This window comes from Leucopleurus acutus (genome assembly GCF_964270905.1).
Source record: "Leucopleurus acutus genome assembly, chromosome: 6".
NCBI classification, from domain to species: domain Eukaryota; kingdom Metazoa; phylum Chordata; class Mammalia; order Artiodactyla; family Delphinidae; genus Leucopleurus; species Leucopleurus acutus.
Window position 1 is genome coordinate 77,718,575 of NC_139149.1, and position 72,089 is coordinate 77,790,663.

The following is a 72,089-nucleotide window of genomic DNA, read 5'->3' on the forward strand; positions in this document are numbered from 1 at the left end:
CATGACATTCCCCATTTGATGGGCTTCAAGAAGATGTGGCACATGCCTGTCTTGTCCATACCTTTATGTAGATTTTGATTGAATGAATGAAATATGTATAAATGAACATTACCTCATATATGGAAGTAAGTTGTGACTGATTTTATTTACAATATAGTCTAAATTAAGATGACTGCCTCAACTTATAAGCAATTGAACATCTTAAATCAGGTAGAAATACATTCTCAAACTAAGGCAATGATAGTTATTTTGAAGCTAAGTATAATGCTAATGTCACTAAGGTGACAATTCTGTCATTTCTCATTTTCTCTATTTCTCTATTAAAGTAATGTCATCAAAGCAAAAAAGAATTTTCAGTGTCATTAGATTATGCCAACCCATATGTTCTTTTTTGTTTTTTCTAACATCTTTATTGGAGTTTAATTGCTTTACATCGTTGTGTTAGTTTCTGCTGTATAACAAAGTGAATCAGCTATACATATACATATATCCCCATATCACGTCCTTCTTGCATCTCCTTCCCAACCTCCCTATCCCACCCCTCTAGGGGTCACAAAGCATGGAGCTGATCTCCCTGTGCTATGTAGCTGCTTAGTTATCTATTTTACATTTGGTAGTGCATATATGTCAGTGCCATTCTCTCACTTCGTCCCAGCTTACACTTCCCCCTCCCCGTATCCTCAAGTCCATTCTCTATGTCTGCATCTTTATTCCTGTCCTGCCTTTAGGTTCTTCAGGACCATTTTTGTTTTTAATTCCATATATATGTGTTAGCGTACGGTATTTGTTTTTCTCTTTCTGACTTACTTCACTCTGTATGACAGACTCTAGGCCCATCCACCTCACTACAAATAACTCAATCTCGTTTCTTTTTATGGCTGAGTAATATTCCATTGTATATACGTGCCACATCTTCTTTATCCATTTACCTGTCAATGGACACTTAGGTTTCTTCCATGTCCTGGCTTTTGTAAATAGTGCTGCAATGAAATAGTACATAACTCTTTTTGAATTATGGTTTTCTCAAGGTATATGCCCAGTAGTGGGATTGCTGAGTCATATAGTAGTTCTAGTTTTTGGCTTTTAAGGAACTTCTATACTGTTCTCCATAGTGGCTGTATCAATTTACTTTCCCACCAACAGTGTAAGAGGGTTCCCTTTTACCCAAACCCTCTCCAGCATTTATTGCTTGTAGACTTCTTGAAGATGGCCATTATGACTGGTGTGAGGTGATACCTCATTGTAGTTTTGATTTGCATTTCTCTAATGATTAGTGATGTTGAGCATCCTTTCATGTGTTTGTTGCCAATCTGTATATCTTCTTTGGAGAAATGTCTATTTAGGTCTTCTGCCCATTTTTGGATCGGGTTGTTTGTTTTTTTGTTATTGAGCTGTATGAACTGCTTATATACTTTGAAGATTAAACCTTTCACAGTTGCTTCATTTGCAAATATTTCCTCCCTTTCTGAGTGTTGTCTTTTCATCTTGTTTATGGTTTCCTTTGTTATGCAAAAGCTTTTAAGTTTCATTAGGTCCCATTTGTTTATTTTTGTTTTTATTTCCATTTCTCTAGGAGGTGGGTCAAAAAGGATCTTGTTGTGATTTATGTCATAGAGTGTTCTGCCTATGTTTTCCTCTGAGAGTTTTATAGTGTCTGGCCTTACATTTAGGTCTTTAATCCATTTTGAGTTTATTTTTGTGTATGGTGTTAGGGATGTCCTAATTTTTTTCTTTTACATGTAACTATCCAGTTGTCCCAGCAACACTGATTGAAGAGGCTGTCTTTTCTCCACTGTGTGTTCTTGCCTGCTTTATCAAAGATAAGTGCATGGGTATATCTCGGGGCTTTCTATCCTGTTCCATTGAGCTATATTTCTGTTTTTGTGCCAGTACCATACTGTCTTGATTACTGTAGCTTTGTAGTATAGTCTGAAATCAGGAAGCCTGATTCTTCCAGCTCCATTTTTCCCTCTCAAGATTGCTTTAGCGCCTGAGGGTCTTTTGTGTTTCCATACAAATTGTGAAATTTTTTGTTCGAGTTCTGTGAAAAATGCCATTGGTATTTGATAGGGATTGCATTGAAACTGTAGATTGCTTTGGGTAGTAGAGTCATTTCCACAGTGTTCATTCTTCCAGCCGAAGAACACAGTATACATCTCCATCTCTTTGTATTGTCTTTAATTTCTTTCATCAGTGTTTTATAGTTTTCTGCATACAGGTCTTTTGTCTCCTTATATAGGTTTATCCCTAGGTATTTTATTCTTTTTGTTGCAATGGTAAATGGGAGTGTTTCCTTAACTTCTCTTTGAGATTTTTCATCATTAGTATATAGGAATGCAATCGATTTCTGTGCATTAATTTTGTATCCTACTACTGTACCAAATTCATTGATTAGCTCTAGTAGTTTTCTGGTAGCATCTTTAGGATTCTCTATGTATAGTATCATGATATTTGCAAAGAGTGACAGTTTTACTTCTGCTTTTTCAATTTGGATTCCTTTATTTCTTTTCTTCTCTGATTGCTATGGTTAAAACTTCCAAAACTATGTTGAATAATAGTGGTGAGAGTGGACAACCTTGTCTTGTTCCTGATCTTAGTGGAAATGGTTTCAGTTTTTTACCATTGAGAACAATGTTGGCTGTGGGTTTGTCATATATGGCCTTTATTATGTTGAGGAAAGTTCTCTCTCTGCCTACTTTCTGGAGAGTTTTTATCATATGTGGGTGTTTAATTTTGTCGAAAGGTTTTTCTGCATATTTTGAGATTATCATATAGTTTTATCCTTCAATTTGTTAATATCATGTATCACATTGATTGATTTGCATATATTGAAGAATCCTTGCATTCCTGGAATAAAGTCCACTTGATTATGACATTTGATCCTATTAATGTGATGTAGGATTCTGTTTACTAGTACTTTGTTGAGAATTTTTGCATCTACATTCATCAGTGATATTGGCCTATAGTGTTCTTTTTTTGTGACATCTTTATCTGGTTTTGGTATCAGGGTGATGGTGGCCTTGTAGAATGAGTTTGGGAGTGTTCCTTCCTCTTGCTATATTTTAGAAGAGTTTGATAAGGATGGGTGTTAGCTCTTCTCTAAATGTTTGATAGATTTCGTCTGTGAAGCCATCTGGTCCTGAGCTTTTGTTTGTTGGAAGATTTTTAATCACAGTTTCAATTTCATTGCTTGCGATTGGTCTGTTCATATTTTCTTTTTCTTCTTGGTTCAGTCTTGGAAGGTTGTGCTTTTCTAAGAATTTTTCCATTTCTTCCAGGATGTCCATTTCGTTGGCATATAGTTGCTTGTAGTTAATCTCTCATGATCCTTTGTATTTCTGAAGTGTCAGTTGTTACTTCTCTCCTTTTTCATTTCTAATTCTGTTGATTTGCATCTTTTCTGTATTTTTCTTGATGAGTCTGGTGAATGTTTATCAATTTTTTGTATCTTCTCAAAGAAACAGCTTTTACTTTTATTGATCTTTGCTGTCATTTCCCTCATTTCTTTTTCATATGTTTCTGATCTGATCTTTATGATTTCTTTCTTTCTGCTAACTTGGGTTTTTTTTGTTCTTGTTTCCCTAATTGCTTTAGGTGTAAGATTAGGTTGTTTCTTTGAGATTTATCTAGTGTCTTGAGGCAGAATTGTATTGCTGTAAACTTCCCCCTTAGAACTGCTTTTGCTGCATCCCATAGGTTTCGGGTTGTGTTTACATTGTCATTTGTTTCTAGGTATTTTTTGATTTCCTCTTTGATTTCTTCAGTGATCTATTGGTTATTTAGTAGCACAATATTTAGCCTCAATGTGTTTGTAGTTTTTACATTTTTTTCCTGTAATTGATATCTAGTTTCATAGTGTTGTGGTCAGAAAAGATACTTGATATGATTTCAGTTTTCTTAAATTTACCAAGGCTTGATTTGTGACCCAAGATATGATCTCTCCCGGAGAATATTCCATGAGCACTTGAGAAGAAAGTGTATTCTGTTGTTTTTGGATGGAATGTCCTATAAATGTCAATTAAATCTATCTTGTTTAATAGGTCATTTAAATCTATCTTGTTTAATAGGTCATTTGTCCATTGGTGAAAATGGGGTGTTAAAGTCCCCTACTATAATTGTGTTACTGTCAATTTCCACTCTTATGACTGTTAACATTTGCCTCATGTACTGAGGTGCTCCTATCTTGGGTGCATAAATATTTACAATTGTTATATCTTCTTGGATTGATCCCTTGATCATTATGTAGCATCCTGCTTTGTCTCTTGTAATAGTCTTTATTTTAAAGTCTATTTTGTCTGATATGAGAATTGCTACTCCAGCTTTCTTTTGATTTCCATTTGCATGGAATATATTTTTCCATACCCTTACTTTCAGTCTGTATGTGTCCCTATGTCTGAAATGGGTCTCTTGTAGACAGCATATATATGGGTCTTGTTTTGTATCCATTCAGCCAGTCTATGTCTTTTGGTTGGAGCATTTAATCCATTTACATTTAAGGTAATTATTGATATGTATGTTCCTATTACCATTTTCTTAATTGTTTTGGGTTTGTTATTGTAGGTCTTTTCCTTCTCTTGTGTTTCCTGCCTAGGGAAGTTCCTTTAGCATTTGCTGTAAAGCTGGTTAGGTGGTTCTGAATTCTCTTAGCTTTTGTTTGTCTGTAAAGGTTTTAATTTCTCCATGAAATCTGAATGAGATCCTTGCTGGGTAGAGTAATATTTGTTGTAGGTTTTTCCCTTTCAACACTTTAAATATATCCTGCCACTCCCTTCTAGCTTGCAGAATTTCTGCTGAAAGAGCAGCTTTTAACCTTATGGGGATTCCCTTGTATGTTATTTGTTGATTTTCCCTTGCTGCTTTTAATATTTTTTCTTTTTATTTAGTTTTTTATAGTTTGATTAATATGTGTCTAGGCATGTTTCTCCTTGGGTTTATCCTGTTTAGGACTCTCTGTGCTTCCTGGTGTTTATTGACTATTTCCTTTCCCATATTAAGGAAATTTTCAACTATAATTTCTTCAAATATTTTCTCAGTCCTTTTTTTTCTTCTTCTTCTTTTGGAACCCTTATAATTTGAATGTCAGTGCATTAATGTTGTCCCAGAGGTCTCTGAGAATGTCCTCCAGTCTTTTCATTCTTTTTTCTGCTCTGTGGTAATTATTTCCACTATTTTATCTTGCAGGGCATTTATCCATTCTTCCGCCTTGGTTATTCTGCTATTGATTCCTTCTAGAGAATTTTTAATTTTGGTTATTGTGTTGTTCTTCATTGTTCGTTTGGTCTTTAGTTCTTGTAGGTCCTTATTAAACGTTTCATGTATTTTACCCATTCTATTTCCAAGATTTTGGATCATCTTTGCTGTCATTACTCTGCGTTCTTTTCAGGTAGACTGCCTATTTCCTCTGCATTTGTTTGGCCCGGTGGGTTTTTACCTTGCTCATTCATCTGCTGTGTATTTCTCTGTTTTCTCATTTTGCTTATCTTACTGTGTTTGGGGTCTCCTTTTCGCAGGCTGCAGTTTCGTAGTTCCTGTTGTTTTTGGAGTTTGCCCCCAGTGGGTAAGGTTTGTCAGTGTGTTGTGTCGGTTTCCTGGTTGAGGTTACTGGTGCCTGTTCTGGCGGATGAGTTCTGGCAGATGAGTCTGTATCTTGTTTTTCTGGTGGGCAGGACCACGTCAGTGGTGTGCTTAGGGGTGTCTGTGAATATTATGATTTTAGGCAGCCTCTCTCTTAATGGGTGTGGTTGTGTTCCTGTCTTGCTAGTTGTTTGGCGTGGGGTGTCCAGCACTGGATCTTGCTTGTCATTGAGTGGAGCTGGGTCTTAGCATTGAGATGGAGATCTCTGGGAGACCTCTTGATGATTGATATTACGTGAGTCCGGTAGGTCTCTGGTGGTCCAGTGTCCTGAACTCAGCTCTCCTACCTCAGTGCCTCAGGCCTGGCAGCCAGCCAGAGCACCAAGACCCTGTCAACCACATGGCTGCTAGTGTTGGAGGGTATCTTGCAGAGGTGGGGCATGGCTGTGGCTCACCACAGGGACAAGGACACTGGCAGCAGAAGTTCTGGGAAGTACTCCTTGGCATGAACCCTCCTGGAGTCTGCCACTAGTCCCACCAAAGAGCGTGTGGCCTTCAGTACTGGGTCCAACCCATATGTTCTTGAACTAGGTGTCTGAAGCTCGTTCCTTAAGAGACTTTAGTTTATGCTTTTCTTGAGTTGTCTCCTTGTTAATAGGCAATCATTTTCCTGTCTGTATTTTTTTAACAGTCCTTATCTAAAAATTGGCTTTTTAAAAGTTTTATTTGTGTCTTGTTTTAAAAAACATAGAAAATTAATATATAATTTGATTTTAATAACATACTGTCACAGAATTAAAACAATCCGAAAGGAACATAAAGTCAAGGAATATACAAATTACATGAAATGTTCATCTGTGCATGCATTTTCAGTAAAATTTTATTAAAGTAATATTTACACAGAAAATTGTTTGTGTTAAGTTCATAGATCAATTCCTTTTTATTAAGTAAAATCACTAATGTAATCAGCATCCAAATGAGAAATATGACGAGCTTTCTCTATTGCCTTTCTCAAGTTGGTAACCTCCTTCCAATCTAATACCTATCATGACTTTTACCTCCACAGGCTTTTTTTAGAGGTTTCAAATTTTATGCAAATTGAATTATACTTTATATACTCTTTTAAGTCTAGCTTCATTTGCAAACATTCATTCAGGAGTATGCTTACAAATCCATCCATATTGTTGCACATAGCAATAGTTTATATAGTAAATATATTTTAATTTACCCATCCTATTGTCAATGAATATTTGGGGTGTTTCTATTGTTTATTTTTCCTTATTTTACATAGATGCTATTGGAATTCTTGTACATGTGTTTGGTATAAATATATACTTATGTTGGTCCTACACTTATTAGTAGAATTTCTGGGTCGTGATATATACATATTTTCACTATTAGCAAATTCTGCCAAAGTGGCAATACAGTTTCCATTTTGCTCTTTCTTGGGATATTCACCCTTAAAACCCACCACCATACTTTGAGAAAGTTAAGAAACAACTCTAGTTGATATCTCACTTTACAGTGCACATCAACCACCCAACATGTGAGTGAGAAAATCCTTAGATGAATCCAATTCCTGACCTTCATGACACCCTGATTCATGCCAAGCGAAGAAGAGAAGAGCAGTCGCCACTGACCTGCCCAAATTGCAGATTTGCAAGCAAATATATACATTGCCATTGTTTTGATCCACTAAATTTTGGAGGGGATTGTTATGCAGCAATCAATAATTGGAAAGGGGGAAATTTCATTGACTAGCTTGTAGATGATGATAATGAAATAGTGAAAAATACATCGTCTACATTTGAGACATGTCTAGATAGTCATATATTTGGTATATTTACATGAATATCTATCTATTTTAGACTTTATTCTGATGTGACACAATGTCACACAATTAATTTCTCAAAGTATATTTGTCAATCATTTTTATCAGCAAAATGATCAGGACTATAAAATTTATTTTTACCTTATAACTTAAAGAAGAGAAAATAGAATGAACATTTATATATTTATATTTTTAAATATTTTAAAAGCAGGAATTAATGCCACTAAGTATTTCTATATGAAAACTAGCAATTGCCTTAGTCATATATTTCATTTATTTATTTGTAAAAGTGTTCTCCCCTTTCTGAACATGAACTGAACTTTTTATTTGTAAAAATAATTATCTTAATTGCAATCTTTTCAATTATTGGTTGAATAATTATATGATTGAATAGCTTCAGGGTATCCTAATAAAGTGCTATGAAAAAATTTCAAAATATATTACAGAATATACTTGTTATGAGTTTTGTATGATATTTATCTGAAATTTTAGCCAAAAACTCTGTCTCTGTCTCTCTCTCAAACAGGCATAAAGCCAAAAAGAAAAAAATTTCTATTTTAAAAGAAGGTTATAATCTAGATTTTTAAACAAAGCTTTGATGCAATATAATTCAAGCAATAAAATATGCCCATTTTAAAAGTGAGTTGACAAATGTATATGCTTATGTAACCAGCACTACAACCAAGATATAGAATGCATTCATAATAACGAAAATGTCCTTAGTGACCTTTTTCTTCATCTGCTGTCTACACACGGCAGATGATGTGTGTAGACGTCTATACACATCTACCTAGATCTAAGCAAGCACTGCTCTGCTATCACTACAGATTAGATTTGTTTTACCTAGAGATACTTATAAATGGAATCATACAGCATGAACTCTTGTATGTTTGGTTTTTTGCTCTTTATAAACTTGTTGAGATTCAGTCGTGATCTTTTTTAGAGTCATATATTTAGGAGTGTAATTAGTCATTTATAAAAGACATGTCATGGGCTTCCCTGGGGGCGTGGAGGTTGAGAGTCTGCCTGCCGATGCGGGGGACACTGGTTTGTGCCCCGGTCTGGGGGGATCCCACGTGCCGCGGAACGGCTGGGCCCGTGAGCCATGGCCACCGAGCCTGCACGTCCGGAGCCTGTGCTCCACAACGGGAGAGGCAACGGCAGTGAGAGACCCACGTACTGCAAAAAAAACAAAAACCAAAAAAACATGTCAAGCTTTGCAAGAAACTGCCATACTGGTTTTCCAGAGTGGTTTTAACCCTATTCATTCTCACTGGGAACATTCCTCCTGCTCCATGTCTTTGCCAACACTTGGTAGTGTCAGTGTTTTTAATATCAGCCATTATATTATTAGTGGGTGTACAGTGGTATCTCTTCGTGGTTTCAGTTAACTTTTGCCTAATGACTAACATTGTTGAGTATGTTTTCTTGTCCTTATCAGTCAACTGTGTATCTTATTCCATGAAGTATCTGTTCAGATATTTTGTGCATTTTTATTGGGTTATTTTTCATTATTGAGTTCTAAGAGTTTTATGCAATTTAGATACTAGTAATTTGTCAGATACATGTATTATTGTACTGTGGATATTTTCATCCACTCTATAGCTTCATTTAAAAAATTTTTTAACTTTATAATTTTTCAGATCAGAATGTTTTAGTATTTGCAAACTCCAATTTTACATTTCTTCTTTTAAGGTTTGGACTTTGTTTTATGGTTTTCTGTTATTATTTTGCCTACTTCATGGTTATGAAGATTTATTCCTATGTTTTCTTCTACAAAGTTAATAGTTTTAGTTTTTACCATTTATGTTTCATTTTGAGTTTTTTTTGGCATATCTGGGGATTTCAGCACTATTTGTTGAAAATACTAACTTTTTGCCTTTAAATTGCCTGGGCCCTTTTGTAAAAAATCAGTTCACTTTATAGGTCTATTTGAGACTCTACTCTGTTCAATCAATTTATATTTCTATCCTTAATCCAGCAAACAGTATTGATTACTATAGCACAATAATATATTTTTAAGTCAGGAGTTTTTGACTAATGTTTTTGCATTCCTACATAAATTTAGTATTCATTTATCATTAGATAGACCCTAATGTGATTTTGTCTGGGATTGTATTGAATCTATACTTCAATTCAGGGAGAATTTTCATCTTAAAAATATGGATTTTTGATAAATTTATTTAAATCTTTATTAATTTCTCTCAGCAATGTTTTATAATTTTCAAGTTTGAATCTTGCACAAGTTTGTTAAATTCTTCTGAATTTGATTTTTAATGGTATTATGAGACACCTTTAAAATCTCTATTTCTGATTGTTTATTGCTAATATATAGAAATGTAACTGATATTTTATATTTAACTTGTGTTCGGTGACCTTTTTTACTGATTAACTCACTGACTAAACTTTCTAATTAATTCTGGTGGGTTTTATTTTGTAGTTTCCTTAGAAGTTTCTATATACACATTTCTGCCTCTTGGCATGTCTAGAAACTTTTTTTTTTTTTTTTCCTGGCTGCATTGGATCTTCGTTGCTGCTTGCAGGCTTTCTCTAGTTGCAGCGAGCAGAGGCTACTTTTCATTGCGGTGCGCGGGCTTCTCATTATGGTGGCTACTCTTGTTGCAGAACATGGGCTCTAGGCATGCGGGCTTCAGTAGTTGTGGCTCACAGACTCTAGAGTGCAGGCTCAGTAGTTGTGGCACATGGGCTTAGTTGCTCTGCAACATGTGGTATCCTCCTGGACCAGGGATTGAATCTGTGTCCCCTGCATTGACAGGCGGATTCTTAACCACTGTGCCACCAGGGAAGTCCCTAGAAACTTTTCTTTATTACCAAACACTGAAAATATTATAATTTTAAATGTTCAAATTTTATGTTTTCCATTATATAAGGAGATCTGAAGTTTTAATTTTAAGGCAGTTACATTATTTGCAGATCATTTTTATTCCTTTGAGACCTGTTTTTAAACTTTGTTAACACAGGACTAAAACAGATGTTACTCCATGTATATTTCAGGCTTATACTGAAATGTACCTTCTTGAGGTTTGTTTTTAAATATCCCATTTGCTGCCCAAGGATTCTCCATCCTGGCTGGTCAGAACTTGAACGTCTCTCCAACCTGTGTGAGATCTGGGAATGGTTCAGTTTACAGCTTTCCATAGTGTTTGTTTGTGTGTGTATGTGTGTGTGTGTGTGTAGGTGTGAAATTTCACCTTATGCTTGTGCAGTTCAATATAAAGCAAAGATCCTCTGCGTATCTCTGAGGCTTTTTTCTATGTATTTCCTTGCTAGGACTCTGCCTTATAACTTCCAGCTACTTTAGCCTCCCCAAATGTCAATTATCTGTTTAAACTCAGTGAGATTATCAGGCTCTTTTTGAATACATGCTCCTTGTCCTTGAATTTCTGAAATTGCCTTCAGGCATAAAGCCAGGGCAATCAGAGGGCTTGTTTCCTTTGTTTCCATCTCTCAGAGATAACAATCTGTTGCTTCCTCTTGTCCAAAGTCTAGTAATATTTTCAAATATAAACTACAATATTTGATGTGACATTTAATCATAATACCTAAGCACTTTTTTGCTCATTTCTATACCTTGTGTCCTGAAGATTGTTACCTTTTTATAAAAAATTACATCTGGAACCAGACTTTGCCATTAACAATGATCAAAATTTTTCTGGCAATAGTTGATCACAGTAATTGTCATGTTATCTTAGAATTTTGTTTTTAATAACTCAAGTAGCTTTTCTTCCAAAAACACGATAGACCATTTTCGTGAGATACTAGGCTATTATTATATTTCTTTAATGTGCTCATATTCTTTTAAGAGCATCATATTAAATATGAATGAATTATATTATTTATAGTGGGGGATTGATAGTTAACTAATGACATTCTGTAATAGCTATATTAAAAATCAGAAGTATTAAAACAAATGAAGGGCTTATTAAAAAACTAAAAATAGAACTACCATATGAACCAGAAATCCCACTACTGGGTAAATACCCAGAGAAAACCATAATTCAGAAAGACATATGCACCCCAATGTTCATTGCAGCACTATTTACAATAGCCAGGACATGGAAGCAACCTAAATGTCCATCAACAGAGGAATGGATAAAGAAGATGTGGTACATATACACAATAGAATATTACTCAGCCATAAAGAGGAATGAAATTTGGTCATTTGTAGAGACGTGGATGGACCTAGAGACAGTCATACAGAGTGAAGTAAGTCAGAAAGAGAAAAAGAGAAAAACAAATATATTAACACATATATATGGAATCTGGAAAATGGTATAGATGAACATATTTGCAAAGCAGAGACACAGATGTAGAGAATAAACGTATGGATACCAAGGGGGAAAGGAGGGGTGGGATGAATTGGGAGATTGGGATTGACATATACACACTATTGATACTATGTATAAAATAGATAACTAATGAGAACCTACTGTATAGCTCAGGGAACTCCACTCAGTGCTCTGTGGTGACCTAAATGGGAAGGAAATCTAAAAAAGTGGGGATATATGTATATGTAAGGCTGATTCACTTTGCTGTACAGTAGAAACTAACACAACATTGTAAAGCAACTATACTCCAAAATTAAAAATTAATTTCAATTAAAAATTCATTGAAAAATAAAACATCATATTAAGTAATAAATTTCATTACCTGAGCTTAGAAAATGTTGGTAGAAAAAAAAAAAGAATTACAAAACACATGAAACAGTTTACATAAAATACTTACACCAAAGAAATGCTTAAAACTGCGTTAGAATTAATCCAGAGTAAAACTTGCCAGTCCTGTTAACCACTCTTTGGATTTCAGGATCCCATGGCACTCTTTGAAATAGCATAGGTATTAACCTTGCAGTTCTGGCCTTACTCCAAATCTATTAATTAAATCCTCCCTACCTTATATTCCCCACATATTTACAATTAGGAAAATTATTCTTCATTTCTCTTTGATATTGCTATTGGGAAATGTTCTGGCACAAATCTCCTGTATCTGTTCTCCCTTGGAATTTAACTTCAGCACAGCTTGAAATTTGGGATGAATGACATCTTTATATTTAAGTTGTTCTGCCCTCTAATAAACTGTGGCAATAAGCACCACTGGACTTTTCATAAAACATGCTGTTCAGATAAAATATGGCATATTGCTTATACATATATATAATTAAGAAATGTTATATAATTTAATTAATATTAAATTTCTTAATCATAAAACATCATAAGAGAAGGAAAGTAATGGCAACTTCCAGGATATTTTAACGTATAGGGAGGAATTTCCTGGCAAGAAAGCAGAAGTTATACTAATCAAAACAGATAGGGGGCTTCCCTGGTGGCGTGGTGGTTGAGAGTCCACCTGCCAATGCAGGGGACATGGGTTAGTGCCCCGGTCCGGGAAGATCCCACATGCCGCGGAGCGGCTGGGCCCATGAGCCATGGCCGCTGAGCCTGCGCGTCCGGAGCCTGTGCTCCGCAACGGGAGAGGCCACAACAGTGAGAGGCCCGCGTACCGCAAAAAAAAAAAAAAAAAAAAAAAACAGAGATAGGAATTGCCAAATTTTTCCTTTTTTTCACTTGCAAACCTCTACGGCCGGCTATGTGAGGGGAAGAACAGATGGGATGAATTATATATTTAAACAGCCTTTGACATCATATCAAACACCTTGGCTTTTGCTCTGTAAATGGAGCTTGACTATTTTTCTACTTATTGCAGTCACAGCATTCTTTCCATTTTATTTAAATGTTATGGACTGGACAAGTAATAAAATATATATTAAATATATTAAGTTGTGTATTACAATGCAAAGTGATATCAAACAGAATATTAAACATTCTATTTTAAATTAATGAACAACAAACAATTCATTTTTTACTCTCTGAAAAATGTTACCTATTGTACTAGTTGAAAATTATTATCCTTTTTAATCTCTTAATATTAAGAATATTTCTAAGTCAATATTTATTTCAGGAATGTATTAACTGTTTGAGAAGTGAACATGGTATAGAGGCTGTTGCCAGAAATAATCTTCTTGGATTTCTGACAGGCCTAAGTGATTTGCAAATGAAGTCATATATGTAAAGACAGAACTTAAGATGGATTAATTAATTCATTTATTAATCCAACAAATATTATTTGAGTACCTATCATGTGATAGATTTGGATCTAGGAATAAAACAGTCTTTAATCTTAAGAGGCTTAACATTTTACTGGGTGAGAAGACAGTAAACACCCAAATAAATAAATATATAGTGTCAAATAGCATAAGAGCTGTGAAGAACAGAATAATAAAGAGATAGTTGAGAAAAGAGTAGTATTTAAAGTGATTAGAGATATTATATTTGAGAAGGTGCTATTTGAACAGAAACATGAAAAAAGTGGAAGAGTGAGCAATGTGGAACATATGGAGAATATTTTTTCAAACGATGAAACAATAAGTGCAAAATACGTGAGAGAAGGATGCTTGCTGTGTTGGAGGACCTGTGGGGAGACTGCCATTCCTGCATTAAAGTGAGTAAAGAAGAAATGCTTGGGAGGTAAAAGTAATGGCCCTATAGGCCATTTTAAAGACGTTGACTTTTATCTGAGTGTGTTCAGCATAGAGTACAGGGGCAAGGTAGACAAGGAGTTTAGGAGGCTGTTGCAGTAATTCAGGTTTGAAACGATGGTAATTTGGACCAGAGTGTTAAGTGATAGTAATAATACATAGTGGTTAGATCCTGGAGGTAATTTGAAGGTAAAAGCTATAAGTGATCTGATGAATTGTGTGTATACAAGAGAAAGAAAAGAAGGAATGAGTACTCTGAGGATTTTGTCCTTTCCGACTAAAGGTATAAAATTATAATTTAATGAAATGGGTAAAAGAGGGCATAGTCTGTTGAACAGACCTGCCCCCCAATTCATGTCCACCCAGAAGCTCAAACTGTGAACTTATTTGGAAAAAAGGTCTTTTCAAATTCTTAAGATAAGGACTGAAATGAGATAATACTAGATGATGGTGAGTCCTAAATCCAATGACAATGTCCTTATAAGAGACAAAGTACAGAGACACACAGAGAAGCAGGAAATGTAAAGATGGAGGCAGAGATTAGAGTGATGCATCTATAAGCCAAAGGACATAAAAGATCACTGGCAACCAATGAAACTTAGGGGAGAGACATGGAGTGGGTTTACCCTTGGAGCCTCTGAAAAGAACTAATCCTGCCAACACCTTGATTTCAGACTTCTAGCTTCCAGAACTGTGAGAGAATAAATTTCTGTTATTTTTAGCCACCAAGTTTGTGATAACTTGTTATGGTAGTCTTAGGAAATAAATCTACATGGGGAAAATAAATGAGGAGTTCGTGAAAAATTAGTAGTATGATTTTGTGCATACAAATTTGAGATGCTTATTATACATCTAAGGAGAGTTGTCAATTGGCAAAGTTGGTCATAAGAGTCTGGAGTTCAGAGGTGAAGTTAGGCCAAATATAAGTATTTGTGAATCATTAGGGAACAGTTGATTGCTAAAGTTGTCAGTGAATAAAACCACCTGTGGCATGAGTGTAATTGTGAAGAAAATGTAGAAATACTGAGATGTTGGGTATTCCAAAATTTGGAATTTAAAGAACGGAGGAACCAGAAAAGGAGAGTGAAGAGGAAGAGAAGCCAAGTGAAAGAATCTGAAGCAGCTCCTTTGTCAAATGTTAATAAGTCAAGTACGATGAATGACAGGAATTGGGTATTGAATTTAGCAATGTGGAGATCACTGTTGACCTTTTCAACATTTATTTTAACAGAGTAGGGGCAGGCAAGGCCTTAACTGTTTTTGGTGCCAAAGGAAATGAACAACAGTGAACTAAAGTTCAAGTTTTGAAGTTTGGCAAGTTTGAGAGTTGGCTGGAAATAGGAACAGACAAATGGGACTGAAGCTTGAGGTAGATGCAGGTCCAAATACTTAAGGATTAAATTTCCTAGGTCACATTAATAAAACTAAATATTTTCTCTATTAAAAATGTTTAAGCCATGTTAGTATGCACAGTGAACTATAGATTTCTTGGGAAATTTACATGTTGACATAATTGCAAAGAGAAAAATCGGTCTCTCAACAGATTTGGCTATGAATAAATAACAGTATAACCATGTATTATAGTATTTTGTCCATTTGTGTTAATAAAAAAATGTAAAATAAAATGGAAAGTAAAAATGGAAAATATGAGGAGAAAATATTAAAATGTCTTTCTTTCTGGCTGTAAACAATGTAAAAGCTCAATCTCCAGAATTTGATGTAGAACGTTACAATAGGTAATTACTAGAATGCCAATTATGGAATTTCCAATGCTATCCAGAGATCAAACAAATGTTAATATTTTTAATATAATAGTCTTCACATTATTTTATAGAAATACTTTGAAATATTTAATATTTTCTTCATTTATCTATTCTATGATTAAAACTAAAGATTTATATCATTTAACTTTGATGTTAATACTCAGATTCTAAACTCACAAAAGTAAATCAAGTCCTTTTACCTAATTTAAAAAATGAAAATATATCAAATATTATATTTTGGGGGGCTTCCCTGGTGGCGCAGTGGTTGAGAGTCCGCCTGCCTATGCAGGGGACGCGGGTTCGTGCCCTGGTCCGGGAAGATCCCACATGCCATGGAGTGGCTGGGCCGTGAGCCATGGCTGCTGAGCCTGCGCGTCTGGAGCCTCTGCTCCGTAACAGGAGAGGCCAAAACAGTGAGAGGCACGTGTACCGCAAAAAAATATATATATATATATTTTTGGGCTTAAACCTACCTAGAAAGACAGACAATATCATTGTCATGCTCTACTTTAAGACTAATCATATTTGATTAATTTATTATGCTTCTAACTCCTATTTATATTTTCTATTATTCTTTCATATTTTATTTTCTTTTATTTATATTCAAATTACACAAAACCGTGCTTTTGCGAAATTAAGTTACAAATTTCCTAAGAAGATGATTTTATTAAACTATCTATTATGTAAAGGCTATAATGTAGTATTTTAATCATACAGTGTCAGGCCTCTCTGGTGGCGCAGGGGTTGAGAGTCCACCTGCCAATGCAGGGGACATGGGTTCAATCCCTGGTCCAGGAAGATACCACATGCCGCGGAGCAACTAAGCCTGTTTGCCACAACTACTGAGCCTGTGCTCTGGAGCCTGTGAGCCACAACTCCTGAGCGCGTGTGCTGCAACTACTGAAGCCCCTGTGCCTGGAGCCCATGCTCCACAACAAGAGAAGCCACTGCAATGAGAAGCCCACGCACTACAACAAAGAGTAGCCCCGGCTCACCGGAACTAGAGAAAACCTGTGCACAGAAATGAAGACCCAACACAGCCAAAAATAAATAAATAAAATAAATAAATTTATTTTTTAAAAATCATACAGTGTGTAAAATTCTCATAGAGTTATGATATTTAAATAACATTATTTTTTTAATATCATCTCTCATAATTCTGCCTGGAATTCAGAGGATCTGATCTTCTTTCCATTCTTCTGACAAGCTGATATCTATGGAAAATTCCAATGTTCTTGAGGATTCTGTGCATTAATTTACCTTCTAGCCAAAGTCTTTACTTGCAACAGAGTTTTCTTTTTTTCTTTTCTTTAAAAAGAAATATCTAAACTAAATTGTAATTATGATTCTATAATTAATTGTACCTGACTTCTATGACTTCTAACATAAAATATATTTCCTAAAAAAATGCATTAAAACCGGCTAATAAATATTCTGGAGGAATCTGTTACATGCCTTAATAGTCTTAGCAAGAATGAGTAGAATGAGCTATCTGTAATACTGGCACCTTATCTAAATCTTTACCTTTTGCACATAAATGCAAACACTTATATGATTTTTATTGTTGAATTTTCATAAAGTATTTTTCAGTGAAATTCCATTAAGCCAATTTACTTTTGATAAGTATTACAACATGCAATTAAATACTTTCTGTTTATTAAAATTGTCATGACATATTGACAGTGTGTTTTCATCTAGATCAAATTATTTGGAATAAAATGTTCAGCGATTTTACTCATCTTTTATCATTTGGCCATAGAAAATGTTATTAACTATTTTCTGCAACTGCCAATTTAGTATTTGTTACTATCATTTCTACCATGTCAAAATTCTGCATGCTACAGAGTGAAGTAAGTCAGAAAGAGAAAAACAAATACCGTATGCTAACACATATATATGGAATCTAGGAAAAAATAATAAAAATGGTCATGAAGAACCTAGGGACAAGATGGGAATAAAAACACAGATCTACTTGAGAATGGACTTGAGGATATGGGCAGGGGGAAGGGTAAGCTGTGACAAAGTGAGAGAGTGGCATGGACATATATACACTACCAAACATAAAATAGATAGCTAGTGGGAAGCAGCCACATAGCACAGGGAGATCAGCTTGGTGCTTTGTGACCACCTAGAGGGGTAGTAGAGAGAGGGTGGAAGGGAGGGAGACGCAAGAGGGAAGAGATATGGGAACGTATGTATATGTATAACAGATTCACTTTGTTATAAAGCAGAAACTAACACACCATTGTAAGGCAATTATACTCCAATAAAGATGTTAAAAAAAACAAGTATGGTGGACCATGACATATCAAATCCATATATCATTAGTAAAACCTATAAAAGTTATAGCAATTTTAAATTAATTTCCTTGACTCACTGTAAACTTTTATTATGTATAAGTAATGGGCTAATTCGTAAACATTCTGTGCCTCTGTTTTCTCATTTGTAAAATGAGGATAATAATTGTACCTATCTCCTGGGGTAGTTCTTAGGATTGAATGAAATAAATATATGTAAAACTCAAAAAAAAAATTCTGCATGCTAAAACTTTTAGCTTTAAATTCATCTAAAATATTTCTCTTTTTGTAAAGTTCATACAATGTTGCTTTTTATTGTATTCATTCATTCATTATTTGGTTTTATTCTGCATTATTTCTGAAAGTGTAATTTTCTTCAGTTCAATTTATTTCACTTTTTAATATTAGGAGAAATATTTTTACATTTTGTTCTTTTATTTATGAAAAATTACTCTGCATAAATTTAGCCAATATCAATTGTATTTTATGCTGATTTTGTGATAAGTACATTAGAAATGAAAAACGGGTAGATTAGCTTCTTGGAAAATGCATAAGAAAATCATAGTATATCTTCTGAGATATTTTCAGAATTACATTATTATTTAAGAGCACATTAGTGTATTGCTAACCAATTGTTTCAAATCTTTAGTATCATTTTATGTACCATGTACTTCTGTGCTTGTTTTGACAGATCAGAGAACAGAGTAGAACAAACAATGAAGTAAAAATTGGTGGATAAAAATGGAGAGTTAACAGGGAAAATGTGTTTATGTCATTTTGCTGTTTGTAAAATAAACTTTGTTCAAGTCTATAAAATTATAATGTATAAGAATTTGAAGCATTGATGTAACATGTACCAATGTTTTCCATCTTATTTGAATCTGTAATTGTAGAACACTATTATTATAATAAGAGGGATAATTACATTATGAAAAAATAACTTTCTTCATTTTTAATTAAAAATTTTTAAATTAAATTCATTTTTTACTTTTTTAGGAGAAGGAATTATTGGGTGGGCCAAAAGTTTCCCTTGTTTTTTTTCCATAAGATGGCTTGAGTGGCACTTAATTGTCTTTAACTTCATTCGAAACAATTTTGTTAGATTGTATGTGACAGCTGTCATATAGCATGCATTTAAAGAAAGACTTATCAAAATTGGTGAATCTTTATGTAGCCATTTTAATATTGAAGATGGAAGGAAAAAAGCAACATTTTGGCATATTATGCTTTATTATTTCAAGAAAGGTAAAAATGCAACTGAGACGCAAAAAAAGATTTGTGCAGTGTATGGAGAAGGTGCTGTGACTGATCAAACATGTCAAAAGTGGTTTGCAAAGTTTTGTGCTGGAGATTTCTCACTGGACGATGCTCCATGGTTGGGTAGACCAGTTGAAGTTGATAGCGATCAAATCGAATCAGTAATTGAGAACAATCAATGTTATACCACGCAGAGGATAGCCAACATACTCGAAATATCCAAATCAAGCTTTGAAAATCATTTGCACCAGCTTGGTTATGTGAGTCGCTTTGATGTTTGGGTTCCAAGTAAGTTAAGCAAAAAAACCCTTCTTGACTGTATTTCTGCATCTGATTCTTTACTAAAATGTAATGAAAATGTTCTGTCCTTAAAACAAATTGTGGGCTCCAGGATCATGACGAGTTGCAGGGGGAATAAGGGAGAATGGGGGCATTGGCTACTTTTTCTAGACTCTAGGGAATGCAACTGGACCTGGATCTAAAGCAGGCTTTCCATATTGATGAGGCCAGGAGGACAGTGCCTGGCTGGAGGACTGAGTGCAGCACAGAAGGCTGGCCATCCTGTGTCTTTGGACTGGAGAATTTAACCCATTTACATGTAAGTCATGTGGCTAACAGGGTCTTGTTGCTCTGGCTGGGTGTCAGGCCTGAGTCTTTGAGATGGGAGAGCCAAGTTCAGGACATTGGACCACCAGAAACCTCCCAGACCCACGTAATATCTATCGGAGAGAGATCTCCCAGAGATCTCCATCTCAATGCTAAGACCTAGCTCCACTCAACAACCAGCAAGCTCCAGTGCTGGACACCCCATGCCAAACAACTAGAAGACAGGAACACAACCCCACCCATTAGCAGAGAGGCTGCCTAAAATCATAATAAGTTCACAGACACCCAAAACACACCACTGGACATGGTCCTGCCCACCAGAAAGAAAAGAGCCAGCCTCATCCATCAGAACACACCAGTCCCCTCCACCAGGAAGCCTACACAACCCACTGAACCAACCTTACCCACTGGGGGCAGACACAAAAAAAACAGGAACTACAAACCTGCAGCCTGAAAAAAGGAGAACCCAAACACAGTAAGTTAAGCAAAATGAGAAGACAGAAAAATATACAGCAGATGAAAGAGCAAGTCCAAACAAATTATGAGGAAATAGGCAGTCTACCTGAAAAAGAATTCAAAATAATTGATAGTAAAAATAATCCAAAATCTTGGAAATAGAATGGGGGAAATACAAGAAACGTTTAAAAAGACCTAGAAGAACTAAAGAGCAAACAAACAATGGTGAACAACACAATAAATGAAATTAAGAATTCTCTAGAAGGAATCAGTAGCAGAATAACTGAGGAAGAAGAATGGTTAAGTGACTTTCAAGATAAAATAGTGGAAATAACTACCACAGAGCAGAATAAAGAAAAAAGAATGAAAAGAATTGAGAACAGTTTCAGAGACCTCTGGGACAACATTAGATGCAACAACATTCAAATTATAGGGGTCCCAGAAGAAGAAGAGAAAAAAAAGTGTCTGAGAAAGTATTTGAAGGATTATAGTTGAAAATTTACCTAATATGGGGAAGGAAACAGTCAATAAAAACCAGAAAAAGCAGAGAGTCCCATACAGTATAAATACAAGGAGAAACATACCAAGACACATGTTAATCAAATGATCAAAAATTAAAAACAAAAAATATTAAAAGCAGCAAGGGAAAATCAACAAATAACAAACAAGGGAATCCCCATAAGGTTAACAGCTGATCTTTCAGCAGAAACTTTGCAAGCCAGATGGGAGTGGAAGGACATATTTAAAGTAATGAAAAGGAAAAACCTACAACCAAGATTATACTACCCAGCAAGGATCTCATTCAGATTCGATGGAGAAATTAAAACCTTTACAGACAAGCAAAAGCTAAGAAAATTCAGCACCACTGAACCAGCTTCACAACAAATTGTAAAGGAACTTCTCTAAGCAGGAAACACAAGAGAAGGAAAAGACCTACAATAACAAACCTAAAACAATTAAGAAAATGGTAATAGGAATATTGCCTATTACAAAGTCTTAATTTAAGGTACCTAATTACCTTAAATGTAAGTGGATTAAATGCCCCAACCAGAAGACATAGACTGGCTGAATGGATACAAAACCAAGACCTGTGTATATGCTGTCTACAAGAGACTCACTTCAGACCTAGGGACACATACAGACTGAAAGTAAGGGTGTGGAAAAAGATATTCCATGCAAATGGAAATCAAAAGATAGCTGGAGTAGCAATTCTCATATCAGACAAAATAGACTTTAAAATAAAGACTATTGCAAGAGACAAAGAAGGCCACTACATAATGATCAAGGGACCAACCCAAGAAGAAGATATAACAATTGTAAATATTTATGCATCCAACATAGGAGCGCTGCAATACATAAGGCAATAAAAGGGGAAATCAATAGTAACACAATCATAGTAGGGGACGTTAACACCCCACATTCACCAGTGGACAGATGAACAATGATGAAAATAAATAAGGAAACACAATGACACATTAAATGACACATTAAACAAGATGGACTTAATTGATACTTATAGGAAGTTTCATCCCAAAACAACAGAATACACTTTCTTCTCAGGTGCTCATGGAACATTCTCTAGAATAGATCATATCTTGGGTCACAAATCAAGCCTTGGTAAATTTAAGAAAATTGAAATTGTATCATGTATCTTTTCCAGCCACAACACTATGAGACTAGATATCAGTTACAGGGGAAAAATTTACAAAATACAAACACGTGGAGGCTTAACAATATGCTACTAAATAACTAAGAGATCACTGAAGAAATCAAAGAGGAAATCAGAAAATACTTAGAAAAAAATGACAATGAAAACACAATGACCAAACACCAATGGGATGCAGCAAAAGCAGTTCTAAGAGGGAAGTTTATATCAATACAATCCTACCTCAAGAAACAAGAAAAATCTCAAATAAACAACCTAACCTTACACCTAAAGCAATTAGAGAAAGAAAATAAAAACCCCGAAGTTAGTAGAAGGAAAGAAATCATAAAGATCAGATGAGAAATAAATGAAAAAGAAATGAAGTAAATGACAGCAAAGATCAATAAAACTAAAAGCTGGTTCTTTGAAAAGATAAACAAATTGATAAAACATTAGCCAGACTCACCAAGAAAAAAGGGAAAAGACTCAAATCAACAGAATTAGACGTGAAAAAGGAGAAGTAACATCTGACACTGCAGAAATACAAAGGATCATGAGATATATGGTACCAACAAACAATATGTAAAACAAAATGTTTAATTCTATTCCAGGCATAAGGCAATTAAAAGACTCCCATTCACAGACTTTCAAGCATTTGAATTATATGGGTAAACTTTTTAAATCCCTAAAATTATTCAAAGTATAAAACACTCAAATGGAAATTACAGTCTTCTCTGAAATATTCAATAAAAGGTATTAATAAATATCTAGAGAGATTCAGAGAGGAAAGTTTTGCATTCAGTAATTTCTGTTGATTTAAGCTGGAGTTCTTGCAAAAGATTTTACGCTTTACAAAGCTTTAGAAGGTTTGATAGAATGTATTTTACTCATATCATTTGTTGAAAATATAAGTGATATAATTCACTAAGAAACAGATACAATTAGAAATAGGGAAGACAACACAAAATCCTGGTGAAGGGCCTGACATATACTATTAGGTAAATCAAAGTTGGTCCAACACACCTTTCTTTTAATCCTATTTCAATTATTTCATGATTTAAGGAAGTTACTTAACCTCTTTACCTCTATTTCCTCTGTGGTTTCATAATAATCATTATTATTGTGAGAATTAAGCAAGTTTTCTTTTGAAGTAAAAATCTTTGGTCTATGACTAGGCAAGTAGTACATACCATTAGGATAATCAAAATGGTGGTGATGATAACAATGTTGACACATCTACCTAATGGAATATTTCATATTTTTATTGATTTTATATAAAAGTGAAGTGTTCTTATGATATGACAGTTTATGAAAAGGAGAAGATAATCACATATGCAGTAAGATTCCAATTAATGGAAAAGAGTAAAAAAAACATAAATACACAAAGCTGGAAAAAGTTACAATGTCATGTTTATAATGGTTGTTCTTGAATAGAAGGAGTGAGACTTTTTCCCCCTAATTGTCTGATAATAAACAAAATTTTAAAATAAACTTGTATTATTTTAAAATAAGGAAAATAAATATTACTTTAAAGTATGGAAAATACCCAGACAGGATGTCTACCTAAATTAATCCTCCTTATCTTTATATCTGTACATCTTCCCCCCTTCCTTCTCTGTAATATCCGTGTCAAGGTCCATTTATCACCTTTTTGTACTAACAAAACACCATCATGAAAATGAATAAAGGAACTAATTGTTTTACCTTCTTTAATTATCTTGCAATTTTTCATTCTAGATTTTTTCATATAGTTTTTATGTAGGAGTATCCATATACTTTTTATTTTTACATGACTTGCACATTTATTTGTTTACTTGTAATCTACTTATTCTTCCTACAAAACAATGAGATATTTTACAGATAATTGAAATCATAACCTGTCCTTAACCCAAAAAGAGAGAAAGCGAGAGAGCAAATAACTAAGGAAAATATTAATTTGGCTTAGAAGTGAAGATCGTGGAAAGGAATTGAACAAAGCAAACAAATTTAAAAACAATTTCTATACAAAAGACATGTATTATACTCGTGTTTCTTTCTCTGTGTTGACCTTATAGTACTTCTCTTCCTGAAAAGCCCTGCCCTCTTCCATACATCAATCTAAATTCTACACTTTTTATTGGGACCTTAATTTCTTCCTCCCTATGAGTAGTTCCTGAAATTATCAGTCCCTGTGATCTACCTTTTCTGAATGCTTATAGATCTTGAAACAATACCAATCAGTCTACCACCTGACTTCCTGTTACCTTGTATTATAGCTTAGTTTCTTATCTTGATTTTAAGTTCTATTTTTTTTTTAAGTAGATGTTGGGGGTAGGAGTTTATTAATTAATTTATTTATTTTTGCTGTGTTGAGTCTTCGTTTCTGTGCTAGGGCTTTCTCTAGTTGTGGCAAGCGGGGGCCACTCTTCATCGCGGTGAGCGGGTCTCTCACTATCGCGGCCTCTCTTGTTGCGGAGCATAGGCTCCAGACGCGCAGGCTCAGTAGTTGTGGCTCACGGGCCTAGTTGCTCCGTGGCATGTGGGATCCTCCCAGACCAGGGCTCGAACCCATGTCCCCTGCATTAGCAGACAGATTCTCAACCACTGTGCCATGAGGGAAGCCCTTAAGTTATTTCTTGAGTGTCTACTGTTAAATTATTAATGCTTGCAAGTGTCAGATTTGCAACAGGTGCTTAAAAATTCTCTTAAAAATTCTCTGATTCCAGAATAACAAAACAAGTTGAATGAAAGACCACTTTCAATCAACAAAGATTTTGGTGAACAGAAAAACAATCAATTTACTGAATTATAAATTATATTTTTGAGTCAAAATCAAATCCTGAGTATTAAACTTAGGTAAGACTTTAAGAAAATAAAATATTGTCTTTGGCTATATCTGACTGTTCCTCTTCTACTTATTCCATCAGCTATTCAGAATCCCACTGAAGGCTACCTTTTCCTGAAATGTCTCCCTATTAAGCTGTCACTACCCTTTCCTTTTAAACCATCAAATTCTCAATTCCCTCACTAGAGATTAGTTTAGTTTCAAAGGAGAAAATAAATGAATTGTTTAAATGAGTTCAGATAATCGGAGTGGTTTTTGGGTTTATTCATTCTGGTTGTGCATTTGCCTCAGAAGTGATTATGTGCAGTGGTGTTACAATCACAATACAGCCATCTCAACTGCATGCATTTTCTCAGTGTGTTATGCTTTGTCTTCACCCAGGGTTTTTCCACTTTCAGTTCTTAATGTCTGGAATACTCTTCCCCTTCTTTCTTCTCATAAGTGTTTTTGATCAAATGAATACATCTTGGTCTATGTCCTTATATATATAAAGATGGATTTATATCTGATGAGGTTTAAGGTCTCTTTTAATTCTAAATTCTGTAATACAATAGCTACATTGTGGTGACTGTTGCTGTACTCCAGGAACTCTGCTAAGTACTTATTATACAAGGCAGGTGTTACTTACATTTGTGAGATGAGGAACCTGAAATTCAGAAAAGTAAATGGTAATTTCAAACCATCTGTAGATTGAGAGGTATATTTTCACTAGATTACATTGAATTATTTTATCTTTCACTCCATTCAAATGTTTCGTTCAATCCAGTACACACTGTGTTTCTTCAGTTTGATTCTGTGTGTGTGTGTGTGTGTGTGTGTGTGTCAAAATAAATTAAAGCCAGTTGGACTATAGCTAGTTCTGCTTTTCTGAAGGGTGGCATATATATTTAAGTGTAAAACTAAATCTCCATAATGCTCCCTCTGCTGATACTAGAATGGAAAAAAATAACTGAAATTTTAAAGTCATTGTCAGTCGCTGCTAATTTCTTCTTTTATAGTATGGAAGTCTGTTATGACTGTATATTATGTGCATATATTTTTTTGAATAGCTGTAACAATCAAATTAGGATTTCATAATGCACATATAGAACCCAGGATGTGGAATAGAAATGGAATTAATTTCCTCTGCATAATAATAAAAGATAATAATGCAAACAATTGAATCACCAGGGAGCCTGAGGTTAGAAAGGAGAATGAGCCGAGTCTTAAGCAAGTAATGACACAAAACAACATCACTGGAAGTTGGAACTTGTTATCAGACCCAGGAAAAAGCCCATGTAAACATGTTATGTTGATTTTTAAAAATGGTTTAAAGCCAATTTTGTGAAACTAAACTAAAAAATATTTTGTGTTACATTTATAATTCACTTTTTAGAATCACTTGATAAAACAACTTTAATCTCGATTTATTTATATTTAAGGTTTACATTAGCTAATTATAAATAAATCTAAATCTCAAACCTTTTTAATAAGTAAGGATTAATGACATTCTACAATGTTTCCAGAAGGCTTTCCTATTAAAGAAAGACTATAAAGATACCAACTATTACATGTATGCTCTAAATCAACTAGACTTCAGAATATACTAAAAAGCTACAGTAATCAAAACAGTATGTTACTGGCACAAAAACAGAAATATTGATCAATGGATCAGGATAGAATGTCCAGAGATAAACCCACACACCTATGGTCACCTAATCTATGACAAAGTAGGCAAGAATATACAATGGAGAAAAGACAGTCTCTTCAATAAGTGGTACTGGGAAAACTGGACAGCTACATGTAAAAGAATGAAATTAGAACATCCTCTACCATGATACATAAAAATAAACTCAAAATGGATTAAAGACCTAAGCGTAAGACCGGACACTATTAAACTCTTAGAGGAAAACATAGAACACTCTCTGACAAATTGCAGCAAGCTCTTTTTTGTTTCACTTCCTAAATGGAAATAAAAACAAAAATAAACAAATGGGACCTAATGAAACTTAAAATCTTTTGCATAGCAAAGGAAACTGTGAACAAAACAAAAAGACAACCCACAGAATGGTAGAAAATATTTGCAAATGAAGTGACCGACAAGGGATTAATCTCCAAAATATACAAACAGCTCATGCAGCTCAATATCAAAAAAACAAACAACCCAATCAAAAAATGGATGGAAGATCTAAATGGGCATTGCTCCAAAGACATACAGTTGGCCAGGAGACAGATGAGAAGATGCTCAACTTCACTAATTATTAGAGAAATGCAAATCAAAACTACAATGAGGTATCACCTCACACCAGTCAGAATGGCCACCATCAAAAAATCGACAAACAGCTTCCCTGGTGGCGCAGTGGTTGAGAGTCCACCTGCCGATGCAGGGGACAGGGGTTCATGCCCCAGTCCGGGAAGATCCCACATGCCATGGAGTGGATGGGCCCGTGAGCCATGGCCACTGAGCCTGCGCGTCCGGAGCCTGTGCTCCGCAACGGGAGAGGCCACAACAGTGAAAGGCCCGCGTACGGCAAAAAAAAAAAAAAAAAATCTACAAACAATAAATGCTGGAGAGGGTGTGGAGAAAATAGAACCCTCTTACACTGTTGGTGGGAATGTAAATTGGTATAGCCACTATGGAGAACAGTATGGAGGTTCCTTAAAAAACTAAAAATAGAGCTACCATATGACCCAGCAATCCCACTACTGGGCATATACCCTGAGAAAACCATAATTCAAAAAGAGTCATGTACCACAATGTTCATTGCAGCACTATTTACAATAGTCAGGACATGGAAGAAACCTAAATGTATACTGATGGAGGAATGGATAAAGAAAAGTGGGATATATATATATATATATATATATATATATATATATATATATATATACAATGGAATATTACTCAGCCATAAAAAAGAATGAAATAATGCCATTTGCCTGCATGGATGGACCTAGAGATTGTCATACTGAGTGAAGTAACTCAGAAAGAGAAAGACAAATGTCATATGATACTGCTTATGGAATCTCAAAAGTGGTACAAATGAACCTATTTACAAAACAGATATAGAGTCACAGGTGTAGAAAGCAAACTTATGGTTACCAAGGCAGGGGGAGGGATAAATCGGGGGATTGGGATTGACATATACATACTACTATATATAAAATAGATAACTAATAAGAGCCTACTGTATACTCAATACTCCGTAATGACCTATATGGGAATAGAGTCTAAAAAACAGTGAATATATGTATATGTATAATGGATTCATTTTGCTGTAGAGCAGAAACTAGCGCAACATTGTAAATCAACTATACTCCAATAAAAATTAATTTAAAAAATAAATCAACTCGCATCATTTGTTTTAAAATCATGAAAAGTTAGCACTGCATATATTTTAAATTAATTTTAAAACATTTACACACGTCAGTTTATTCTGTGTGTGTTGTACCTGACAAGTGGTCTCTGTTATAAAATTATGGACTGCAGATTACACATCATTCCTTCTGGCCCTCAAAATATATTAATTTGTAGAAAAAAAGACATTTGAGTAAGTCAGTAGGATATACTGCACGACCTGTGAGCAATTATTTGAAGAGATTCCAGATACTGGAGTGTTTGGAGTGTTTGAATGTTGAAATTATACAGCATGTATTTATTCCGTAGTATCTACTGTTAAATATAAGAACAGTTTCATTGTATGGAAACGTGGAGACATTAAAAGAGGTTTATGTCTATAGAATACCCAGATACATTGAGTTAATATTCTCAATCTTCTGTTATTTGAACAAGTTGTTCTAAAAGCAAATTTGAGAGTAAGACAAGAGTAAGAACTATAAACTTATTGTAATATCAGGTTATTAGGAATTGGCATAATGGCCTTGTAAACAGCACTATATTGAATTTTGTGCATAATGGCCTTGTAAGCAGCACCATATTGAATTCTGTTCATAAAGAAAAACAGAAAAATCCAAACACAGTGAGAAAGAAGGTAAATATGTCTTAGACGTGGGGTGGACTAAGGGACTTATATATAAAATATATAACTAATAAGAACCTACTGTATAGCACAGGGAACTCTACATTTTATTTACAGAATTTATTGAAGAAAATGCTATTTTTTAGTTAAAAATGTGGATGAAATCTTCTCAAATTTAAGTATTTATGCAATAACTTACTCCCACATATTTTTTTGTTCTGTTGTTTTTTGTTTGCTTTTGTTTTTGCTTTTCTTTAAATAGATCTTTATTGAAGTATAATTGCTTCACAATACTGTGTTAGTTTCTGTTGTATTTTTAATTTTTAAGAATAAAACTCAGTCTTTGCATTTGAGAAAATAGGTAAGTTTATGTTTTTGTTTGTAATACAAGTTAATTAATCCTAATTACTTTCGTGAATGAAGATACCCAAGTATAAAGCGGAAAAGTTTGTTTATAAATCTTAGACCTTCTGCATAAAACTGTTTTCCCTTTTTGTGAGTGACATGCCTATAACTCTTACTACCAAAAGACTAATGTTTAGTGTCACTCAGACTTGAGAGCTGATGGAAGGCGTTTCTGAGGTGACATGAAATCATGGCAATATTTCCCACACTACTTGTTATATCCACAGTTAAAAAGACTTTATATGGGACTATCTGAAAATAGTTTAAAGATTTGAAGAATCAGATTTAGAGTAAGCTCTGATGTTGAATTCATATATGTCTGAAATAAAATAGGTCATATCTCTGGAATCAAATTTATAAATAAAAATTTTAAATGGCACACACATGTTGAACATTCACATAAGTAATTCAGAATTGATTGCTACAGTAAAGATGAAATTTACGTAGACTCTGTATTTATTGTATTGTTTTCCCCCAGTACTGAGTATCAATTCTTCATATGCATTAAAAAAGGAAAATCAATCCAAAGTTTATTTTTAAATTACGCTTGAAATCAGAATATAGTAATGATCAGGACTTTTTTGGTAAAACGTTCTCTCTCCAGGGTTATTTTCTTGAAGTCAGGCTCCTCTCATCATCATTCTATCTCCAGGGCTCACACAATGCCTGATACATATGGCATACTTTCAAAGATGAGTAAGACACTGTTTTCAAAATGAAGGAGCTCATGGTCTAGCAGGCGAAATATATATATAAGGAAAGAATTTTAATTAAATTAAAATTTAATCTTTACCCAGGTAAAGCTGGGTAAAGATCTAAACAGAGTACAGGGGTAGGATAAAAGATGTAACCATATATTCCTCAATTTTTTAAACTAATTATCTCAGAACATAGGTCAAAGTGATGGTTTTGTCCTCTGTGCTTCTATGGAGCTTTTCATGTGCATTTCAAGAGATGGTTAATTGAATGATGATAAATATAATGCATTCAGATTATACATTTGGATTCAGAGATAATAGAGAGGGAAGGTTGGTTACTCTATGTTTTAAAATAGGAAGAAAGCAAAAAAGCCATTCTTCCTAGAATCACTACCTTTTAAATCATGTAATATTATTGTCCTGAATTTCAAGACAATTCTATATTGGCTGGACATAATGGTAGGGGTGTTTGGTAGTCCCTCTTTCACCTATGAAGGCATTTAGAAGTTTTGTGTTCTTCTCTAATATTTAGAAAGACAAATCTATGAAGATTTTTCCTGGAGTAGGAATAAACTAAACAGGTCAGCTACAGTCTCACCCAGAACTTTCCTATAATCCAAAGCCCCCAACAACTTTCACAAATAGTTACATAAGTGCACATCTTTTCAGCAAGACATTTTAGAGTAATAGAAGAATGGACAGCTGAACTGAAGAAACCCCCTCAAAGTTCCTGACAATTTATTCCTTTCAATTCAATTCTCTATTAGTCCTAGTAAGTATTATGTCTCTTTCAGAGAAAGGTATCTAACTTTTAATACATTTGAAAACAGTCTGCCTTTGAGAAGGGATGTATACATATATATATACAGAGAGATAGATAGTGATCAAGACATAGACTTTAGAGATTCCAAGAGCTTAAGAATAAGACTGACACTTTCAGTTATTAACTACAACAACAACTTTGTTATTTTCTTTTTTTGGCAGTACGCAGGCTTCTCACTGTTGTGGCCTCTCCCGTTGCGGAGCACAGGCTCCGGACGCGCAGGCTCAGCGGCCATGGCTCATGGGCCCAGCCGCTCCGCGGCATGTGGGATCTTCCCGGACCGGGGCACGAACCCGTGTCCCCTGCATCGGCAGGCGGACTCTCAACCACTGCGCCACCAGGTAAGCCCAACTTTGTTATTTTCTAAAGTCAGGGTATTGGTGGTAGTACACAGTTTGCTTTCTACAAACAAAAAGAAAATTTTTTTTAATTGTTTTAAAATGCTATTATGTGCATAAACACATTTAAATATATTTATATGTAAAAGTTTAAGCACAATATGTGTTTATTTATGGAATGTATTTTCATTTTACAAATAGATTATTCAAGTAGTAAAAGCCCTTTCAGTATGCTTTTTCTGAATAGTGAATTACCCAGTTCACTTAAAATATCCTTTAAAAATATATACATGGGGCTTCCCTGGTGGCCCAGTGGTTGAGAGTCCGCCTGCCGATGCAGGGGACACGGGTTCGTGCCCCGGTCCGGGAAGATCCCACATGCCGCGGAGCGGCTAGGCCCGTGAGCCATGGCCGCTGAGCCTGCGCGTCCGGAGCCTGTGCTCCACAACGGGAGAGGCCACAACAGTGAGAGGCCCGCATACCGTGCAAAAAAACAAACAAAAAAAAAACAAGTGTGTATGTGTGTGTGAGTGTGTGCGTTTCTGGTGTAAATAAATTGGATGATTTCAGCTACTGATAAGTGCTAAGATGAAATTAAAATTATGTAATATAGTAGACAATTATAGGTGGTAGTTTATATTAGATTGGGTGTTCAAGGATGGTATCTCTTATGAGGTGGCATTTGAACTGGTGTTCGGCACTTGCCTAGTTTCGTGTTGCTCCTCATTCCTCCCTCCTCAGATACAGCCATTTGGTTATTTTTTCTATGATTCAGCTACCATATTCATAGTCCTACCTGGAGAAAAGAACGAGCTGTTTTCTATGCGTCACTCAGGTAGACAGATATGATAAGTAAAAATAAGTAAAGTGATAAGTAAATATGTTATCTCAACAAGTTCCTGTAAATGTTCCCTTTGGCCATCAGTGTCTATCACCTACCTGTGTGCCTCTGGAATTATGACTTTTTAAAAAAATCTTCAGTCCATGTCCATGAACATTTTAGGTTCCAATTTCTTCTTAAGCATGATTTCCTCCAATTGCCATCTTTCATGGAATAACCATAGTTTTTCATTCAAGTAGGGATGTATTATATATTATATTTATATAATATATAAGGTAATAATCTAATATATATTTAAAATATGTATCACTCCTAAATTTTTAGAACTTTAAAATGGAAGGGGGAGATAGCCATATGTGTTCAGTGTGCCTTCTCTATTTCATTTGTTCTTTGTTTAAATCTGCATTTTAATCCTTTAAAATAACCTTATTTTAATATGTTTTCTGGTCAAAAGAAGACCTCTGTAAAGAATAGACTCAATAATAAGCCTAATTTTATTTTCAAGTGTATTATCAGCTTTATTCAGAATTTTTGTGTCTTTAATAACCATAATAGACTTTTCACTGTACTCATGATGTGTTTCTTTTCTTTTATAATATCACAGAACCAACAATTGTCCTTCTTGAATTTCGTAAATTGTTTCTTCCCCGCAAGTGTTATTATATTGGCCTTCACTTTGTTAGTCATACCTTTTTTCTTCTTATAATGGACGCTGAATTCTAATTACCTTATTCAAGGTGAAACCTAGCCTCCTTAATGTGGCAAGATCTAAAGACAGAAATATTGTACTTTCCAGTCCATCATTCTAGACAGTGATGAAAACATAAAACCCTGAATTTAAGATTAATCCTGTAGGACACCAGTTGTTATATCCCCTGCCTCCAGACTGACCCCTGTTTATTGCTTTCTGATTACAATTTAGTCAGTTGCCTGCTGACATAATGGCTACATAATCTAAACTATATTTTACAAGTACATCGATAAGGATATTAAGCTCAATATACTATGCACTAAAGACTCAAAAACCTCACTAATGCTACATTAATGCTAGTACATCACAGTGGTATTTATGAATACACCAAATCCCTTGGAGTTATACTTGGCAGTAACTCAAGGTATAATAATAAGGAAGTCACCAACCATCTGTCAGTACAGCTGGGTGAGGATAACAAGTTCACAACAATGAGAAAACAAATTTAAAGTGATGGGTGATCATTGGTGACATTTCAAGAAAGGGTTTGGTTATAACGTACCATTTTAAAAAATCTAAACAGTTGCTCTGCAATACCCCAAAATATTCATTTTTCTCTGTTGCCATTTAACGGTCTCAATGAGTGATCCCAGAATATTACTATTGCAGCCAAATGTTTTTGCTGTGCTTACCTTTCCAAGGGCAAAAAAGCAATCTTGACATTTAATAGGTATCCTAGTTGTCTCACAAGAATTGATAAGAATTTCCTCATGTGTGTACATAGAGTAGTACTTGATAAACCAGCGTAAAACTATTTCCCTGGTTATCAATTTCCTGATAAAATGAGTTGATACTGATTAAAATGACAAGGAAAGAGTCTAGAAATAAGCTGTCAATTTTCCCACATGTTCACCAGTAGATCTTCCATACCTCTATACCACTCAATAAAGTTAAATATGTTGCAACCTTTTATTTTTCATATGCTAAAATTATCATAATCCCTAATTGTATTAGAGCACATTGCAAGAAACAGAAAATATTAGTAGAAAAATACATAATGAGAAGAATTTGTTTCTTACAAATCATCAGAACTACAGGAATTGAAGTTATTGCTGAGTATTAATTTCAAGAACAAAATCATGGCTGCCAGTGAAAGGTCAAGAATATGCTTCTGCTCTCTCTACTTCACCACAAATATCTCTCACACAGCTGGTACCACCAACCAGAGCTTGACTACTTGATGCCTTGGAAGTGCTCATGTATTATGTCTTAGGTACATAGCTTCATGAAAGAAACTTAAACTCACAAAAAAATGCTTTTTCTTATTTACAAGAATAATTAATATTCTGAGTTGCCAATAAGTACTTGATAAATATTTTGTGACAAGTTTGAGTTGATAAATATTCATGAAGTATGATGTCATATAAATTTATTATAGATGATAATGTTCTGAGCTTATTTTAGAATACTTGTGATAAAGCATATATTTTAAGTATATGTTGGGGAAGAAAATAAAATCTATTAAATGTATTTTGGTATTTTATTTATTTGTTTGCTACATATTTTCTGTAGAGTGTGTTTATGAGAGGAGCACATATTCATTTCTGTGAAAGGGCATCTTTTTAAAAATCTCCTTTTGGTTTTAATTGTAGTTTTTGTCTTAAACAGTCATTAAATTAAAATTTATTAAAAACATCTTTTTCAAAAAAAATGAACAGAGCCTCAGGGACTTCTGGGACTGTAAAAACAAACAAAACCCATCTCTTTCATACTAATGAAATTCCTTGATATATGCTGAGAACACATTGAAGGTAGCATCTTTCCAACCACAGGAGACTGAAAGCTAAGGGACAGATTAACTTATTGCAGGAAGCTAGAACTGAAGACAATGGTAAGACTTAGAGTTGAAGTATGATTTCAGCATCTTCTGTTCTCTGTGCAGCTAACTTTGTGAACCAGAGAACAAAGTAGAGCTCAGGCAATGAGTGAGTCACTTCAGTTACAGAGATGGAGCATCATGAGGCCAAAGGGGATAGGGGGTCTACACATGGAAAGATAAGCGTGACAGTCAGAATCCCATGTGTTTCTGCTTTTTAGTTTCTAAATCAGTTGGAAGGATTTGGAGGTGTGGGGAAAATGAGTCAGCAATCCAGTCGCTGAGGGTTAAATAGAATGAAGTTTTTGTTTGTTTGCTTGTTTAAACTGAATTTTAAGGATAAAATCTTTTGGAATATTTCAAAACTTTAGAAAATATCATGTGTAAACTTCCCCTTAAATTGTTAGAATTGAGTCTGTCCAGGTGTTATTAAAGTTTTCTGACCTTAAAGTATTTGTGTTTGAAATAAGTCTTCTATTTAGGAGGTCATAAGCCTATGGGCATTGCTATTTGGAAATAAGTTGACTTTGTTATGTTGAAAAGTTTTTGTAAATATTACTAATTCCCACAGATAAATACATTCACTTCTCTCAACCCCAACCAACCTCACATACACACTCCTCCAACTCTCCCCCTATATTTTATATACATTTACTCTTATCTGCAGGTCCAGAATCATTAATGGAACTGAGTCCACAAGGCTGGGCAAGACTGCCAGAATGGTCGATTTTTCCACAGACTCAAAAATCATAAGAGTAAAAAAATCTTAGAGATAACCTAGATGAGTTCCTTAATTTTAAACATGGAGAAACTGAGATTTGCTTATATTACTCCTTAATTTTTTCATGATACATATTTTGATGTGGGTAACTTTTTGAGGCCACTTGTCAATATTCTTTAAATGAGCATTATAGATACAAAATGTGAACAAAGAACAGTGACTTGGTGACATATTACTTACATTAACTATTGCACATGGATCACATTTTCCTGATTCTTTGTATACCTTGTAATCTATTTTCTGTTTGACATCCTGAGTGATACATTTGAGGGAGTCTAGATTATGTTTCCTTCCTTTAAAGGATATTAAATTTTGTAATGGCAGGCATTTAAAATAACAAGATCATCTTGTTTTTCCCAGAGTTGGTTTAGTGCTTTGTCAGGGATGCTTTATTTCTATCTCCTGAGTGCTAGGGAATGGTTCGTACTCTAGAGTTTGGTCTTTAATATTTGAGCTTTCTGGATTCTCAATGAGAAACCCTAAAGGGCTGAGCAGCATTTCTACTCTGGATTGGGAGAAACTCTGCCATATCCCAGTACAGCAAAATCTTGATACTTTTGATAATCTCTCTAACCCCTATGTTAAGTATTCTCTGCTAGGCCTTTGGGGCCTTGCTCTTGGCATGCACAGATAGTCACTGCCAAGGGCTCAAGGAGAACTCATAGGAAAACTTCTGGACATGCCTCCCAATGATGTTCTCTCTTTTCTTACATGGTCTGTCACACATATTCTAACTACTTCAGCAATATTGCACATTATCTCTGCCTCTTCAGCTCAGCAAGACCACATCTGACTACTTGAGTTTGACCTTCCTAAGCCATGGTGTGAAAAATGCTCCCAGGCAGATTGCCAGAGTGAAAGGGGTACTGAGCTCATTTGTTGCCTTTTGTTCAGCTATTACAGTCCTGTTCTGTTGTCCAGTGACTTCATATCAGATATGTTTCCTCATTAATGGAAGTCCATAATATTTATATGAGAGTTTATTTAGAAGTGAATCTAGCATTGACAAAATCTGTGCAGTGATAGAGTAGTTCCTAAATATAATTGTTTCAAATATGCTTCTATTTGAAATTACAAAGAATTAACAAATTCTTTTGACAATTGTCTTCTTTATTCTTCCTTTATCTTTATGATAAGAAGCAGACTTGAATAATTTCATAATTTATACTACCTTTCCATTCTCTACCACATTCACTTATAGTTTTATCATTATGTCCTAACATTATTAGAAAACCCAAATGCATGATCCTGTTGTGGATAAATCAGACATGAAATCACTTGTTCTATGGAATGAACAATGGAATTGAGTACTATTTTTATTTTTCTGTAAATGACACTTAATATTATTTTCATATTTTTGAGATATAAGTATGTCATATACTCACAAACAAAAGTATTTTATTTAGATGAAGATATATTAAAAAGCTCACAATAAGACATTACAAATTTTCCCTTGGTTCTAGCAAGGGGAACTGTTCATACAATATTTCTAGCAAAATACCCACAGCTCACAAACCCTAATAAGAACGTCTCCAAATTTCTGAAGATATCTCATTAGTCCTCAGGAACAAATCCATTTCCACAGTATCCCTGCTACACCTCCATGTGCCACAATTACTCTATGTGGCTCCGTCTGGCTTAGTTGTCCTAGCCTGCTACATTCACCACTACTTTGCCCATATGTTAGGTGCTAATGCTGTTAAACCTGGTACAAATTCAAATAATAACACATATTCTTCTTGGATTGCTCCCCCCTTAGATAAGTATGATATTCCTCACTAATCAAGCCTATTACTTCTAGATCCCTTTCCAACAGGATGGGTTCTCACTCAAGAAAATATCAGTATCTTTTCTTCCAGCACAAACACAACTCAACCTCTCTTAGTTCCTTCTTCATGTTTACTGGGCATGTCAGGGGAGAATTATGTCAAAACTTCATTCCTATGTACAGATTGGGTTCACTCCCAGTACAAATAGACTATACAAATATAGACTTCTAAGGCCAATAAAATCATTTTTTTGAACCACTTTGTTGAACTTTGCAGAGAAGTGAGTGAAAACTAAGGCTCAAACGAAGTTTCTGCTACACTAATAATAAAACCCTTTTAAATTACCATTTATAAAATGAATCTGATAAGTTTACATTTATTGGGACTAATAAAAGAAATCAACAGAGCAATATATCATGATATTGAGGAGGATTTGGAGGTGTGGGAAAAATGAGATAAACCAAAATTCAATGCTTGATATAAACCAAAATTCAGTGCTTGGCTTGAGATAAACCAAAATTGACTTGAGATAAATCAAAACTTAATGCTTGGCTTTTTCATCTACTACAGTGTATCCTTTGGCAAATTATTTTCATTTCTAAATCTGTAATATTGTGATGTAATAAGAAATACATATTTTAGCCTTTATCTCTGGCTCCTGGCCAGAATTCCTAAAACCTTTGCAATTTTCTAAGCAATAAAGGTGCTAGGAGCATCTTTATTCTAATATTTGGTCTTTGACATGAGTTCTTGACACAGAGCTTCTTAATACCTTGGAATTTCCTGACAGGAACATATTCTGTTCTGACAAGGTGACTCTTGGTGGGCTCCTGGGTAGCATCAGGATGGGAACTGGCTGCCAGAAGGACCAAGAAATCCATGATTAGAAGTTTGGAACTTTTAGCCCCACTACTCATCCTCCCTGGGGAGGGGAGAGGGGCTGAAGATTGAGTTAATAATCAGTCATGCCTATACGTTGAAACCTCCATAAAAATCCCTAATCTATGAAGTTCAGAGAGCTTCCAGGTTGGTGAACACACCCACATGCTGGGAGAGTGGTGTACCCTAACTCCATGGAGACAGAATTCCTGTGTTTGGAACCCTTCCAGACCTTACCCTATGTATCTCTTTATTTGGCTGTTTATCTGTGTCTTTTATCATATCCTTTATTATGTAATGAACTTGTAAATGTAAGTAAGTGCTTCCCTGAATTATGTGAGCCATTCTAGCAAGTTATTGAACTTGAGGAGGGGATTATGGGAACTCAATTTATAGCAGTTGGTCAGAAGTATAGGTGACATCCTGAAACTTGCTATTGGCATCTGAAGTGGAGGCAGTCTTGTAGGACCAAGCCCTTAACCTGTGGGACCTGAGGCTAACTCCAAGTAGGTAGTGTCAGACTGAACTGAATTGTAGGACAGCCAGCTGAGGTAACAGAATTGAACAATATGAGAAAAAAAACCCTACACATCAAGTTACAAAAATGTTCTATGTAGAAAATAAAAAACAAAAGAGTTGTTTTCCTTACAAAGACTTAATTCCTCATCTGTAAAATAATAGCTTATAAAATTAATGTAAGCGATATACAAAATAATATCTTTAAGCATTTTGTGCATATCTAGAATGGAGTAGTGACTCTATCTATGTACGGGAGTTGGTGGTAATAGTGATGTTAGTATAGTAGAAATAATAATAATAATAGCAATAATAGCAGTGATAGATGTATTTTCTAGATCACAAGTATACAAGGAATGTCTATAATTCAGTATTAAGCATTAAAAAATTAAAGGTGTTCCTCTATACCTATGTATGCATTCTGTAAACTCTTATACTAACTAGAATAGGATTATGAGAAAATACAGATATGGGCAATCCATTCAAAGAAAAGGCAGTTTTGTACCTAAAGCTCTATCAAAAACACAGTTAAGGGTCTTCCCTGGTGGCGCAGCAGTTGAGAGTCCGCCTGCCGATGCAGGGGACACAGGTTCGTGCCTCGGTCCGGGAGGATCCCACATGCCGCGGAGAGGCTGGGCACGTGAGCCATGGCCGCTGAGCCTGCGCGTCCGGAGCCTGTGCTCCGCAGCGGGAGAGGCCACAGCAGTGGGAGGCCCGCACATAGAAAAAAAAAAAAAAGTTAAAACGTTTTAAATTATTTTAAAAATCTACAGTAAACATGGGACTCCATCTTTAAATTATAAAAAGGTGAAGGTAGCTTGATAGGAGAGAGTGTAAGGGAGGACTGAGGCTACTAAGTAGTGGAAATAAAAGCAAGATTCTCAGCACTGGCTAGCCTATAGGAAGAACAGGCAAAGTGTGGTGTTACGCGGAGCATTCTAGTTAGTACCTTGCTGACTCCCATTCTGCTACTTTGCATTTAGCGGCTAATGCTTGGTGGTCCACAACGCTAAATGTTAAGAGTGCTATGTATAAACTAGCAAAAATCAAGTAACATATTGATTTCATTTCCCCATTTATAAATCACCAATGAACTAAAGTTGCATTGTAGCACAACAAATTATATTTGGTACTTTAAAGTCAGATAAGGCAATACATATACTGGCTTATAGTGAGTCCAGAACAGTTAGTGAGGTGTGTGCCTGCTTAGAAATCTACTAATAACATAAATAGTTTTGTGTTTTTCTTGCTGCACAGAGAAAAGGGTTTGCTAGGCCTAAAACTTAGTACCTTTATTATACAGGGACCTTAAGAAATATTTCCTGGCCTCTGGTACATAATTCACATGCCCTTGAAAAATAAATAATAAATAACATACAGAATTAATTTTGACTTAAACATATGTCACAAAAATTTGGATTTAATGGATAAACAATAATGTTGAAAATTCTTCTTGATCTTGAATAATGTCTCTTTCCTAATCTTAGGACGTCACCAGTGATAGATTGTTGCCCACAATACAATAGTATGAAGTTTTCTTGTTTTATTACTGAATGTCAAATATTTTTAGTAAGGTAAATTTTTTTTTCATATACAGGGAAAACCAATTTGTAAGAGAATTATGAAGTGCTTCATTAGGTAATTTAATTTATTATTTGGCAAAAAGCATTTATGTTCTGAAACTCTTAAGGCACTTCCTCAGAAACCCAGGATTCTAAGAAACAGAATATGAACATTAATCTTTTATTTCATAATTATGTTTCATCATTAATTACACAATATAAAAATGGAATAGTAGTGATCATATTATATCATTTGGATTATTTTATAAATTAGAAGAACAATAAAATAGAAACGGACATATTATATTTATTTATGTTCTTTCTACTCCAGTAAAGTATTTGAGGTGGCTGAACATTCAGGAATAAAACAGAGAACAAGCTGACAAAATGAAGGGAAAGCATAAAAGTGATACATAAGTAAACTACTTCTCTCTGATGTCCTTTACAGCCAAAACAGAATAAAAAAGAGAGAGAAACATAATGGCCTCTATACCTCTCATTAAGTAACAAAAATAGTAACACATCTTTGTAAGATATTAATATTTTCCTGTCATATTAATTGGAACTCTTGGACACAAACATAAAATAGTCACATATTAGATGATTTAAGGTAAAATACGTATGTATAACAAGGCACAATGGGAACTTAGAGAATCAAAGGACAGGCAAGGAAGGATCTGGGCCTCTGGAACACAGGCATAAGTGGCAAGCTCTTCGAAATACTACAGGAAGTTTTCTCTTTGCCTTCTCTCTCTGCTTTACTGTTTATCTGTTATCTTTTTTCAAGACAAAAGATGAGGGAAATGGTAGGAATAATAATATAATACTATAATAGTAAAACAATATAAACTGAAAGTGCATTAAGATAGTGTATTAGCTTTCCATTGCTTCATAAATAATTATCACAAACTCAATGACTTAAAACAACACAGACTTATTATTTTACATTTCTGTAGGGCAGAACTCCTACACCGGGCTCAACAGGCGAAAAATAGAGTGTTGGTCAGCTGCATTCCTTTCTGGAGGATTCATTTGCAGAATTTGCTTCTTTATGGTCCTATGATAGAAATGGCTACATCCTTGCTGGCTACCAGCTGAAGGCTATTCTTAGCTTCTAGAGGCCACCCTCATTCCTTGGCTCCTGTTTCCCTTCATCCTTCCAAAAGGCCAGCAAGGGCAGTTTGAGTCCTTTTTATTCTTTCACTTTCTCCTTCTTTCTTCTCTTTTCTCTGACCAAGCCTTCTGCTTGCCTCTTCCATTTTTAATGTGTTCTGTCATCTGGATAATCCAGGATATTTTAAGGTCCATAATCTCAATTACATCTGTACCTTTTGCCATAAGTTAACATATTCACAGGTTCCAGAAACTAGGGTGTGGATATCTTTGGGAAAGTATTATTCTACCTACCAGAAAGAGATAAATCTTTCTATTCTTTAGGAATTAACTCATTAAAGATAGACATTTACTTTTAAAAAGTAAATGCAAAGCTGTAATCAAAAGTATGAGAAGATAAAGCCATGCACATATGGTCACCTTATTTTTGATAAAGGAGGCAAGAATATACAGTGGAGAAAAGACAGCCTCTTCAATAAGTGGTGCTGGGAAAACTGGACAGCTACATGTAACAGAATGAAATTAGAACACTCCCTAACACCATACACAAAAATAAACTCAAAATGGATTAAAGACCTAACTGTAAGGCCAGATACTATAAAACTCTTAGAGGAAAACATAAGCAGAACACTCTATGACATACATCACAGCAAGATCCTTTTTGACCCACCTCCTAGAGAAATGGAAATAAAAACAAAAATAAACAAATGGGACCTAATGAAACTTAAAAGCTTTTGCACAGCAAAGGAAACCATAAACAAGACAAAAAGACAACCCTAAGAAAGGGAGAAAATATTTTCAAATGAAGTAACTGACAAAGGATTAATCTCCAACATTTACAAGCAGCTCATGCTGCTCAATATCAAAAAAGCAAACAACGCAATCCAAAAATGGGCAGAAGACCTAAATAGACACTTCTACAAAGAAGATATACAGATTGCCAAGAAACACATGAAAGCGTGCTCAACATCACTAATCATTAGAGAAATGCAAATCAAAACTACAATGAGGTATCACCTCACACCAGTCACAATGGCCATCATCAAAAAATCTACAAACAATAAATGCTGAAGAGGGTGTGGAGAAAAGGAAACCCTCTTGCACTATTGGTGGGAATGTAAATTGATACAGCCACTATGGAGAAGAGTATGGAGGTTCCTTAAAAAACTAAAAATAGAACTACCATATGACCCAGGAATCCTACTCCTGGGCATATACCCTGAGAAAACCATAATTCAAAAAGGGTCACGTACCACAATGTTCATTGCAGCTCTATTTGCAATAGGCAGGACATGGAAGCAACTTAAGTGTCCATTGACAGATGGATGGATAAAGAAGATGTGGTACATATATACAATAGAATATTACTCAGCCATAGAAAGAAATGAAATTGAGTTATTTGTAGTCAGGTGGATGGACCTAGAGTCAGTCATACAGAGTGAAGTAAGTCAGAAAGAGAAAAGCAAATACCGTGTGCTAACACATATACATAGGATCTAAAAAAATAATTCTGAAGAACATAGGGACAGGACAGGAATAAAGACACAGACATAGAGAATGGACTTGAGGACATTGTGGGAGGGGGGAGGGTACGCTGGGGCGAAGTGAGAGAGTAGCATTGACATATATACACTACCAAATGTAAAATAGATAGCTAATGGGAAGCAGCTACATAGCACAGGGCGATCAGCTCTGTGCTTTAGGATGACCTAGAGGGGTGGAATAGGCAGGGTGGGAGGGAGGCGCAAGAGGGAGGGGATATGGGGATATATGTGTATATATGTGTGTATATATGTGTGTGTGTATATATATATATATATATATATATATATATATATATAGCTGATTAACTTTGTTGTGCAGCAGAAGCTAACACAACATTGTAAAGCAATTATACTCCAAAAAAGATGTTAAAAAAAAAAGACCTTATGTGAATTATAGGTGTTTAATTTTCCACTCTCCAGTGAGCAAATGTTTAAATATAGTAAAGAGAAATGACAAGCCATTTCTCTTTTATGTTTTAGCCAAGAGCTTTGGCCTGCATTTTAAGTTCAGCATGGTTCATATATTTCTTATTGACTGTTATTTGTTGTAAGACAGAGGAACTTCATCTGCATTGTTCACTTTTGAATCATGACTTACAGTTTTGTAGAAAAATAATTGTAAAACATCATAAAATAATATCCATAAAAATGATGTGTTGGAGAAAAAATATTTTTGATAATTTAAGAAAATATTCTTTTCAGGCAGAATCACATATATGCAAACTATTAACATCGCTTTACAAGCAAATATTAACTTTTATTAAAATTTCAATAAGCTTCAATAAATAAATAAAAAGTGAGGAAACCATTTAAAAATCTGTGGGTTTTTCTCACCTTTGATTTAAAAGTGCTATGTAAATAAATCACAATATGTAACCTTGGAAATTGGCTTTTTTTTTCCCACTCAGTATCTTTCTCTGAAGATTCATCCAGGTTTCTGCATTTACCAATTATCCACTCCTATCTGCAGCTGAGTAGAATTTTACGATACAGATGTACCACAATTTGTTTAACCATTCACCCAAGGACATCAGGGCTGGTTCCAGTTTTGTTCTATTATGGAAACATTTGTATATACATTTATGTGTGTATATGTTTTCATGTCTGGTTTAAATAAGTGAGTACAATTGCTGAGTTGTATACTAGTTGTGTGCTTTTGTTTTTAACAAACTTCCAAAATGTTTCCTAGAGAAGCTATAACACTTTATATTCCCACAACAATGTACGAGTGATCCAGTTTTTCCACATCACCAACATTTAGTGCTGTCCCTCTTTTTTCTTTTAGCTTTTCTGATAGTTGTGTAGTGATCTTTCATTGTGGTTTTAATTTGCAGTTTCTAATGGCTGATGATGTGGAACATCTGTTCATGTGTTTATTTGCCATCTACATATTCTCTTTAGTGAAATGTCTCTTCATATTATTTGGCCATTTTCTAATAGGATATTTTTCTGTTATGAGAGTTTTTTACATATTCTAAATAATAGTCCTTTATCAGATATCTGGTTTGCAAATATTTTTGCCCACTCTATAGATTGTCTTTATATCCTCTTAAATCTTTCACAGAGCAAAAGTTTTGAAGTTGATGAAATCAATTTATTAATTTTTCCTTTTATGTATTGTGCTTTTGGTGTCAAGTCTAAAAAAGTTTTGCTTAATCCTAGATACCAGTGACATTATTTTTTCTATAAATTTCATAGTTTTATTTACATGTTAGTCTGTGATCCATTTTAGGTTTTTGTATAAGGTGTGAGAATTAGGTCACGGTTTACACCTTGCCTATAAAATGGATGTCATATGTATGTCAAATTGCTATAACACCATTTGTTGAAAAGGCTATCTTTCCTCCATTTAACTTCTTGTGCACCTGTGTCAAAAAATAATTCTGCATCTTTTGTCTCCTTTGTATTTTCTATTTCTGTTCCATTGATTTATGTCTATCCCTCTGCCAATACCACACTGTCCAGATTACTCTAGCTATACAAGTCATGAAATGGCTTTTTCAAAGTTGTTTCACCTATTCTAATTCCTTTATCTTTCCATACAAATTTTAGAATAATTTTGTCTGTATGCATAAAACTTCTTGCTAGGATATAGATAGAAATTGTGTTAAAATCTATATATCAATCTGGGGAGACTTGACGTCTATACAGTGCTGAGTCTTCTAATCCATGAGACAGTTTATTTCTTCATTTATTTAGAAATTATTTGATTTCATCAGCATTTTGTAGTTTTAGCATACAAGCCCTGACGTGTTTTATTAGATTGGAACTTAAATGTTTCATTTATTTTGAGCAATTATAAATAGTATTGTATTTCTAATTTTGCTGTCTGTGTCCATTGCTATTATAGAAATACAATTGATTTTTGTATGTTTATCTTGTCTACTCTGACCTTCCTGAACTCACTTATTAGGTCTAGGAACCTTGGGTTTTTTGTAGACTCCTTGTTCCTACCTGGACAATTATAGCATCTGCAAGTAGGGATATTTTTATTTCTTGCTTTACAATCTCTATGGTTTTTATTTTCATTTTTGCCGATTGCGCACTAGAATTTCTAGCACTGTGTTGAACAAGAGTGGCAAGAGCAGACATACTTGACTTGTTCATGATCTTGGGAAGAAGGCCTTCAGTCTTTCACCTCTAAGTATTATGGTGAGCTGTAGGTTTTTTGTAGATGCCTTTATCAACTTGAGGCAGTTCTCCTCTATTCCTATTTTACTGAGAGATTTTATCATCAATAGATGTTGGATTTTGTTAAATGCTTTTTTGACATTGATTGTCATCATCATGTGATTTTTCTTATTTTTCCCATTAACATGTTAGGTTACATTGTTTGGTTTTCAAATATTGAACTAGACTTACATACCTGGAACAAACTCCACTGGTTATGCTTTATAAATCTTTGTATGTATTGCTGAATTCTATTTTCTAATATTTTAAGAATTTTTTGCCTCTATGTTTATGCGAAGTATTAATCTGTATTTATCTTTTTTGAATATTTTTGTGGTCTAGTTTTCATATCAGGGTAAAACTACTTTTATGACCTAAAATGCAAAAAAAATCCCTATATTCTAGAAGGGATTTTATAGAATTAGCATTAATTCTTTTTTAAACCTTTGGAAAAATTCTCTAGTCAAACTATTTGCCTTTATCTTTTTATTTGGGGAATTTAAAAATACAAATTAAATTTGCTTAATTGTTGTAGGGTTATTCAAACTACTTTATGTTGGGTGGGTTTGGGTATGTTGTGTTTTTGAGGAATTGGTCCATTTCAACCAATTCCTCAAAATAAGTTGTGAAATTTATGTTGTTTGTAGGGCTTCTTTAACATCCTTTTGATATCTGCAAGATCTATGGTATCAGTAGTTTGTGTCTTGTCTCCTTTTTTCTTTCAATCTTGCAGAGGTTTGTCAATTTTATTGATTAAAAGAAAACAGCTCTTATTTCATTAATTTTTCTCCATTAGTTTTCTGTTTTTAATTTTATTGATTTATACTGCTATTTTGATTATTTTTTTTCTGCTTTTTTGTGTCTTTTTTTTTTTTCCTATACTCTTCAGGTAGAAACTTTGATAATTCACTTGAGTCATTTCCTATTTTAGTGCTATAAATTTCCCTCTCAGCACTGTTTACTGTGTCCCACAAATTTCTGCATGTTATATTTTCATTTTTATTCAGTTCAGTGTTCTTTCTGATTTGCCTTGAAACTTCCTCAGTGACTCATTGTTATTTAGAATGTGTTATTGAAAAGTGTTAGGAAATTTTCCTGTTATCTTTCTATTATAGTGTTCTAGTTTGAGTCTACACTTTTATTATTTCAATTATTTAAATTAGTTGACATTTGTTTTAGCTCAGGATGTGGTCTATCTTGGTATATGTTCTGTGCACTTGAAAAGAATGCATATTCTGCTGTTTTAAGGTGGAGGGTTATTTAAATGTTGATTGAATGTGTTTTTCAGTTCTTCTATATATTTGTTGAATTTAGGTCTAATTGTTTTACCAGGTGTTGAGAGAGGGGCATTGATGTCTCCAAGTTAATTGTAGATTTGCCTAATTCTTTTCTGTTAGTAATTACCTCACATAGTTTGCAGTTCTGTTGCTTTGTGCATTGCCTTCTTGGAGTATTGATTCATTATTATGTAGTCTCCCCTTTTCTGATAATTTTCTTTGCTCTGAAGTCCACTTTGTCATACATTAATATGTCACACCTGCTCTCTTTGTTTGCATGGTATAGCTTTTTCCATCTCTTTACTTACTACTGATCTATATCATTATATTTGAAGTGAGTTTCTTGTAGATAATGTAGAGTTGGGTCATATTTTTAATCCACTCTGCCCATCTGTCTTTTAATTGCTATATTCAGATTATTTACATTTAACTTAATTAGGGCTAAATCTGCTATTTTTATTTCCCGTTTTTTCTTTTTCTTTTCTGCCTTTCTGTGGGTTATTTGAGATTTTTTAGGGTTCCATTTTTATCTGCCTGTAGTATTGTTGAGTATATCTCTATGTATAGATTTTTGTAGTTGTTCTAATTACTACTAGGTATGTATGTATTATGTATCTATCTATCTATCTATATAGATGCCTACTTTTTTCTATTCTTCCAAGTCTCCAGTGAAACAAATGTCATTGTCTATCTTCCAATTCACTGGTTCTTTCTTCTGTTTCCTCGATTCTGCTCTGGAGCCTATCCATTTATTTTTCCGCAGTAATTATATTCTTCACGTTTAAAATTTGCAGTTGGTTCTTTTTTATTTCTTCTATTTCTTTTTTTTTTTCATTTTTTTAAGCATGTTTATTATTTCTCATTGAAGAACTTCCATCACTGCAGAATTTCCATAATGGATGGTTTCAAAACTTTGCCAAATATTCTAAATATCCTTTATCTCAGTGTTGGTGTCTGATGATTATCTTTTTCATTCAGTTTGAGTTCTACCTGGGTCTTGGTATGATGAGTAACTTGAGTGAAACCTTGATATTTTGAATATTGTAAGACTCTGGATTTTACTTAAATCTTCTGTTTTTGCTGGCTTTCTCTCACATGGCTGCAGCAGGGGATGTGCAGTCATCACCTTCTTACTGCCAGATGGGATTAAAAATCTAGATTTCCCACTTGGCCTTAGTTGATACCTAAGGTTGGAAGGTGGCCTACTTGTTACTGCTGTGTTGGGGTGAGAGTTTGAGAACTGAAACTGCCCAGTAGGCCTTCAGTAAAATGTATTTGTTTGTGAGGGGTAAAAGTGACTTATTACTGCTCCCCACATGGTTTTCACTTCACAGAGGGGAGTGACCTTTTTTCCCTAGATAGTAGTGGAAGTTATATGACTTACCACTAGGACTCTGAGAAGATAAAATAAATATATTTTTCCCTATTCCTTCCACTAAGTATAAATGAAAACCCTGGAAATTGTATATAAAACAAACCTAAGAAAACTATGAAAGGTGGCATGTGGGGATGACAAGGAGGTTAATGCCCTCAGTTTTCTTTTGCTTCATATTTGCCAAACTTGGAGTTAAAAAAGCAACCTGAAACACCAACAGGTATAGAAAAAAATACCATGACAAAACTCTGCTCTCTCTAGCCAAAGTACAAGAAAAGAAGTGGCCTAGCAATGCAGAAAACTTTTAGACATTTCTACTCTACCCCAGAAAAAACACCACACACACACACACAAATGGGCTCCACCCATGCCAGTAAATGCCAACAGGAGAGCCTAGACTTCCATTCTCAAAAATTGTAAGGAGGGCCTTCCAATCACCTCCACATTTCCATGCCCTTAATCCTCCACTCCAGATCCTTCTGTCGTGTCAGTGAAGATCATCTCCATCCAGAAGCAATGGAAGATCCCTCCCCATCCAAACAGGAAAATAATTTTATTTTAAAAAATATTCAAACATCTTAATTAATAGCATATGTAATTAGTGAACTTAAAACATGACAATAATTCCCAGTTTCTTGGGAAATAAATTATAAAAATAAATAATAGATAGCTATCTGAGAAAAGAAAATATAGCAGCCCTTCAGGAAAAATAAATCAATTAATCTCTCTCTAAATGAATATTTTATTATGTGTTTTGTGAAATATAATTATAATAGTACCATCACTCTGCAAAAAAATGGATTGGACATTATGTAAATTAATATAGGAGAATCAAATACATTTAGCAAAGGTAATATCTTGATCGGAAATACCTGGCCTTTATCTGTTGTATTTCCAACTTGATATTTCTAAGAAGGAAGAGAAAAGTGTTGGGAAAGCCAGATTTTAAAATGGTCTGCACATTTCTCTATGATCTCATACTTATTGTATGCAGATGTGTTAGCTATCTATCATTCTAAGATCTGCACACATTTAAATCATGGCAGTGTTAGTTTTACTACTGTGAATTCAAAAATATCCATTTGAATGCTTCTTATGTCTGTAGGACACATTCTTAGCAAGAAAAGAGGGTATTTTAAAATTAAATGACATATTCGTGGGCCAGCATAATGATTTTTTCCAAATATAATAAAGTCTCTTTGGAATGTCTGTACAAACAGACTGAAATTACTTGAACTATGGGTATCACAAATATTCATATATTCTTATTTACAGAAAAACGCTTAATAATCCATATAAAACATGTGAAAATATTTGTAACATGAGAATTCTTCTTTGTTATATAAATTAATTAAAAATATTAGTTTTCAATGTTATTGACAGTTATTGAATTCATTAATAATATATAAAATGAAATCCCATAGAATTGAGATCTGCTTCTTTAATATTTACATTATTTTTCTAGTTTATACAACTTGTCAGTTTTGAAAAATCATGGCCTTTCCATGTAATCACTTTCCAGCATCTAATAGGCAAGGGGAGCAAAAAACAAAAGTGCTAAATAAAATAATTTTTAATAGAGCACAGTTTCCCATTTTTGAACTTTAAGAAATTAAGACATAAAAAACATAATTTAAAGTATCTGAAAGGTAACATTTTCTCTTCAAGGAACCCAGATTAATTTAAGCCTGAAGTAATTTATTTTTCTAAGCTATAGAACTAGCTTAAAAATCTTAAACAAAGACTTTTATTTTCCAGACATTTAACTAGATGTGCACATGTTGACAAGGGATTTTCCAAACAACATATTATTGTTGTATTCTTACACAAGTTTTTAAAGAAGGAGTGTTCAGAGGAATACATTCATATGCAAAAACCTATATTTTTTCAGAGCAAAAATATCATTTTGATATGAATCAACCGTAATGGAAACATAAGAGCCTCTATGAATGGGCAGATTCTGTGCAATAAATGTCCAGTGTATAAGCATAATCTTGAGGAAATAAATAAATGTAATTTGGGACGCCACTGACCTATTGGCCAACGATAGAACAGAGACTGGGCATTGATTTACAAATATTTTTAAGGTAATTATGCATTAGCTAATTTGTTGCTGCTGTCATAAATATAAGAAAATATAATGGCAATAAATTTTTTAAGGATCACACTGTACAGGAAAGCCAAGAAACTTCTAAATCCTTTAATCATTGAGATGATACAGAAGGCTAAAGAAGTACATTAGTTCAAGAAAGTGATGCATATTTTCATAACTAATAATTCTCATAATTACCTACTAAAGAAAGCTAATAAAAGCTTACCAAAATTAGCTATAAATGGCACATACACAGAGATACACACACAAACACACGCACATACAATAAATACTTAAGGTTTTTAACTCATTTTTCCCCAAAAATATCTTTTTGTAATTTGAAATTCATTAAAAAAAGGATGCACCTGGCCTATCTCTATTTATGTAGTGCATCTTTTTAAATGGTTTCTTACCATATATACCAGTGTTTGACTACAAATAGGTGTGTACTGATTCACATGTATCTGAAGTGATTCTTTCATTGGAAAATGTTTTGAAAATAACCAAAAGTTGAATTCTTTAAGTAATATATGAACAGGAAGTTGTACACTAATTTTCATTGTCAATTTACTTATTTATTCATTTTTATTTAATAGGTAAATACTGATATTGTACTATAATGTGCCCAGTACTGTTCAAATGCTCTACAAATGTTAGTTCACTTCATCTTCACAACAACCCTGTGAGGTATCATAATTATCCCCATTTTAAAGATGAAGAAATTGAGATACAGAGGAGCTTAGTAAATTATCCAAGGTCACACAGCTAATATGTGAACCAGGATCTAACCTAGGCAGTCTGTCTCCAGGGCCCATGATTTATAATAAAAATCCTGTCCTGCCTGAAGGTGACAATTATCATGGATTTTTATGTTTAACATGAATAATATGACTATGTATTTAATTAATTTTATTTAATATGACTAAATACAAATACAGCAAACCCATTATTTGTGGATGGCTGTCCTAAAGAAAACTGTCTTTTTTGTTTTTGTGTGATTATTTTACTATTATCAATCTTTCCCAATGGACCACAAGCACCATGAGGGATGGACTATATTCATCTGTACCTATGATTGTATATTTAGTATATAGTGCAGTATGTGTTGGCTGAATGAATAAACAAGATAATCATTCAATAAATGAAGAAGATAATATTGTATATAATGTATGCCACACATAATACGTTTGGGATTGGATTAATTCTTCTGTATTTTCATATAGCGATTCTTAGGGTAAAACAGTTCTAAAATGTTCTAACAGAAGTATAACTTTAGATGCCAAACTAGTTTCTTGAAGGTGGTGATAAGTTTGGAATGAATGATTTAATCATCTTTATAAAGGACTATATGCCCACATGTGCAAATTTTTGTTAGAAGAAAAGGGGAAGAAAGTAATTGCATTTGGTTATGGAGGTAGAGTGAGCAGTATCTAAAGAAAGAACATTACAAACAAAACCTGTTCACTTTAGATGTAATTAACCTTCTTGTGCCATTTGCATTATTAATGTGATGGAATTATTATACTGTCCTAATGTATCTGAATTCCTATTCATGTTTTCTCCACTAAATAAATAAAAGTGGTTGAGTAGGATGACATTTGCTTTAACTGTTCATTATGGAATTTTTTCTAAAGCTGTGGTAGTCTGTTAAATACAAACTATTAAATGGATGGTATTTTATGAGAGGTTTTGAACCTAATTATACCAAATGTCATCATTTTATTTATTAAAGGGATTTGCAAAATTACTTAGGAAAAAAGATGAATACCTGGATTCTTATGATATTTAAATTATTCTATTAGTTTAAAATAATTTTATAAGGTAAGTTCTATTGATGATACACTTAATTTATATTTATAATCAATTTGAGTTATTTATGGATAATTTGGAATCCTATGGGATATATTCCCATATACAATTTTTTAATTATCTTCTTGAAGTAGATGGTTATGGTAAATAATATAAGTTAAATTAGAATGAAGATATTGCTATTCATTTTCAATTGAGTGTGATACACCTAAAGTTAGACATTTAACAAAACATTTTTCTTAAAATAAACTGAATGTTGAAACACATTTCAACCACTTTTTAAAAATGTGTTCTGTGTTAAATGTTCATTTATTGTTCCATTTTGGGAAATAATTTGGTTTGACTTCCATGGTAGTATCTAAAAGATTTGTATCAGAACTGATGTACATATACGTTCCTATATAGAAAATTATAGATACAGTATTTCCAGAGTTACAAAATCATTATCTGTCTATCTATCTATCTATCTATACCTCTTCAATTAAAAAATGTTACCATCTATTTGTATTATCTCCTCTGGTTTCAGACATGAGTACCATAAATCCAAATGTTTTTCAAATTAGAATTTTAAACACAATTTTTGCAATATAGTTGTATACTTTACTAAAAATATATTGAATCTAGAGCATATGGACTAGACGACAAATTAAAAGTAATGTCACAGTGAAGTAGAGAATCATATCTCTGAAGTATATTTTCGAATATTACCAAGAATTAAAAGAGTTAATTGTAAACAAAAAATATGGGCATTAATCCTGTATCCACATCACATTAAAGAAATCCATAAATACTGTAAAGAAGGGTTGCCTTTAAGTCTTCTGAGATGGTTCCTAACTAACTCTTTGAGTTCCTTTTTCCCCACTGAAAACAGCAAACTTAGATCCTAACATCTGTCTGAAATTGTCAAATCAAATAAAATACAGTGTGTGCTCTAACAAAGGCAGAAGCATACATTTTATAGTGATATTAATGATACAGAACTTTTTTAAAATGAAGAAATTTACTCTATTTTATAAAAAATTTTCTACACATGGCTATTTACATACATATAGAAAACATTACATGTCTAATGTGAATAGGGTTATGTTTTGAGTCTTACAGGGTTTAAGGGAATATCTATTTTAAGAATCTTTATATCACTAAAGTTGTGTTTCTTGAAAAAGACATTAGCCCAACTAAAGTAACCATGTACTTGAATGCAACGTTTATATTATAGAGACGTATTCAGCTGTCTAACCAGTTCTTGCTTTTAATTTGGCTTCTTAAACCTTCAATAAAGGAAGGCACAAGCTGTGTTTGAAAAGGCAATGCTTACACCCCATTCATGTCTCTTTTACCAAGGCTGGCCTCTACATGCTATTGACCAATATAAATGAGATATTTCTTGCACTTAGACAACATTTTATGGACATTTTGTTCTTATTCAAGCTTCCAACTGGTGATTTCATCTCTCATCCTTATGTAGAGCTTACTCTTTGTATATAATTACAGACCATACCTTCCATTTTTTGTAAACACAGGACGTAATGGACCTTTCCCCAATTATTCTTTCTGACCTTGGATGTCATTAATTGAAAGCATAGGTTATAAATATTGTTTTTGTAACTTAGGAAAATACCTCTCCACAAAATTTGGAACTGAATTAATCAAAGAGAAAATCATAGCTTGAGTTTATTTTAGATAATCTGTAAATAGTAAAACCATGAATAATGAGGATCAACTGTGCTTCAATGCTGTTCATTTGTTGTTATTGTAAATATTTTTGTTTTGGGAAGTCATAAGAGTGAAACAGGTATTGACTCATTTTTCACGTTAATCAATAAAAAATTGCTTCCCTTCAAATTGATATATTGAGTCTCTTGTAATATTAGTATCAGTGTATTGCATTTCACGGTATCTGAATTTAACTTCTAAGTTTTAAGGATATAAGTCATGGCCAATACAACAAAGATACATGTTAATAATCACAAATCATTAAATAGTACATATGTTCACATCCCTATTTTCAAGCTAGTCTTGGAGAATGTCTAAACCATGACTTTTTCTTTTGTAAAATTGTACGTTTATTCATGTTGAGCTTTCTACAATTTGAAAAGTGTTAATTAATGTTTATATTTTACTTGAATTTCAAGATTAGTTATTGGTTTGTTTAAAACAAAACAAAACAAAGTAATACAGCTGTCTGATTGCTATAAGCCTATAAGGAGGACATCAGGGTCAACATGTAAGTACAGGGGCATAATCTGTTAATTTATGATCCTTAAGGGACATCAGCCAGTTGAAGTGTTTTAGCTGTAAAATTCCTAGTAATTACTGTAACTATGGGTAAGGGAATGATATGAAGTCTAGCTTTATTACAGCTCTTTCATGGCACTGGAGCAGGATGTCATATGAATCCTGAAAATATTACATTCCAGGACTCTTAAATACATTTGGTTTTACATGATGATGAAACTTTGACTCATTCAATTGTGATGAATCTCATATGTATAAAAACAATTACATACATAAACTAAGATTTAAAACAAACTATGAAGACTGCTCACCTTTTTCGCATTTGGTGGTGGTGGTAAGTATAAGAATGGTTTCAAATAATAAACTAAACTTTAATTATTTTAAGTCTTTATAATGATTTTCTAATAAAGTTAATATCATTTTCATTTATTTTCCATGATTATGTGAGCCAATTGAGCATGGTTACAAAATTTTATATACACTTGCATATTCAATGTTGTTAATTCTTATATGTCATTATTTGACTTATAGATGCTTGATAAATAATATTCTGTGAACCGTGGCAAGTATAAAAAAAAAAACTATAATTCTTTGTGAAAATCACATTTTTATTGAGGGAAAGTCACACTTTGCATGGGCCTATGTAGTACTAATAGCTACATTTAGTTATGATAAAATACATTAAAATAGATGTTTTATATTTATAGTGCAAAAAATGTTCTATAGCCTACTTACAACATGTTCTGCAAAATGAAGTTATATATTAGATTTTGAAAATTGGATGATCTGATGTGGACTTGTTAAAAAGAGGAATCTTAGAATGCATATCCCTTAAATTTTTCTCAGAAAAATAATGCAGTATTTATATAATACATTAAAAGTTAACCAAGAAATAAAAGCAGATCTGCTACTTGCACAAAACATTTAATCTTTATCATTATTAATTAACTCTCAATTTCCAAATGTGTTAATGAACTTCTCAAGTTACCTAGTATGTACTTCAAAAGAAATGTGTATTCATTATTTGGTCGTGATCATGATCATGATCAAGCTTACTGAAGTTATTACTCTATAATACCTTAATGACATTAAAAATTAAGGATCAGAACAATACTTATTCACACTTTGACACATTGCCAAAGTGGTTAATTTACACCCAGGGAGTAATTTACAAATAGTGAGCCTCTAGATGGTTACATATTAAGCTCCCTCAGGTGAATGCTTTCATGCCTGGTGTTAGTCAGCAACACTTTTAAAGACATGACACCTGCTCTATAACAGTTTGCAAAACTAAGGGCAAACACACGCTAATTTATATAATCAATGTTATAATGAACCACAAATAAATTAGAAGATCTGGCAATATCAAATTAGGAAATAAAGACATCATAGAATAGCAATTACATTTTATATATCATTTTAGTGTTCTATATATACATATATTATATACACATATATTTATATATGTATACATCTGAATATACTATAAAATCTTTTTTTAAAGAAGTGATTATACTGTTCATTCCAAGCTAAGAAAATTGAACAAAGGAGGAGTTGTGAGATCTGCACAAGAGCACTTTCTGGGCCTCTGGAGATATATTTTTCTTCCAGATTTCATGTGTATTTGACAAAATCATGAACTTCAAGCCTGCAATGTAATGAGATTATCCAAATCTCCTACCAAATGGCCATCATTCCCATAGGCCCCTCAAAACAGCTACCAAAACACATACAGTGGGATATTCCCCAAATTTAATCTTCTGATATATATGCAATTACCCAGTAGTGTATCTATTTACATTTTACATACATCTCTCCAATTCAGAAAGTCATTTTATTCTTCTTTTCCTTTCCTCTCCTCACATTCAATTGATCCCAAAATGTAACTTCACTCCATGTTACTTATAAGAATTTAAAAAATTATCTTTGTTTTTTAACAAAAACCTTTATCATGTGGCTCTTGCAAAACTGTACAGATCATCACTGTGCCATTTCCCATTCCTGCATGATAGACTCCTTGTGATCTTACCTTTGCCATTTTTCTTACTTTTGCACATTACTGTTCGCTCTCTTTGGACCAGCTAATTGTCATTTCCATCTGCCAAATTCGTGTTTTCCTTTAAAACATTACTTAAATACTTTCCATTCTGCAAAGCCCTCCTTGACACCTTCAAGCTCAATTTATTGCACATTCTCTAGGCTCTCTTAGTACTTAGTATATTACTTAATAGGGATATATTATTCTAAATATCAATTATTTTCCTGCATATTTACCTTTTCTTATTATCTTGAGTGTTCCTTGAAGCAAGTTAACTGTCTTGTTTATTTTTAAGATACCCAAATCCTACAGGACTTCCCTGGCAGTCCAGTGGTTAAGACTCTGCACTTCCAATGAAAGGAGCACGGGTTTGATCCCTGGTCAGGGAAGTAAGACCCCATATGCCGCGCGGCCCAAAAAAAAAATTAAAAAATACCCAAATCTTTGCATTTTTATAGTTTTTTTTAACATCTTTATTGGAGTATAATTGCTTTACAATGGTGTGTTAGTTTCTGCTTTATAACAAAGTGAATCAGCTATACATAAACATATATCCCCATATCTCCTCCCTCTTGCGTCTCCCTCCCACCCTTCCTATCCCACACCTCTAGGTGGTCACAAAGCACCGAGCTGTGCTATGTGGCTGCTTCCCACTAGCTATTTTACATTTGGTAGTGTATATATGTCCATGCCACTCTCTGGTTTTTATTAAATATGTGTTTGAATTAGGGATATTTTGAATCAAAAGTAAAGGACTCAACCTTGTTTTAAAAATGGACAAATTGAGGGACTTGTCTGGTGGTCCAGTTGTAAAGAATCTGCTTCCCAGTGCAGCGGACACGGGTTTGATCTCTGGTGGGGAACTAAGCCCACAGGTCTCAACAAGAGAGCCCATGTGCTGCAAAAAACAAAAGAAAAAAAATGGACAAATTGAATAGGATAGTTCAGTTTGTTACAAGTCGCAGCCCAACTTTTCACTGTCTAGGATTTTATTATGGCAGCACAATACTACAAGATATTGGTCTGGGTAGGCTGCACTATGGTTACAGATATACCATACAGACCCCCAAATTGCAGTGATTTAGCACCACAGAAGATTAGTTCTCACTCAGATAAAGTTAGATGTGGGTCTGCTGAGATTCTTCTCTGTGACTCAGGGTTGAGGCTTCCTCCATTTTGATGCTATCAACTCAGTGTTTGACTTCCCAGATCTCAATGACAAGGTTATTATCCAATTTTATAGATAGCCTTTGACCATTCATTAGTAAGTAGGCAGTTTAGCTTCAGTTCAGATGTTTAAACACTATGTTATACTGCCAACCAAGATAATACATATTAAAAGATTTATATTTCCTGGCACATGGCAGGCTCTTCCCATTTTATCTACCAGACTGAAAGCCCTTTTAATATAGTTGTTTTTATTATTAGTCTTTTTCTTTTCAGTACTTAGCATAAGAACTGGCAAATAGTAGGCAGTCAATAAAATTAGTTTGACGACACTGTCATGGAAGAGCTATGGGATGCTAAATAAATGGGATAGGTCTAGTTTTTTTTTTTTTCCTTTTTATGCTTAGATTTCCTGACCTACTAAAATACACATTAAAACTATTACTTTATAGTGAAATCAGTTGAGCATTACATATTTCATTGCAAATAATTTTAATATATTTTAAACATAGTGAATTATCTTGGTTTTAAACTCTTCTCCATTTTGTGATTGATAAAGTAGTCTCATATTTGAAGTCTGAAATTTTAACTGGGGGAAAAAAATAAAACATGTCTAGAGTCTGCAACTGAGGATTCAAGGAGCATTGTAATTAGAAAAACACTTTTAGAAGGCTGAAAATTAAATTCACATGCACAAACGCACACATGCACACACACACAATGCTTAAGTGTAACTTAAAATGGCTTAGTTCTGCCCAAATTAATGGTCTCAGAAATGCCAACCAATTCAGCTTACATTGCAGACCAGAACTGTCTGGGCACTATATTTAATAATGTAAACTTCTAATTATATAAACCCTGCAGAGATTGTGTAACATTGAAGAAAAGGCAATATTTCCAATTAGATTTTTTGTTGTTACTTTTGTCTCTTTATAATCATATTCTTTTCCATTATGGTTTATCACAGGTATTGAATATAGTTCCCTGTGCTATACAGTAGGACATTGTTTATCAATCCTATATATAATAGTTTACATCTGCTAATCCCACAGTCCCAGTCCTTCCCTCCTCCACACCCCGCCCCCCTTGGCAACCACACATCTGTTCTCTATATCTGTGAGTCTGTTTTTGTTTCTTAGATATATTCATTTGTGTCATATTTTAGATTCCACATATAAGTGATATCATATGGTATTTCTCTTTCTCTTTCTGACTTATTTCATTTAGTATGATAATGTCTAGTTGCATCCATGTTGCTAAAATTTTTCATTATTTTTAATGGCTGAGTAATGTTCATTGTGTGTGTGTGTATATATATATATATATATATATACACACACACATTTATACATATATATGTATATATATTATATCTTCTTTATCCATTTTTCTGTCGATGGACACTTAGGTTGTTTTCGTATCTTGGCTATTGTAAATAGTGCTGCTATGAACATAAGGGTGCATGTATATTTTCAAACTATAGTTTTGTCTGGGTATATGCCCAGGAATGGGATTGCTGGATCATATGGTAGTTCTAGTTTTAGTTTTTTAAGGAGCCTCTATACCAGGGGTCCCCAACCCCTGGGCCACGGACCGGTATCTGTCCACGGCCTATTAGGAACTGAGCCGCACAGCAGGAGGTAAGCCACAAGCGAGTGACGGAAACTTCATCTATCGCTCCCCATCATTCCCCATCATTCACATTACCACCTGAACCATACCCCCGCATCCGTGGAAAAATTGTCTTCCATGAAACTGGTGCCAAAAATGTTGGGGAACGCTGCTCTATACTCTTTTCCATATTGGCTGAACCAATTTACATTCCCACCAACAGCGTAAGAGGGTTACCTTTTCTCCACACCCTCTCCAGTATTTATTATTTGTAGACTTTTTAATAATGGACATTCTGACTAGTGTGAGGGGTACCTAGTTGGTTGTTTTGATTTGCACTTCTCTAATAATTAGCAATGATGAGCATCTTTTAATGTGCCTATGGGTCATCAATATGTCTTCTTTGGAAAAATGTCTGTTTAGGTCTTCTGCTCATTTTTTGATTGGGTTATTTGTTTTTTTGATATTGACCTGTATGAGCTGTTTGTATATTTTGGAAATTAATCCCTTTTTGGTCACATCATTTGCAAATATTTTCTCCCAGTCCATAGGTTGTCTTTGCATTTTGTTTATGGTTTCCTTTGCTGTGCAAAAACTTATGTTTGATTAAGTCCCATTTGTTTATTTTTTGCTTTTATTTCTATCGCCTTGGGAGACTGACCTAAGAAAACATTGGTATGATTTATGTCAGAGAATGTTTTGCCTATGTTCTCTTCTAGGAATTTTATGGTATCTTGTCTTTATTTAAGTCTTTAAGCCATTTTGAGTTTATTTTTGCGTATGGTTTGAGTGTGTGTTCTAGCTTCATTGATTTACATGTGGCTGCCCAACTTTCCCAACACCACTTGCTGAAGAGACTGTCTTTGCCCCATTATATATTCTTGCCTCCTTTGTTGAAGATTAATTGTCCAAGGGTGTGTGGGTTTATTTTTGGACTCTCTATTCCATTCCATTGATCCATGTGTCTGTTTTTGTGCCAGTACCATGCTGTTTTGATAGATGTAGCTTTATAGTATTGTCCTAAGTCTGGGAGGATTATGCCTCCTGCTTTTTTTTTCCCTCAGATTGCTTTGGATATTCTGGGTCTTCTATGGTTCCATTTAAAATTTAGGATGATTTGTTTTAGTTCTGTGGAAAATGTCATGGGTATTTTGATAGGTATTGCATTAAATCTGTAGGTTGCTTTGGGTAGTATAGCCATTTTAGCAATATTAATTTTTCCAATCCAAGAACATGAGATATCTTTCCATTTCTTTGAATCATCTGCAATTCCCTTTATTAATGTTTTGTAGTTCTCAGCATATAAGTCTTTCACCTACTTGGTGAGGTTTATTCCTAAGTATTTTTAATGAGATTTTAAAAGGAATTGGTTGTTTACATTCCCATTCTAATATTTCATTGTTAGTGTCAAGAAATGCAACCAATTTCTGTATGTTAATCTTGTATCCTTCTACCTTGCTGAATTCGTTTATCAGTTCTAATAGTTTTGTGTGAAGTCTTTAGGGTTTTCTATATATAGTATCATGTTATCTGTGTATAATGACAATTTTACCTCTTCCCTACCAATTTGAATACATTGTATTTCTTTTCCTTGTCTGATTGCTGTGGCTAAGACTTCCAAAACTATGCTTGTCTGATTGCTGTGGCTAAGACTTCCAAAACTATGCTGGGCATCTTTGTCTTGTTCCAGATTTTAGTGGAAAAGTTTTCAGCTCTTTACTGTTGAGTATTGTACTTGCTGTGGGTTTGCCATAAATAGCTTTATTATGTTGAGATATGTTCCCTCTCTACCCACTTTCATAAGGATATGAAATACCCACTACTCTATTGGAGAAACCTTCCCAATAGAGTACAACAGAATGAGAATCTGAAATCACTTCCAATATCTCCTACTAGATATTGCCTGTTATATCAAGTAGTTAAGTGGTAAAACTTTTAACTGACAACTAGTTTAACTGTGGATGACTTCTGATTTTGTTTTTAATCCTGTAGTTTGTGTTTAAACAATTCAAAAGTATGTTCCTGATTTTGAGATACTAAATGGTGTTGCACACTTGTCACTTTATTGAATTTGTACAGGAGTCCCATGGAGTTTATAAAGTGTACCCTTGTATAGCTTCAGCTGCTAGAATTAAAATTGATCTGTTATCAAAAAAATATATGCTTTTACAGCTTACCTTGTGTATATGTAAATATAAGTATTTAATTCTCACTGTTCACTTTTAACTGACAAATTTTAAAAAAGTGAGGGCTTACCTGGTTGCGCAGTGGTTGAGAGTCCGCCGATGCAGGGGACACGGGTTCATGCCCTGGTCCAGGAAGATCCCACATGCCACAGAGCGGCTAGGTCCATGAGCCATGGCCGCTGTGCCTGCGCGTCCGGAGCCTGTGCTCTGCAATGGGAGAGGCCACAACAGTGAGAGGCCCGTGTACCTCAAAAAAAAAAAAAAGTGAAAACTACAGAAACTGTTGTAGAACCTTACATGCTATTCTTCTCCTGGTTGTACCCACCTTTGGCCAGTCACATAGCTACTCAAATTATTAGAGCCTTAATTGAAGATATTTGTTTGTCTTCTATAGCTGACAAAAATGACCGTATCTTCATGCCACGAGCCTACATGAATAAGAAGATGTACAATTCTTTGAGACACTGTCAAGAATTTGCATATACACTCAAAACAGAAAGAAGAAAAGATACTGAAATAGAAATTTACATTGGATTCTATTTAAAAGTTTTCTTTCCATTTTAAACATGAAATTTCAGGGCTGTATAATAAAGTAATTTTTTATAATTTACTTAAGTCGTGACTAACTATAGGTTGCCAGATATGCAGTTTCCTATGTAGAAAAAAATTGAGAAAGAGATAAAAGACTTTTATTGTAGGGAAAGGAAATTTACAGAATTATAGGCAAAATATTATTACTCAATTCAAAGTTGAAATAAAGACAATCTTTGAAATTGATTGTCATTGCAAACAGTAAGAAAATACAACCCATACTTTTGAAATCATTCTTAAATTCTGATTTCATATGAATATATATGAAAGTAATAAACATATATGTGAACTTTTCAGTAGTAATGAACTTGATTTGCCCTATGTAAAGTTTATCTGCAGATACATAGATCAGTGAGTTAATATATAAAAGTCTAGATTTAGAATTTTTAATAGAACTTTGGGATCTTTATTTCCTTTTCAGTATATTTATTATATAAGCTTTCTGTGCATAATTGAAAACTAAATTATTTTATGGTGAAACTTGACATCTAAGAATCTGGCTCCTAGATTGGAAGAACATTAAAATGTTCACTAGTACAAAAGAAAAAAAATCAGTTTTTCTTTGGTATTTCACCATGAGGCTGTTTTTGGCATTTTGGTTTGGTTTGGTTTGGTTTGGTTTTTTAATCCACTGAAAACTTGACTTTTTGCAGAATGTGGCTCAAATAAGATTTTGTAGACCAAGGCTTCCTTGCCAAAAAAGAATTAATATCCTAGTCTGGTTTTAGAATCAAAGTAAAGGAGTCATATCTTTGACCTCATACTGTGGAAGAGTATTTAATTTTGTCTTACACCTGTTTGAGAGATGTAATAATAACAATGACACCAAGGGGATCCACTCAACCATTAAAAGACCAATGAACACAGCAACGAGAAAGATAATAAAGACAGTTTCATGTATAAAGAAGAATTTATTGGTTTTCTAAGTTGGGATCTGGGCCAGAAATGAAAACACTAAAGACTAGCTAGGGGCAGCAACTGTGATTTAATATATTCCTGGCAGAACACACATAAGAGAATACTCAGATGCAATTACAGGAGATGTCACCTCTTATGAATTATAGTTTGCAGAATCCATTTGTAAAGCACTACTGAGAATTTCTTTTTCTCATAAAAATAATGTTTCTGTTTGACACTGTCATAAGGAACAAGTAAACATTAAGTAAAGATTAGGAATCATAAAAAATTAACCTTTGATGGCAAGACAATTTTTGAAATTTCAAACTTTGCTCACGTTATTTATGTTTTCATCTGGAGAAGAATGGAGGAATGATTGTGGAAAAGAAATAATTTTTTTCTGAGAAATTAGTAACAGCATTTCCATCAAAGATGTGGGCAGTTTATTCAACAGCATATTTGATATATTTCAAATTCATTATAAACTATTTAGCTAATCTATTAATTAATTAACTAGTTAGACTGAAGTCTGAGTCTATACATGCAGAGCAAGGGAGGAATGTAGGTAATTTAAATGTGTGTTCTTTGGTTAAAACTTAAGTACTTTCACCTGACTAACCAGATTATTGACTTTACACTATTTCTATATTGAACAGTTGGGCTGTTTTTTTTTTAAGGAGGAAATCTAGTCAAGAAATTAGGGACACAATGGTGATCAAAAACATATTCAAATCCTGGAAAAGCATAAAGTTATAGAGAAATTTCAGTCCAATATGCAAATTTGTGAAGGGATTTCTTGGAAGCAAAAAATTGAATGAATAGTAAATAGTAAAAATATAAGAATATTGTGTTTATAACTCATGTTTTTGGTTACTCAAATTATACAAAGTTAAGCAAAATGATATAATGTTATGAGAAACTAACCTCTTTCACATACTTTGATAGACGGGTAGAAATATTTTAATAAATTTCCCAGCAAAATATATGTAATCCCAACTAAGTAGATAATAATTAAATTTAGTTTATCAAAATGATAATGAAACTCTTTCTGAAATGCAACTAATTCTCAGCAGTTTCCTGAGTATTTAACACTAAGGGATTTATTGTAAATGATATTTATTATTAATTATATTAATATATGCCTTAGCTCAGGCTGCCATAAAAAAAAAGTACCATAGATTAGATGGCTTAAACAACAGAAATTTGTTTCTCTCAGTTCTGGAAAGTATACATCTGAGATCAGGGTGCCTGCATGGAAGGTTTTTGGTGAGAGTTCTTTTGGCTTGCACATGGCAGAGAGAGAGAGAGAGAGAGCAAGCTCTCTGGTATCTCCTATAAGGACACTAGTCCCACCATAAGGACTCCACTGTCATGATCTCATATAACCTTAATTACCTCCCAAAGGCTCCATCTCCAAGTACCATCACCTTGTGGGTCAGTGGGGCGTAGGGCTTTAATATATGAATTTTGGTTAAACACAATTATTCAGTCCATAACAGTAGAAATGCACCCGTTTAAGCAAATAGAATATTGAAAAAAGAGTCATTTACCTAATCTGTTCTTTGTCCACTTGCTAATAAGAGTCATTGAAATAACCCACTAGTTCATAGACAGAACTTTGTACTATAGTTGATCTGCAATGGAGAGGTCAGGGAGAGGCAAGTGCAAGGATAAGTGCGATTTTTCTCAAAGGAAGAAATGACATTTGGTTGGCTCCAATATAAAAATATGTATTTTTAAGCAGAAAACTGACTTCATAAAACAACATATTAGACATTTGCTATTCATTATAAAAATAATTTCCCAGTATTAAAAACATACTTTCCTTAGTATAAAATAGAAGTATACTCTTACTGGTATTGATAACATTTTATTTAAATAAAATAATCTCATCAGCAAATCCCATGAGTACACACCTTATAACAGGATTAAACCATAATTGTGAAAGAGATAATGCCAGTTTTGTTTTGAGCAGAAAAAATTATAAACCTGTTACATAATTAGTATTTTATTAACGGTAATTCAGATTTTTGTCTAATCATTAGAAAGGCATTTGCTTTAAACATTTACATAACAAATGCTTCAACTTTAGACCAGTACTGTCCATTAGAAAAGTAATGAAACCTCATATATAATTTTAAATTCTCTAAATATCATATTTTTAAAAGGCAATGAAGAAGGTGAAATTTTAATAATACATTTTTTTTTTTTTTTTTTTTTGTGGTACGGAGGCCTCTCACTGTTGTGGCCTCTACCGTTGTGGAGCACAGGCTCCGGACACGCAGGCTCAGCGGCCATGGCTCACTGGCCCAACCGCTCCGCGGCATGTGGGATCTTCCCGGACCGGGACACGAACTCGTGTCCCCTGCATCGGCAGGCGGGCTCTCAACCACTGCACCACCAGGGAAGCCCAATAATACATTTTATCTAAACCAATATTTCTAAAATATTATTTCATCATTAAATCAAAGATTATGGAGATTTTTTTCATACTGTCTTCAAAATACAGTGTTTGTTTTACATTTATAGCATTTCATCAGACTAGCCACATTTCAAATGCTTAATAGCCACATTTGACTACTGGCTACTGTATTAAATAATACTGCTCTAGACTTTCCATTTAAAGGAGATTACATAGATAGATGATAGATGACAGATAGATAATAGATAGATAGATATATTCACATAGATTACAGACTGGAGTGAAAATAGTCAAATCTCAACTAAATACAGCATTTTCCTCAGATTTAATAATATAAAATAAAAGTCACAAAATTGAACTTACATGGAAAATGTGGAGAAAACAAGTTCTGAAAAGAAAAATCATAGGATACTATGGTCATATATTGTTTTGTGTGACTACCCACCAAGCTGTACAAATAGATTCTAAAATTAGTACCAGATGCTGTTACCCCATTGTAAGGAGTGAGTTCATCCAAGAACCTTACTTGGCAGGTTTTGGGAGTTGAGCCTTCAGAGAGAATTTCGTTGCATTACACTAAACACACTGATATGGATGCCTCTAAAGGTAGAACATACTCAAAATCCATTAGGCAGAGCAAAACATTAGGAAATTATGTTAATTATGGAAAAACCTAGTGGGATTTGTCAGAAGATTGGGCAAAGAGTGGGTAAATTGAATGTTTATCTGTTCCAGTCATGAAAGAAAGTTATATTGTGCCTAGTTGCATAATTCCTGTCTAATGTTGAAAATACTTTATGGTAAATATGACTGAGATGTTAAGTAGTGATATAGAAAGGAATGCAATGCTTTAGATATTTTTGCTTTGAGCTTTCTCCTTTATAGTTTGCAAAAGCTATATGTCTCTAAACATACTGTTTTTTATTATTCAGCATATTTGTCATATTTCTTTCTTTTATGTTTGTAAATTCTTTGCAATCAATATAGATAATTCTTGTACTTGCTTTCTAGCTCATAACTGATTGCTGCCTGTTTTAGATTAGCCCCAAATACAGAGGCCATATGCCATGTAATCCTATTGACTGACTATTGGTGATTAACTCAGAGGTGGGTGGTTATCTTAGCAAATGGGCCATATGTAAAATTTTAAAAATACATATTTAATATTTACCAGTAGCACAAACAGAAATGAAATGTCACTGGATCTGAACTTCATTTCTGCAGATTTTGGAGAGAAGGTCCATGAATTTCTACTACTGAGTTCCTTTGGAGGGAACTGGTTTCATCACATCCTTAGCTATGATAATTCAGCTATTTCTTATAATATGCCTGATACCTCAGAGCCTACCAATAATTTGCTTCATTAATTTAACTACCCAGAATACATTTCTGTTATCTGCACTTACAATAAGTTTATCTAACTCATAAATTAAGACCAGTTGTATTAGCCAGGCTTCCACTGTTGTATCAAGCCAGATGCTTCAGGATGGTGAGGGAACATCAGGATTATTAGAAAATAGAACAAAAACTACAAGAAACGAATGAATTTAGAATTAGCTATTGGGTCTATGTGGGCAAAAAACAATGTGCTTCCCCTCCCAGTTACAAGATGGGACTCTTTTTATCAGTAAGGATACAGCAAATCACCTTGAAGCATGCACAATGAGGGGCTAACTAAAAAGAGAAAAATGGTATGGATGAACTTATTTGCAAAGCAGAAATACAGTCACAATGTAGAAAACAAACTCATGGTTACAACAGGGGCAAAGGGAGGGGTGGGATGAATTGGGAGATTGGGATTGACATATATACACTACTATATATAAAATAGATAACTGATGAGAACCTACTGTACAGCACAGGGAACTCTACTCAGTGCTCTGTGGTGACCTAAATGGGAAGGAAATCTAAAAAAGAGTGGATATATGTATATGTATAACTGATTCACTTTGCTGTACAGCAGAAACTAACCCAACATTGTAAAGAAACTATACTCCAATAAAACTTAATTAAAAAATAAGAAGACAGCAGCTTTTGGAGGTAGAGTGCTATGGACTGAATTGTTCCTTCCACAAATTTATATGTTGAGGTTTTAACCCCCAATGTGACTATATTTGGAGACAGGTTTTTTAGGAAGATTAGGGCAGGATCCTAATCTGATAGGATTTATGAGTTTATAAGAAGAGGAAGAGAGAGATTGCTCCCTCTCTCCATGCACAGGCACCAGAGAAAGGTCAAATGAACACACAGTAAGAAGGCAGTCATTTACAAGCCAGAAAGAGAGCTCCCACCACAAACCAAATCATGCTGGTACCTTGATCTCAGGCTTGCAGTTCCAGAAACTGTGAGAATTTTTTTTTTTCATTTAAGCCATTTTATGACATTTCGTTATGGCAGCCCAAGTAGACTAAGACATGAAGTAGGATCAAAAGGCTCTGATACAAAGAAAGTGTAGACTTCTGACTGAGCAAAGCTGTGTTAATGTGAGAAATGAATAATAGAAGACAGATAAAGACTTTACTTCATTACAGGTGACCACTGAGGACTAAAAATATGCCCCAACAAAGAAAGATAGTGTAATATCTTATCATAGCATATTTTTAGTTCCACTGATAATCAGACTTACTGTGTACTTCTTTTGGTCTTTTCACGGTAAGGTAAATGACTCTTAATATGTAAATCCCAAGAAGTATGCTAAGTGACGTTAACTTTCCATAGACTTCATTGCAGAATTTTTTGGTACTGGCTGGTCTCCAGCTCCTAGGCAAAGACTGAATAAGTGTGCTAACCAGTAGTCTGTAAAAGTTTATTTGCCTTACTGCTTTCTAAAATTCTTTTTCACAGAATATCATTTCCATAACCAGAAGATACTATATTGAGAGACCATAAATAAGCAAGGGTCATTTTGATTCTGGACCAAAAACAAGTACTCTGGGCTAATCCCATGACAGATTAAATATAACTAGAGGAATTTTAAATATAGCAATTCTCACAATGAGTGATAAAAGCTACTTGCTGAATTTTAACAGCAGAGAATAGGAAAGAAAAAAAAACCCACAGTGATGTAGAATGGGGGTAGATTAGGAAGATTTATAGTGGATATTCTTTGGTAAGAACCAGAAATATGTAATATTTAGAAATATAGACATAGTTTAATATCAGTATAACAATATAGCTAACTAAATAGTATGTTGTCAAAATATTTAATTGCTGTATAACAATCCTTGTTTGATAACATTTCCACTCTTATTCATAAAATAATTCTCAGTTGTCCTTCTATTACAACCCTTTTCTTACCCTACTTACATTTTCAAAGTGCATCTAACTCACGTTTCAAAAAATTCTAAGCTAGATTATATGCCAAGAGTTAGAAGCTGTCACTATCAATAAAGATAGAATATTGCTTAAGTCAATGTCCATTTTTATGATGATAGAAAATAAAATATGCGGAAGTGGTAGAATTAATGGGCCATTGAAAATTATTTACAAAGGAAATAAATCCACTAAGAGATGTTAAATACATAATTTTAAAGAACACCTGAAATGTGGAAGTTTGGAGACAGATATAAAGAAAAATAATCAAGACTCTGAATTAAGTCCACAATAAGTTAAGAACCTAAAGGAATGGATGTATAATTAATAAATTGCTGTATATGTACCCACAATTTATTTTTATACTAGATTTATTTTATTTCATAAAAATATTATTTCTACTATTGTAAGATACTTCAATTCTTTAACAGAGTTGTATGTCTCTTCTGAAATTTATTTTATTCCTATGTGAATATGAATTTTAACTTTTAGAATTTTCTGGTAATCAAATACATTAAAATATTTTCAAGGGTTTTATTGCTTTAAATGGTTATTTGGGATTGAGAATAAAACTTGAGTAAGTATACTGTTTATTCTTTATTCCTAAAATTTACAGTGGTGGTTGGTGGTGGGGATTCATTGTCTAAGAGTCTGATGGTGGGCCAATCATCTAGAGTTATAAAAACCTGAATCTACAACTGATAACTTGTCTAAATCTCTTTTCCTCTTTTAGTTAGGGAAAATTTATGAATTTCAGTTTTGCCAGCCCTATCTGAGAAGGAAATAATAATAGAAGTAAAAGAACATTGAGTCAGAAAATGAATAACATGTAGATGATTTTTTTAAAAAAGGAAAGCATAAGACAGGCAGATGTAGAAGCAAACACAATGGACAGGAATGTCCATGGTACATTCTAGATGGCAGTGAGCAAACTGCCCAGACCAGCACAAAGGGCACATAAAGTTGAACTGTAGAAGGTCTTGAAATACTAGGCAAACAACATTCATTTTTATCCTATGAGCACTGGCAAATTATTAAAAATTGGGGCACAGAGCTAAGGAAATAAAAGATTTAAGTTTAATTTTTTTTAATTACAACTATTATCTCAGGGACTAATTTTTCCTACATTGCTGTTCTCCAATTTCTCTGCCAACATTTGTATGGACTGGAACAAGGAGAAATGGACGGAGTAGAGACTAATTAAAAAGTCATTGCCCCAGTCCTGGTTGAGGAATTTGAAAAGCAAAACAACAGGGATTGGTATGGATAATTTGGATAGGAGGAAATCTCTCCAGAATGGGACTTGGATTTTATTTAGATGTAATACCTCAGTGACCACTTTGGATTGAAAGGCTTTACCTAAAAATGCAACAAGATTTTTATGCAAAGTAATTGGTATGGAAGAGATCAATGCCACTGAAGACCATGAGTGAGGAGTCTCCTATGGCAAGAATAGTCAGAGGTTAGAACCACCGTGGTAAAGTCTACAATTTAGCCATACACTATTTGTTCTGTTGTTTTACACTGTAATACCTCTCTGTATTCTCAAAATAACTAGCACACATTTTGGAACAGTGCAATCCTCAAGGAGATGTTCAACAGTGTGAAATCATATTTAAAAGGGTTGGGAAGAGGGGCACAATATAAAATATCCAGGATTAAAAACTCTATAGAGGCAAGAAATCTTAATCTGAGATGATTTGGACATATATAGATCCTCAGGAATCCTTAAAGAACCTGAAAGATGGGTGTGGGTTCAAAAAGCTTTAAATATGAACTGACCCCAGTACTTCAGAGAGCACTACAAACATTCTGACACTTGACCTTGGGGTTTAAGTGGTATCTTAGTCCTAGATGGCAGAAAATGGATAATAAAAATAATAATAAACTGAATAATACGAAATGCTTGTGGAAAGTCAAGGACAAATGGCCTAACAACATTCTACAGGAGTTAAAATGAAGGAAAGAGATAGATATCCTATAAACCTGAAGTTTAAGTAAAGAAATGTGCTTAAGGGGGACAGTATAGGAAACCCAATACTCTGAGATGGGAGGGCAGGATGGTAATAAGAGTATGGAGACATCTAATGCATTTTATAATGAATACAAATAATAGTATTGTAGTATAATTGCAGTATGTAGTATATTGTAACATGTATGTAATGTGATTTTATGTAATGTGGTAAATATTGCTATATCACAATCATATTATGATGTATGAATGTATCAAAGTAACTCACTGTACAACTTAAACTTATACAATGTAACATGTCAAATTTATTCAATTAAAAAAAAAAACAGGGGGCTTCTCTGGTGGCGCAGTGGTTGGGAGTCCGCCTGCCGATGCAAGGGACGCGGGTTCGTGCCCCGGGTCCGGGAGGATCCCATATGCCGCGGAGCGGCTGGGCCCGTGAGCCATAGCTGCTGAGCCTACGCGTCCGGAGCCTGTGCTCTGTAACGGGAGAGGCCACAGCAGTGAGAGGCCCGCGTACAGCAAAAACAAAAAAAATACTTCTAAATAATGAATACAAATAACCTTAATTCCCATGAGCAATGTCATATAAAATGTATATTTTACATTCCTTATTAAAATATGACCTATTAAAATTAACTTAGGTTCTATTAATAGTTTAAGCCTTTTTTCCTAAAATGCCAAAAACCTTTTTCCTACAGTGTATTTAGCAGTGTAAATATTTTAATATTTGAATAGCACAGTATTTTATTTTTTTATTTTAATTTTTTCAACATCTTTATTGGAGTATAATTGCTTTACAATGGTGTGTTAGCTTCTGCTGTATAACAAAGTGAATCAGCTATACATATACATATATCCCCATATCCCCTCCCTCTTGTGTCTCCCTCCTACCCTCCCTATCCTACCCCTCTAGGTGATCACAAAGCACCGAGCTAATCTCCCTGTAGCACAGTATTTTAAATTGCTGAAATATATGTTACTTAAAATTCAGTATATGTTACTTAAAATTCACAAATCATGCAAATGTTCCTTACAAAGGGAGGGCTTTCCTTCCTTCTGTAGAGAACAAAATGGAAAAAGATGGAGAAAAGATCTTAGAACTAACTAAACTATAAATATAGTAGTAGTACTACTCCTACTAATAAAAATAATAACAGAAAAGTGACTTTTTGACTGCTTACTGTTTTCTGGTGCTCTCTATTTTCAAGTTTATATAACAAAATAACTGTAGGTTGTAGGCCCTATTTTATCATATTGGTAAGGAAATTAAATCTTAAAAGATTAAAAAATGTGTTGAACTCATATCTCAGTGAGTCCAGCATTCTAACTTTGAACTTCAATACCACCTTGTTTTAAATAATATTTATTTATGTAGAGCTTTTTGGTTTGCAAATCACTTGCAATAAATTGCTTGAACATCACAACATAATCTTGAGCATATACAAGAAGTATAATTATTTTTGTTTTACAAATGAGAAGCTTTAGTCCCAAAGAAATATTACACATCCTCTTTTTTGCAAAAATGCATGCCTTGTAAGTGGTACAGCCACTAATGTAAAACCCTATATACTGACTGTTTTGTTAGAATAATATTTTCAAAAGCATTTTTAAAATATAATAATCCACGATTTAGATTCCTAGGCTTCATATATTTTTTGTAGGGGTTCCTATGAACAGTTGAAATCAAATATTTATCTTAATATTTTTTGTAGAGTTTAGAATATGTAAAACTGAAGTGGGGTATGAAAAAAGAAACTTAAAGTTGAGACTTTTTAGCATAACCGTCAATCTCAGCGCCTGATGCCCTATTGGTAAATGCATTTACTTA